General features: G+C 44.2%; 1 protein-coding gene across 2 annotated transcripts; it reads right to left on the minus strand.

Moving 5' to 3' along the window:
* Positions 1–16,956: 16,956 nt before the first annotated feature.
* Positions 16,957–50,301, minus strand: midn (midnolin). Of its 2 annotated transcripts, none has more exons than XM_078198295.1 (8): positions 50,094–50,301; positions 47,286–47,913; positions 46,862–46,949; positions 46,673–46,735; positions 32,428–32,814; positions 30,011–30,128; positions 29,258–29,536; positions 16,957–20,199 (listed from the first exon to the last, which is right to left on the minus strand). In XM_078198295.1, the coding sequence occupies exons 2-8, from the start codon at positions 47,495–47,497 to the stop codon at positions 19,937–19,939; spliced, it is 1,410 nt and encodes a 469-aa protein (XP_078054421.1). In that variant the 5' UTR covers positions 47,498–47,913; positions 50,094–50,301; the 3' UTR covers positions 16,957–19,936. The 2 variants fall into 2 exon arrangements, with proteins under 2 accessions (XP_078054421.1, XP_078054422.1); XM_078198296.1 differs by having other exon boundaries at positions 49,733–50,301.
* Positions 50,302–72,089: the final 21,788 nt, after the last annotated feature.

Consider the following 72,089-nt stretch of genomic DNA (forward strand, 5'->3'; position numbering starts at 1 on the left):
CAATGGTCATCGCTAGACTTTTAATTCCCAGATTGTTATTGAATTCAAATTCCACCATCTGCCATGGCAGGATTTAAACCCAGGGCAATAAAACCATCTGGACTACTAGTTCAGCGAAAATACCACTACACCACCACCTCGTCCAAACCTGGGCTAGCTACTCATCCCAATTTAGAAAGGAAGAATACACCAAAAACATAGAGGCTCTCTCTTCAGAAGGAACTCTTCAAATGCAGACAATAAAAATATGACAAAACTTACTCCAACTTATAAATCAAAGAAAGGGTTTAATAAAGAAACTTCATTACTCCAAACCTGGGCCCTCACTCTGGGCCAATCCAAGTTCCCCACAATTCCCAACAAGTTCTTATTTATAGTGAGTCGGCTGGTCAGCTGATCATCACATCATTCTGTAATTGGTTCCATGGTTCACTGCTTGTTCCAATACAAAGCTGTCACCAGTTACATTCTAACAGAGGCTGTGAACTGATGCCCTCTTTAGAATGGAAAATGCAACAGAATGAGCTTTTCACATCCCCAGCCATATCATGACGGATGATATTTTAATACCTCTGCCTATATATGAACAGGCATATTGAAAGAACATTTAAATGAGAGAAATGCATCGACCTATCCTGGGATTTGAGGCAGAGCAATGCCCACAAATCCCTGGCACCCAGTGTTACTGTATGGCAGGAGAGGACAATCTAACTTTTGGAATTTTTAAAAACCTACTCAGTTGATCATGAAAAGGCACCCCAGTTAAGCATCAATTTAAGAAAGAAAGGTAATACTTTATTTTATTTCTGATGTCTATCCATTGTATCTCATCACAGGTTCTCAACAAAACGTCAGTCATTTCATGCTGAGGTCTCCAAAACTGGAGTCTGAAATCAGCAAGCAAGAGCGACACGGTGGCACAATGGTTAGTGCTGCTGCCTCACAGTGCCAGGGACCCAGATTCAATTCCGGCCTTGAGTGACTGTCCATGTAGAGTTTGCACATTCTCCCCGTGTCTGCGTGGGTTTCCCCTGGGTGCTCCGGTTTCCTCCCACAGTCCAAAGATGTGCAGGTTTGGTGGACTGATCATGCTAAATTGGCCATTAGTATCTCAAGATGTGTAGGCTATATGGATTAGCCATGGGAATGTATGGGGTAACAGGGATAGGACGGGGAGGAGGCTTGGGTAGAACATTGTCAGAGAGTCAGTGCAGACCCAATGGGCCAAATGGCTTCTTCTGCACTGTGGGGATTCTATAATTCTGGGCGGAATTTTACTGGCACCTCCGTCCAAGGTTCGTACACTCCTGCCAGAGGCCAACGGAAAATGCTATTCTCCGGTAAAATTCTGGCTTTATGTGCAGATTAGGTGAATTGGCTCATAGTGTCCCAAGATGTGTAGATTAGGGGGCTTAGCGGGGTAAAGGCCTTGATAAGATGCTGTTTTGGAGAGTTGGTGCAGACTTGATGGGCTGAATGATCTCCTTCTGTACTGTAGGTATTCTAAGTGCCTATGTTGTTTAGTTGACTTCAGAGGTTTGCAAGTCACTACAATTGCCTGGATTTACCTATTCTGGCCAGTTTACCAGATGGTCCCAGTGAGCAGTGGCCTGAAAAGCATTAGCAGCAGAACATCACAATCTGTGTTCCTCACACCATATTATGCATGAGGCATGTCACAGGAGATCAGCTATTATTAATAAAAGTATATCGTGTTCAATGATAATAATTGCTTTCACTTTTGGGACACAGTTTTTCAGACACTGGGCCAGAAGTCCTCAAGGGTGTGTCAATAATAGCATGAGGGCATTCACAATGTGTCAATATTAGTAAGGATAGACAAGCGTGTGTCTATATTTGCAGCGGGTCCATAAACAGAAAAGTTTGAAAACCACTGCTCTCACCAGGCAATGACTAGTAATGCCCAATGTGACTCATGCATTAAGATTGGGCATAACTGCTCCAAAGAAATGGAGTGACAAAGGTTCAGTGAACTCTCATTTTGCACCCCATTCAATTATGTTTTATGTTAATTCATGAGTTGTGATCATCATTGATAGGGCCAGCATTTAATGCCCATTCCAAATTCTCTGCGTAAGGCATTGATAAGCTGCCTTCTTGTACTGCTGCATCCATGAGGTGTAGGTACAGTTAGGAATTCACCAAAGATCCTTAGGCACCACCTTCCAAACCCACGACCGCTTCCATCTAGAAGGACAAGGGCAATAGATACATGGGAACACCACCACTTGCAAGTTCCCCTCCAAGCCACTCACCATCCTGATTTGGAAATATATCGCTATTCCTTCGCAGTTGCTGGGATAAAATCCTGGAATTTCCTCCCTAACGGCATTGTGGGTCAACATACAGCATGTGGATTGCAGCGATTCAAGAAGGCAGCTCACCACCACCTTCTCAAGGGCAACTCGGGATGGGCAATAAATACTGGCCAGCCAGCGACGCCCATGTCCCATGAAGGAATTAAAAAAAGGACTGTTAGATTTTGTACTGGTATGAGAAGGTCCAATCTGCTTGAACAGTTACCAGTTTTGGGTTCTGACAATGAACCCATAGCTGAAATGTCGACTCATTTGTTCTCTTCACTTTTGCTGCCTGACCTGCTAAGTGTTTGCAGCATTTTCCATTTAATGTCCCATATTTTCTCAGTGGTTATGCTCATATAACACTCAGTTAACTATCTGCCCATGTAAGTTGGTGTTCCTCCTGGAGTTTGAGCCTCAAAAACAAATGTGAATGTGAGTTAAATAGTTACAACTCTGCCTCTACCCACGTCTCTACCTCGTCTCTATCCACTAGATTACCATCATTGCTCCTCCCATCCGTCAAACATGGAGGATAGGAGGTGTGAGTTAGCCATGTCCATTGCGAGCATCCATTAAAGGGATCCTTAGTTCGAGTCAGGGAATGATGTTTGGCATTCATCCCGATTGCAGTTGCTTGCTGCTTTCAGCCTTAAAAAGCTTCCATACTTAATTTCCTCACTGCGTTAAATTCTCCAATAGTTTTGCCAGCTGCTCCAACATGGTGGATCCTTTCATTGTAGGATATGGTAGGCCTGGATTCCAGCAAGGAAGGGTCAGAGGTAAAAGAGGGTCTCTACTTAAAACACTATTTACAGAATGTTCATAGTGAGTTACAGGGAAGGCACATCTCCCCTGGGGGTTGCCTGTCTATTCTCTTCAGTACCTAACACATGATTGCTGACATCAATGCCACATCTTCATGGAGCCCAGAGATTAGCATATTTATTCTATTAACCCTTTATGCTCTACGTTTCACTCCCAATATGCCCGCTCCTCCCCTTCAAGGTCTTGTACGCCCTTCAAAACCAACTGTCATGTTCGATTTCTGACCCCCTCCACCCACCCTCCCAAACTCCCGCCCGCCCCCAGATCAGCCAACTGTCTTTCACTTGGCAGCCCATCAAAGCAAAGAACACAAGGCCCAACCACAGAAAGGGTTTTTAAGTTGGAATCAAAAATTGTCCCGCAAATGTTTATTTGGGATATTTCAAGGTCATTTCAGATCTGTATGTTTAATTGTGTTAACTGCTTCCCTTGTCTTCTAAATTGGAATTAAAATATGTGAAGCTTTCAAATCATTGGGAGAAATTGCATCACCTCTTTTCTACATCCATAAGACCATAAGATATAGGAGCAGAATTAGGCCATTCAGCCCATCAAATCTGCTCCGCCATTCGATCACGGCTGATATGTTTCTCAACCCCATTCTCCTGCCTTTTCCCCATAACCTTTGATCCCCTTAAAAATCAGGAACCTATCTGTCTCTGTCTTAAATACACTCAATGACCTGGCCTCCACATCCTTCTGTGGTAATGAATTCCACAGAATCACCACCCTCTGGCTGAAGAAATTCCTCCTCATCTCGGTTCTAAAGGGTCACCTCTTTACTCTGAGGTTGTGCACTCTGACTCTAGTCTCTCCTACTAATGGAAACATATTCTCCACCTCCACTCTATCCAGGCCTTACAGTATTCTGTAAGTTTCGATGAGATTCCCCCCCTCATCCTTCTAAACTCCATCAAGTACAAACCCAGCATCCTCAAACGTTTCTCATATGTCAAGCCTTTCATTCCAGGATCATTCTTGTAAACCTCCTCTGGACCCTCTCCAAGGCCAGCACATCTTTCCTTAGATACGGGGCCCAAAATTGCTCGCAATATTCCAAATGTTGTCTGACCAGAACCTTATAAAGCCTTAGCATTCCATCCCTGCTTTTGTATCCTAGTCCTCTCAAACAGTCGCTACTCTATGGCGCGGCATGTAGCACAGTTGTGCACTATTTGCTTCTGCATAGATATGCTGGAATTCACCATGAAGCTGATCGTTGAAATTTGCAGTCGGTAACCAGGGGCATAGCTGAGAATGTCTGGTGTGAAGGGAATTGTCTGGCAAGGAGCTGCCTGACAACTGCTACATAAACATTTGTCAGTTTTGGTTTTTAATTGCAAAATTTACTAATTGGCAAAGAAAAAAAATTATCACAAGGTTATCAAAAAATTAGCCTATTACTTAGAGGCAGTCAGGGAGAAGTGAGTAAATACTACTGATTCCATTTCTGTTTTTGTCATTTTTCAGTCTGAATCTGGAAAATATCTTTCAGGGGGCGGCACGGTGGCACAGTGGTTAGCAGGTTCAATTCCTGCTTCGATTCCTGCCTCGGGTGGCTGTCTGTGTGGAGTTTGCACATTCTTCGTGTGTCTGCGTGGTTTCCTCCAGGTGCACGGATTTTTTCCCACAGTGCTAAAAATGTGCAGGTTAGGTTGATTGGCCATGCTAAATTGTGTCCCAAGGTGAGTAGGTTAGGGGGATTAGCCGGGTAAATACGTGGGGTTACAGGGATAGGGGCTGGGTGGAATTGTCGTCGGTTCTGGCTCAATGGGCCGAATGGCCTCCTTCTGCATTGTAGGGATTCTATGATTCTATTCTAATTCAGTTACATTCAATTACCTTCTACCATCATCACACATTCTTGAGAAATGGACATTGCCTTGCCAGCATTTAGTGCCCATCCCTCTTGTCATATGAAAGGGGTAATAAGCCGCCTTCATGACCCACTGCAGCCTGTGTGAAGTTGAAGTTACTCTCAGGATTCTTTTAATTCATTTTACTGGACATGTGCATCGCTGGCTAGGCTAGTCTTTATTGCCCATCCCCAATTGCCCTCCATTTCAGAAGACATTTGAGAGTCTTCTGAAATGGAGAGGGATCTAGATGAGTATACGGCTTGAAGGAAGGGACTAAAGAAGGAAATTAGGAGAGCCAGAAGGGGTCACGAGAAGGCCTTGGCAAGTAGAATTAAGGAAAACCCTAAGGCGTTCTATAAATATGTGAAGAGTAAAAGGATGCGACGTGAAGGAATAGGGCCGATAAAAGGTGAAGGTGGGAAAATCAGTACGGAACCAGTAGAAATGGCAGAGGTGCTTAATGAGTATTTTGCCTCGGTTTTCACAGAGGAGAAGGACATGGGTGGATGTACTGTGGGCTTGCGGTGGACTGAAAAGATTGAGTATGTGGACTTTAACAAAGAGGTTGTGCTGGAATCTTTGAATGGCATCAAGATAGATAAGTCGCCGGGTCCGGATGGGATGTACCCCAGGTTACTGTGGGAGGCGAAGGAAGAGATTGCAGAGCCTCTGGCGATGATCTTTGCATCGTCGATGGAGACGGGAGACGTGCCGGAGGATTGGAGGGTTGCGGATGTGGTTCCTATTTTCAAGAAGGGGAATAGGGATAGCCCAGGAAATTACCGACCGGTGAGTCTAACCTCAGTGGTTGGTAAACTGATGGAGAAGATCCTGAGGGACAAGATTTAAGAGCATTTAGAGAGGTTTAGTATGCTCAAGAATACTCAGCATGGCTTTGTCAAAGGCAGATCGTGCCTTACGAGCCTGGTGGAGTTCTTCGAAAATGTGACTAAACACATTGACGAAGGGAAAGCGGTAGGTGTGGTTTATGTGGATTTTAGCAAGGCGTTCGATAAGGTCCCCCATGCAAGGCTTCTAGAAAAAGTGAGAGGGCATGGGATCCAAGGGGCTGCTGCCCTGTGGATCCAGAACTGGCTTGCCCAAAGGAGGCAGAGAGTGTGTATAGATGGGTCTTTTTCTAATTGGAGGTTGGTCACCAGTGGTGTGCCCCAGGGATCTGTTCTGGGACCCTTGCTGTTTGTCATTTTCATAAATGACCTGGATGAGGAAGCGGAGGGATGGGTTGGTAAGTTTGCCAATGACACGAAGGTTGGCGGGGTTGTGGATAGTCCGGAGGGATGTCAGAAGTTACAGAGGGACATAGATAGGATGCAAGTCTGGGCGGAGAAGTGGCAGATGGACTTCAACCCAGATAAATGCGTAGTGGTCCATTTTGGCAGGTCGAATGGGATGAAGGAGTACAATATAAAGGGAAAGACTCTTAGTATGGTAGAGGATCAGAAGGACCTTGGGGTCCGGGTCCATAGGACTCTAAAATCGGCCCCGCAGGTGGAGGAGGTGGTTAAGAAGGCGTATGGTGTGTTGGCCTTTATCAATCGAGGGATTGAGTTTAGGAGTCCAGGGATAATGATGCAGCTATGTAAGACCCTCGTCAGACCCCACTTGGAGTACTGTGCTCAGTTCTGGTCGCCTCATTACAGGAAGGATGTGGAAAAGATTGAAAGGGTGCAGAGGAGATTTACAAGGATGTTGCCTGGATTGAGTGGCACGCCTTATGAGGATAGGCTGAGGGAGCTCGGTCTTTTCTCCTTGGAGAGACGTAGGGTGAGAGGAGACCTAATAGAGGTATATAAGATGTTGAGAGGCATAGATCGGGTGGACTCTCAGAGGCTTTTTCCCATGGTGGAAATGGCTGCTATGAGAGGACACAGGTTTAAGGTGCTGGGGGGTAGGTACAGGGGAAATGTTAGGGGGAAGTTTTTCACACAGAGGGTGGTGGGCGAGTGGAATCGGCTGCCATCAGTGGTGGTGGAGGTCTTTTAAGAGACTCCTGGATGAGTACATGGGACTTAATAGGATGGAGGGTTATAGGTAGGCCTAAAAGGTAGGGATATGTTCGGCACAACTTGTGGGGCCGAAGGGCCTGTTTTGTGCTGTAGTTTTCTATGTTTCTATTACTGTGGGTCTGGAGTCACATGTAGGCCTGACCAAGTAAGGACAACAGATTTCCTTCCATAAAGGTCATTCGTGAACCAGATGGCGTTTTATTTTTACGACAATCAACAATGGTTCCATGGTCATAATTGGACTGTTAATTCCAGATTTTTATTGATTCAAATTTCACGATTTGCCACAGTAGGATTCGAACCCAGATCCCACCAGATCTTGATCTGGGCCTCTGGATTACTAGTTCAATGACAATACCACTGCACCACTGCCTCCCCATGTACTTAGTTTGGACATTCTAGGATTTGAATACAGGGGCAATGAAGAAAAGATGTTATTTGTTCAAGCCAGCATGGTGTGTGATTTAAAAGTATCCAAAGGGTCATTGAAAACTGTATGCAATGTCATGCTCTGGTATATTATGAATGTTCAGACAATACTTTTCAAATTTTGGACAGTGTGTTTAAATGGTCACTACAAATCGTGTGACCTTTGACAGTCTGAGCCAGATAATCCAGAGTCTCAAACAAATATCTAATTGAGTATGGACATTCACAGCCAGCTCGGAAATTCACACATCCCTTTGTTTAAGGATGGACAGTCAACAAAAAACTGAAGCATTCCAGCCCACTCATCGTTCTGTTTTACCATGGACAAAAGAAACTTCAAAACTCAAAGCCGGTCAGACAAAAGCGAAACCGATCCCTTCGATCTTTCATTATATTATGATGGTTTCTCTCATCCAAAGTAGACAGGACGAATTTCCAAGTGTCAAACGACACTTTTCTTTGGACAAAGAGTTTAGAATGTGGACAGATCACATGATAAGCATAGCCATGTTTGCTGTCGTTTTGGAGGGAAACTTTTTATTAAAGTTCCCCAGAGAAGCCATCAAACGAGTTGCATGTCAACCAAGTAGCCAATATAATAAACAGCAATACTTTGTGTAGCAAGAGAAACAAAAAACCCCGCTTTTTGAAGACTATTAAAACAAAGTAGATTAGTCATGCCTTATATATATCAAAGGTATCACAATGTGCCTCACTTATAAATTATACGAAGGTATTGTCTGTACAAACACACAAATAAGCATTTTTGAACAAGTATTATAGATTTAAACTGCATTTTTGCATTTTCTTGTGAGATTTGGCCAATAAGAAATTTACCCCTTGGCATAATGGAAAATAAGTTTAATTAGACAGACTGCATTCTTTTGTGCAGCATAGTGCATATACCCTATTATCAGGGGCAGGACAGGTAGCTACAAACAACTACTAGAAAGATTCAGCTTCTGGCTGCAATGAATAGACATATTCAGCCTCCACTGATAAGGGGACAGATAACAGATTTGAGAAGATGACACCCTTCTCGTTCCTAGGACTGCAGGTGTTAGGGACAACCCTTGAACCTACCAGATTTGCGTAGATAAGGTTACCAGGCAACGGGGGGAAGAACCCCTGGGTTTGGTTGACCAACTAATTTCTAATTCTGCTAGAAGATAGAATGCTATTGGCCAAAGTAAATAAAGTGTATTCATGTAATTGGACCATTCAGCTTTAATGACAGGTTGAGCGGGAGGATTGAATCTTCAGAAATGTATATCTGTTGTACTCATGTGATGTAAAGTCAGAGAGAAGTTGGAATCCTCTGACTATCTCTCTCCCAAGATGTGTTGATCAAATAAATAACATCTTTAACTGTATACTGTCTTTCGCAAGTATTTGTGTTAGCTGAGATCAGCTGAATACAAGACCCCCCAGTGGGGCGTCCCAAGAAAATTCCCTTACACTTTGAAAGAAGGAGGACTCTCCCCAACATGTTCCAACTGCAAGTTAACCTGAGGACATATCTTCTGGAAGTTCAAGTATAAGAAACTTTGTAGCTTACTGAGAATCGGGCGGCACGGTAGTACAGTGGTTAGCACTGCTGCTTCACAGCTCCAGGGTCCCGGGTTCGATTCCCGGCTCGGGTCACTGTCTGTGTGGAGTTTGCACATTCTCCTCGTGTCTGCGTGGGTTTCCTCCGGGTGCTCCGGTTTCCTCCCACAGTCCAAAGATGTGCAGGTTAGGTTGATTGGCCAGGTTAAAAATTGCCCCTTAGAGTCCTGAGATGTGCAGGTTAGAGGGATTAGCGGGTAAATATGTGGGGGTAGGGCATGGGTGGGATTGTGGTCGGTGCAGATTCGATGGGCCGAATGGCCTCCTTCTGCACTGTAGGGTTTCTATGATTTCTAATCCTCTGCTTACAAGTTATCCACTTCAACTAAAAGCATCAACCAGTCTAAGAAACTACAGGCCTGTCAAAAAAGAGGGAGTAAGACAATTACACATTATAATCATATTACCTTTTCTTTATCAGTATCTAATCATTATGTGAGTGGTAATGTGTATGAGGTGAATGAGTGAGACAATGCATCTGGGGCAAGTGTGAGGTTATAAATAACCGTCCTTATTTTAAAACTCACAGAAAAGCTTGCTGCTGGAATAATTTAAATTAGGACAATTACTCTGAGGGTAAGAAAATATACGCACTTCACATACTAAACACGGACACTAAGATAAAATTCTGTTTATTATAGCAGGTACAGCAAGTGATTTGGAAGGCAAATAGAATGGTGCCATTTATTGCAAGGGAAATCAAGTATAAAAATGGGGTAGTGTTGTGACAGTTATATAGGGCCTTAGTGAGCAGCATCTGGAGTCCTTTTCACAATTTTGGTTTCCTTCCTTAAGAAAGGATTGGAAGCTGTTCAGAGAAGTTTCGTTCGATTTCTGTGATGAAAAGGTTAACTAATGAGAAAGATTTAGCAAGTTGGGGCTATACCTATTGGAGTTTAGAAGAATGAGGGGTGATCTTATTGAAATATATAAGATCCTGAGGGGACCCGACTGGGGGGATGTGAAAGGATGTTTTCCCTTGGGGGAAGTCTAGAACTAGATGACATGGTTTAAAAATTAGAGGTCTTCCATTTAAGACTGAGATGAGATCTTTTTTTCTCTCAGAAGGTGGCATGGTGGCACGGTGGTGAGCACTGCTGCCTCACAGCGCCAGGGACCCGGGTTCAATTCCAGCCTTGGCTCACTGTCTGTATGAAGTTTGCCCATTCTCCCTGTGTCTGAGTGAGTTTCCGTCGGGTGCTCCAGTTTTATAGAATCATAGAAATCATAGAAACCCTACAGTACAGAAAGAGGCCATTCGGCCCATCGAGTCTGCACCGACCACAATCCCACCCAAGCCCTACCCCCATATCCCTACATATTTTACCCACTAATCCCTCTAACTTACGTGTCTCAGGACACTAAGGGGCAATTTTTTAGCATGGCCAATCAACCTAACCCGCACATCTTTGGACTGTGGGAGGAAACTGGAGCACCCGGAGGAAACCCACGCAGACACGAGGAGAATGTGCAAACTCCACACAGACAGTGACCCAAGCAGGGAATCGAACCCAGGTCCCTGAAGCTGTGAAGCAGCAGTGCTAACCACTGTGCTACCGTGCTGCCCATTTCCTCCCACAGTCCAAAGGTGTGCGGGTTAGGTTGATTGGCCATGCCAAATTGCCCCTTAGTGTCAGAGCAATTAGCAGGATAAATACATGGGGATAGAGCCTGGGTGGGATCATTGTTGGTGCAGGCTCGATGGGCTAAAAGCCCTCTTTCTGTACTGTAGGGATTTTATAATTCAATGAAGGTCATTGGCCTTTGGAATTCTCTTCCCCAGAGAGCAGTGGAGTTTGGGCCATTGAATATATTCAAGGGTGAGTTGGATAGATTTTTGATCGACAAAAGAATCAAGGGTAATGGGCAGCAGACAGGAGTGTGAGGCTAAAATTAGATCAGCCATGATTTTATTGAATGGCGGAGCAGGTCTGAGGAGCTGAATGATCTACCCCGTTCTTAATTTGCATGTAGCTTTGTACAAGATTCAGGCATAGGGGCCTTAGATGGTTCAGCTAATGAATAGATTTGGTCATTGATGTGTGTTGACTTCAGGTGGAATGCTAGTAGAAGTATGACAATTTGTTACTCAGCACCTTGCGCCTCAGGAAGGTTTGCATTCCTATTCACTGAACAGAAACCTGTAATAACAAAGCAGATGTGTTAGTTTCAGGTCAGTTCAAATCTGATTCAGTTGTGATGTTTGTGGTAAGCAAATATTTGCTGACACACATTGGGCAGGCACATGAAGATTGGCTACATGGAATGGGGCGGGGGGCGACGGGGGCAACATCTTTGGAGCCATATTCTCACAAAATTTCAACGCCTCCTGAGGTGGAACTGACAGGAAAAAGGAGCAAAATAAAACTGAAGTTTGACCTCTCCCCTTGGCTCAATGGGGTAATATGCCATGCAGTCCATAACTCAGCTTAGCAGATCAACTGAATTTAATTTTGATTAATGATCGGTGCTGACTTACCCTCTCCCTGTCACTATGTGGGCTCCTGCGTTAAGAATGGGTAAGGAATGTGGGATTACTATCTGGATTCCTCCCCCAGCAAGAGTTTGTACTTTGAGGAAGTATGAGGAAAGATGGTGAAATGTTTTGCCATTTCGCCTATGGATCATGGTGGGTACACCATCACTGTATAGGTATGTTCCATTCCTGAGAGTCACATTTCCTCATTCAAACTGTGTAACTGTGAGTCATATTTTGACATCCCCATTGAATCACATGGAGATTGCAACATGGAAAACAAACCATTTAACTCAACTAGCCCACATTATTGTTTATTGTATGTGAGTCGTAGTTTAAACTCCATGTACGGTACCATTCCGTTCCCAAATATCCACTTATCCAACCTTTCCTTAAATGTTGACACAGTCGCTGCTTCAATCATCAACTCCAGTCCTGTATTCAATAGCCTTACACTGCACAATGTAAAATAACTTTCTCTGCTGTCTACCCTAAAGTTCTTACTTCAACCACATTTCCTGGTTCTCAAACCTCTCAGTCACTGGAAACAATCTGCTCGATCCCAATGTAACTTTAAACACCTTGCAAATCATTCCTTTATCTTCTTGCTTCTAGCATGAATAAGCACAATTTTCCCAACCTTCTTTGTATGTTTTTGATTTGATTTGTTTTATTATTTGATTTATTGTCACATGTATTATATACAGTGAAAAAGTATGGTCTCTTGTGCGCTATAGAGACAAAGCATACCGTTCATAGAGAAGGAAAGGAGAGAGTGCAGAATTTAGTGTTACAGTCGTAGCTGGGGTGTAGAGAAAGATCAACTTAGTGCGAGGTAGATCCATTCAAAAGTCTGATGGCAGCTGGGAAGAAGCTGTTCTTGAGTCGGTTGATACGTGACCTCAGACTTTTGTAGCTTTTTCCCGACGGGGAAGAGAATATGTCCAGGGTGCATAGGGTCCTTGATTATGCTGGCTGCTTTGCCGAGGCAGCGGGAAGTGTAGACAGAGTCAATGGATGGGAGGCTGGTTTGTATGATGGATTGGGCTACATTCACTTTTTATAGTTCCTTGCGGTCTTGGACAGAGCAGGAACCATACCAAGCTGTGATACAACCAGAAAGAATGCTTTCTATGGTGCATCTGTAAAAGTTGGAGAAGTTTTGTCAATGAATGTGTTCCATACTCTGTTGCCTCAAAATCCCTACACTGTGGAGCTCAAAACTACACACAGTACACGAACTGTAGTCAAAGGACTAAGATTTTATACATATTCTTCAACACCACAGAATCCCTCCAGTACAGGAGGAGGCCATTTAGCCCATTAAGCCTGCACCGACTCTCCGAAAGAGCAACTTTCCAGGCCCACCCTATCCTCGTTACCCCGTGCATTTACCATGGCTAACCCACTTAACCTACACATCTTTGGTCACAAAGGGGAAACTTAGCATAGCCAATCCACCTAAACATTTGAGCATTTGTGTTCTAAACCTCTGGTTATGAAGTCCAGTATTCTATTAGCCTTCATTGTGACCGTACGCAGTTGAGGTGCTGCTTTCAGAGATTAATTAACCTGGATGCATTAATCCCTCTACTCTTCCACATAACTCACCTTTCTCCCATTTGTAATATAATTACGATTATTATCAAAATGTTCTATCTCACCTAAGTTGTCATCAAATTCAATCAGTTACCTTTCGCCCATTCTACCGTCTCAACATTCGTCCATTAGGGCTTCCTTTAGTGTTTAAAATTAGTTACTGTACCTTCTATTTTGGTATCACTTCAACTTTGGGCATCAATCTCAACTGCCCAATATCCAAATCATTGATGTACATAGTGAACAGAACCAGCCCCAAGACAGATCCCTGTGGGACACAACACCTACTTCCAACCACACAGTAAAACTGACATTAACCCCTCTGCTCTGTTCCCTTCCAATTAGTTTGTAATGCAATTTGCCACCTCCCCCTTATTATTCTCCAACACTTTCCTGTCTGGCTCCATGTCATAGGCTTTCTGAAAGTCCATGTACATTCATTTTTTACCTAAACAGGTTTTGCTTGATTGGGGCAGTGGGAGGGGGGTTGGGTTTGATACACATTCATTAACTTGATCTCCAGCCCAAGCATTTTAACTCCCAGACTCCATTTATATTCTGCCAGTCCACTTCCCATCCAGGAGGGAAGGTGGTAGGCAAAAATGGGCAGCCAAAGGAAGACCCCGCTTTTCAAGGAAGTGTACACCTGCACCTCCTGGCCCCCGCAAAGCAAGACTTGACACTTAAAAAAAACTCCATTGCCTTTTGTCTCCTTCACAGCCAATGTATGCATTCTCTTAATGCACCACTTATTACAGACATTACACATTAACAAAGATTGATATAGTAACAAAGGTCATGTCAATTTAGATTTTATGAAACAACTAAATGGTAGGCTTTTAATTGTTACATTCCAAGGATTGAGATGGTGAAATCACTCATGATATTCACAACACAAGTAATCTACAATGTGGAACATGGCTAGGCTTGTGGGCTAGTAACATGTTCTGCATTGTTAGAGTTGCTGCTGAGATGATTGTAGCTATTTATAAACTGATCAATGAGAGGCCGGTTTGTAACTGGTGGAATATTTTGGTGCCAGTGCAATGCAAAAATCAAGAGAGCAGGACTCCAGTCAATGAAGTAAGGAATTTGACATTTTTCAGGTCTGCTTGATGTAAAATTCCAATGGGCCCACTTCACAGGAGCACTAAGCACAGCCCGTCAAGTTATAGAGTCATTGAGGTTTACAGCATGGAAACAGGCACTTCGGCCTAACTTGTCCATGCCGCCCTTTTTTTAAAAACCCGTAAACTAATCCCAAGGATTCCAATTCCATTTCGATTACAGTTACATCATTAGCATTATAAGCACCTATCCACGATGCTGCCAACATGACGAATCAGCACCTAACCTACCCCAAGGCTCTTCAGTGACCAGTGGAGTGCCCCAGGGATCTGTTCTGGGACCCTTGCTGTTTGTCATTTTCATAAATGACCTGGATGAGGAAGTGGAGGGATGGGTTGGTAAGTTTGCTGACGACACCAAGGTAGGTGGTGTTGTGGATAGTTTGGAGGGATGTCAGAAGTTGCAGCGAGACATAGATAGAATGCAAGACTGGGCGGAGAAGTGGCAGATGGACTTCAACCCGGATAAGTGTGTGGTGATCCATTTTGGCAGATCCAATGGGATGAAGCAGCAGTATAATATGAAGGGTACCATTCTTAGCAGTGTAGAGGATCAGAAGGACCTTGGGGTCCGGGTCCATAGGACTCTTAAATCGGCCTCGCAGGTGGAGGATGCGGTCAAGAAGGCGTACGGCGTACTGGCCTTCATTAATCGAGGGATTGAGTTTAGGAGTCGGGAGATAATGCTGCAGCTTTATAGGACCCTGGTTAGACCCCACTTGGAGTACTGCGCGCAGTTCTGGTCACCTCATTACAGGAAAGATGTTGAAGCCATTGAAAGGGTGCAGAGGAGATTTACAAGGATGTTGCCTGGATTGGGGGGCATGCCTTATGAGGATAGGTTGAGGGAGCTTGGTCTCTTCTCCCTGGAGAGACGAAGGATGAGAGGTGACCTGATAGAGGTTTACAAGATGTTGAGAGGTCTGGATAGGGTAGACTCTCAGAGGCTATTTCCAAGGGCTGAAATGGTTGCTACGAGAGGACACAGGTTTAAGGTGCTGGGGGGTAGGTACAGAGGAGATGTCAGGGGTAAGTTTTTCACTCAGAGGGTGGTGGGTGAGTGGAATCGGCTGACGTCGGTGGTGGTGGAGGCAAACTCGTTGGGGTCTTTTAAGAGACTTCTGGATGAGTATATGGGATTTAATGGGATTGAGGGCTATAGATAGGCCTAGAGGTGGGGATGTGATCGGCGCAACTTGTGGGCCGAAGGGCCTGTTTGTGCTGTGGCTTTCTATGTTCTATGTTCTTCTGACATTAGATTGTGGCCCAAGCAAAAGGGAAACCATCCCAGACAGATCTTCACTTCCAATGGGAGCCATAAATCTAACAGAACCAAGCAATTGCTTCCAGCTAAATCTAGGCACAGAGGTGCTTCAAGTGTAGCCTGGGTACTTCCCAGACATGTCAACCTTAACACAAAAGGTCAGATGCCCATGGTTTCCGCCTATTCATAATTGGGCCAACCCACAGACAGCAGCTTGTAGACTAGATTTTCCAGTTCCGGGGAGGTATAGCTAGGTACGTGCCTGGTTAAGGCAGAAAGGTGCAATTGTTCTGAGATCAATGGTTTGTTAGTTAAAACGTCAGCCCATCACTCCTCTTTCTTAAATGTTAAAGATCACAAAGTCGAACAGAAAGTAAGATAAGTCAAAGCTTAATTGTCAGTGAATTTTATACAACCGGAAAATGCTCTTCAGTTTTGGGCACAATCAGCTTACTCTTGTTCTTGGGTATAAAATGCAGAAGAATTTTTAAAATGAGAATGAGGTCCATATAAATATCACCAAGCCCTCAAAGCACAAAGAACCTAAAAGATAGTAGCTGATTGATCAGGGGAGGCAATGGCCTAGTGGTATTATCGCTGGACCAATAATCCAGAAACTCAGCTAATGTTCTGGGGATTCAGGTTCGAATCCCACCATGGCAGATGGTGGAATTTGAATTAATTAAAACAAATCTGGAGTTAAGAATCTAATGATGACCATGAAATCATTGTCAGAAAACCCCATCTGGTTCACTAATGCCCTTTAGGGAAGGAAATCTGCCGTCCTTACCCCGTCTGGCCTACATGTGACTCCAGAGCCACAGCAATGTGGTTGACTCTCAACTGCCCTCAGGCAACTAGGGATGGGCAATAAATGTTGGCCAGCCAGCGACGCCCATGTCTCATGAATGAATAAGAAAAATGCACCAGTGTGAAACAGAATAGGAAGATCCCCAGATTTGTTCTCAGTTATCCACTCAATTAATATTGGGGCAAAGTTGATACAGGCAGTGTTTTGCTTTCCATTTGCTGACTCTTTTTGAAAGTATAGCGAGGACGCAGGAGCTGTGATTCTATTCTGGACTGCATGATTCTATAAGCTTCCCAACACCAACTTGGCTGAAACAAAAGACTCTGGGCAAGCTTTTTCTCCCTCTCCATGGCGTGTTTCAAGGCAGGGGGACAGTGCGTCCCTCATCGGCAGCGGGACATTATGGTCCCGCTCTTGTCAACGGCTTTTCCTGTTGAATGATCCCCTCGCCACCGGGAAACCCGTGGCAGTGGTGTGCTGTTGGCGGGTGTGAACAGCAGCAAGATTTTGGTGTATTTTGCATTCAGTAGGTACAGCCAGAGAGGGAAAAATAGCTGGGGAATAAAGAATGTGCAATAACAAAAAACACAACACAAGGAACAAGACATATGTTTATCACCAACATTTGGTCTTTTATTATTTATACCTGTGGAGTCGCTTTTTCGAATGCTATACAAAAATCTAATACAAGTTTGTACATGTTCAGATTACCACAACAACCAATTACTGTATGTCCCACAAACCATTGTCAAGTCCTAATGATACATGCATGTAAGTTTATCTACATACCAATACATTATAATTTACTGTTTTCTGCTTCATTCCAATGCTTAGGGTGACAGTGGGTCCACCCTATTGTCTTGCCAAGTGTGTAAGGCAGAGGTAAATGCAAAATCCCAAGTGACAAGAGAAGTTTGGTTACATTTAACTCATCCCATCCCAAGTGAACTACAAGGCCCGTCCGTTCCAAGTCACAATGAAATGTATTGCTTAGGATAAGTGGAAACTGGTGCAGATTCCAATGGAGGAGATTGCATCAACCCTGGCCATGTTCAAGCTGTGACTTTGTTTTTTTCCCTCCAAACTTTCAAATGCACAAATAAATACCTAGTTCACAGTCACCATTTTGGTTTATAAATTAATACAGTCACATTTGTGCTACACCAGCCTAGCTAGAACATTGTATTTTTTTTTAAATTGGCTACAAGAATACAGAATATTTAAATGAGGTGTTCATACATTTAATCCCCACCAACAAATTGGTGAATTAATGCATCTTTACGTTTTTCTTTTAAAACCAGGATAGGGGCACAACGGATAGCACACAATACAAAGTCAGTTAAATATATATATATGTATGTATATATATATATATATATATCTTAAAAACCTACAGTAAATACAAGCAGGAGGTTCACAAACAGAAGTGGGATGTTACAATGTGTGCCTAGCCACAACGGTACAGGACATAACGGGGGGGGGGGGGGGGGGGGGGGGGGGAAGGAGTGGTCCTGACGGCACACCCCATGACATCTGGATGAAAGAACGGAGTTAGTTTGGAGAAGAGTGTTCCGACATTTTTTTTGTACAGCAGCGAGCATTAAACAGGTTTCAGTTCTATGACAAAGACAAGGAACAAGAGGAAGATGGTGGGTGGGTGGGTGAAGAGAGAGAAAAAAAAATTGGGTCTTTCCACAGACCGTATAAGGGCACGGGTGAAAGAGGAGGGGGACTCTCCCAGCCGACACGCCGAGGAGACAGAAATAAGACTTGGGAACAAAAAAAAGGCACTTGTGTTACTGAGACTGGTGAGGAAAAGGTTGGGTTGTGTGTAGTATTGTGACGTCACAGTATTGCAATGGTAGGACCTCAGGAACCTCTCATTCTGACTTCAGTTGCAATCGCAGTTACCCTGCCAGATGAACACGAACCCAATCATTTCAAAACTTGGGTTGGAAACACACTCCACGCGCACACACACACACGGCATTGTACTCTCCGTTTAGCAATCCCCACATTATTCAAAATCAACTCCAAACTGGGCTCCACTAAGGATCACTAAGCTAACACTCAGCTTTGAGGATATTGGGCCATTTTGGAACAACAGCCAATATTGTTAAGTACTGAATTTAATAAAGAGTATACAGGCTTATGCAGCAAATTTTGATTTAACGACCACCCACCCCACCTCCCTAGCCTCCCCCCCACCCCTCCCCATACACACCACCCCAAAATAAAAATTTATTCTTAAAAAAATTAGTGGGAACTCTGCCCGTTTCCTCAGAAAATTAGAAATTGTACCATTGGACTAAATAGATAACACCTGTAGCGTGTGGAACAAACAACTAAGAGGTTTTGTGCCAACCAAGGTCCACATTATAAGAATCACCTTCGCTCCCAGGCCTACTCCGATGCCCACTGCCTGGATTGCACTGAAAAGAGAACCAACATGGCTTCCGTCTTCTGGTAAGCCAAGGGGTGGTATGCAAAATGCAATTTTTTAAAAAAAGAGATAAATTGAGTGATGGATCTCACGACTTCTCTAAAGTCTACTCTAGCTAGTACTGTACCACAAGTGTACCTCTAAAATGATCTGGCTCAGTTGTGTCGGGAAAAACAAAATTACAAAAGAGGCGTTTATTGGACCTGTCCCTGGATAGATTCAACCCTTTCCCTCTCCCCAAAACAGGGTAAAAAATGACTGAATTTAATGTCAGGTTTCCCCAGAAGAGTTCTACTTGTGCCAACCATTTAAACCTTTCCTCTTTTGACACTGGCCATCATGAATATGATGCTGAGAAAAGCTTGCTATCCTTTCCCCTTCTCCCCCCCTCTTCCCCCTGCCCCCTCAAAATCCAGAGTTTCATCAGGGCTGGCAAGATGTGTGTTGCCATGTACACTCGCAGTCACCATCGGACAAACTTGCTCAAAAAATGAAAGCTACCTGCTGTCAACGCTGTTAAAAATTGTGCAAAATTTCAGTAACTGAATGCTTTGAGAGTGTCGGTGAAGAATGCTACATAGAGTTTCTTGTTTTTTCTTTTTTTAAAAATGACTTCATTTCTGTTCCGTCCAATAAAAAGTGTAGTACCCCCATTGGCCTCCAATGAAGCAAAGACGACTTTTTTTTTGTGTGTGACTGCAGCTCCCCTGCTACCTTTGTGTGAAGAACAATGCAACCATGGCAACAAGCAGCTTTATCGCACAGACTCCATGAGGAAAGGCAAGTCTTCTTCCAATCTCCGTCATAATTGACCATTTTGTAACACAAGCTGTTTATTGATACCACAGGCACGTCAAACTGCTGTTTGTTAGATCCACTTAATCCTGTCACTTCTTTCCCTCTTGAGCTACAGACGGCATTCTTTGTTTATTTTTTGTGGGAATTAAAAAGTTTTTGTTTTTCCAGATGTACAGTCCTGATTTCAGGAGACCCTTGTGCTTGCTCGCTTCTTCACCCCTCTCGCCATCCTTTGTCCACCCCCAACTGCAACCTCTGGAAAACCCTCGCTCAGAGTACACTGGGGTCGCTGAAATCAAAAAGTGAAGTCCTGCATGTCACACACCCTCCCTCGACCAGGCAGCTCTTACGCCACAACAAATTCAGACTTCATGTCAGCTTTGACCTCAGGCTTCCATACGGAGTCCTCAAAGTCCAAGTCTAGGCTGCCGTCGCTGGATACGCTGCTGTTGCTATTTGTGCGGCTGGACTTGCGGTTGGGCAGCCACTGGTACGGTGCCCGGGCATCACGGCGGGCCTTCCTGCGCAACCTCTTCTGCTGCATCAGCAGCTGCAGGCGCTCAACCTTGCAGCGGGTCGCACGGTTTTCTGTCTGCCTCAGTCGGTCACCTGCATCGGGGAGAAAAACAACATTAGGAAATTAAAGTTTAAAGTTAATTTATTAGTCACAAGTAAGGCTTACATTAACACTGCAATGAAATTACTGTGAAATTCCCCAAGTCGCCACACTCCGGCGCCCATTCGAGTCAATGCATCTAACCGGCACATCTTTGCACTGTGGGAGGAAACCGGAACACCCGGAGGAAACCCACGCAGACACGGGGAGAAGGTGCAGACTTCACACAGACAGTGACCCAAGCCGGGAATCGAACCTGGGTCCCTGGCACTGTGAGGCAGCAGTGCTAACCACTGTGTCACCGCTCAGGTACATTGGTTTTGTACCCTACCTGATTTTAAATGTTCAAAACAAATGGCAAGTAAAGTTTATTTATTAGTGTCACAAGTAGGCTTACATTAACACTGTAATGAAGTTACTGTGAAAATCCCCTAGTCGCCACACTCTGGCGCCTGTTCGGGTACAGAGGGAGAATTTAGCACAGCCAATGCACCTAACCAGCATGTCTTTCGGACTGTGGGGGGGGGGGGGGGGGGGAACAGGAGCCCCCAGAGGAAACCCACGCAGACACGGGGAGAATGTGCAGACTCCGTACACACCGTCATCCAAGCTGGGAATCGAACCCAGGTCCCTGGCGCTGCGAGACAGCAGTGTTAACCACTAAGTTTTCATGCACTAGATAAAAATTGAGTCATCTTACTGAATACAGGCAAATGGAAATATATTTTTATACCGGGGGGCCCATTGTATCTGAACGGACTAAGCCTGGTTTTGTTCCATGGGGTTGTTCAAGAAAATGGAAATTAAAAGTTTATTTATTAGTGTCACAAGCAAACTTACATTAACACTGCAATGAAGTTATTGTGAAAATCTCCTAGTTACCACACACTCCGGCGCCTATTCAGGTACACGGAGAGAACTTTGCACGGCCAATGCATCTAAGGTGATCCTGGTTTGGATTTTGTTGTGCACTTCACAACAATCCAATCTTAATTGTCAAGTAGATCGACCTGGCCACTCGCCAATACTTTTCCAGGCTGGGATAAGTCGTTTAGCCTCAATGACAAAGTTGCTCGCGTTTTGAATCATTATTGTGTCAACGTCATGCTCCCGACTGTGGCAAATATCAGATTGGTTTTTAGATTTTAGTTATTAATTCAGAGCCTTTGATTTCTTGAATCTGTTCACTGCTGCCTTTAATTCCATATTGATTGGGCTGCTTTTCCAATATAGGCCTTTAATCTCAATGGGATATCTTGGGCCTATCTCGCTGGGAGAGAATTAAAAAGCCGGTCGCTAAATGAGGCTGCATTAGTCACTGCAGACCAAGTCATTTCAAAGCTGTGGCTTCGCCCCACTGAATGGAATTAAATAATACCAGTACATTAGAGGAGATAATCCTGCACTAAAAACTCATGGGAATTGTATTGATTAAACATCAGTGCTACTACATTCATTCGTTACCATGGGAACAGAGAGTTAACAGTTATCCCTATAGCTTCTATTAGACCTTCACTTGACAGAATACATAAGCCAATGGAAATTCAAAGGACCAGCTAGGATCCCAAAGTCTCAACTTGCTTTTAGCTTGGGTGGAGATGTGAAGTGGAAGGATTGAGAGAAACACTAATGGCCATTTCCAGTTGGTTCGCGTTTGGAAAGTATGGAAACTCAGTTCAGTGGAATGTCTTAACTATATAGCGGGATTTTCAATTACCTTTGCGTGCAGGGATAGATGAGGAAGTACTTGCAAAAGCAACACAAAGATACTTCTTCTGGAACTATTTCCATCCAGATTTCCAACCCCCACCTCCTTCAATACCTCTGCGTATTTATTTAGGATGGAAATTTCCTGTCCCGCCCACCATGGGAGTAATAGTGGGTGGGATATGGACCATGCAAAGGTCCATTGACCTCAGGCAGGATTTTCCAGCTTTGGGGTGAGCGTGGCCAGAAAATTCCACCCTTAAGAGTCCGAATGGCCCACGAGGCTCACTCAGTCCATGTTGCTGAATCTTACAGGGTAGGAACATCGCAAGTATAATTCCCAACCAGATTTTGGCCTTGCTGATCCCAGCTCTGTGAAGATTACGATCACAGCTGCATTACCCAAGTAACGGAAAGGGAAGATCAAAATCCAGTGACCACTTCTGCAAGGTTGCCGTTGTAATTCCCAAAAATCAAGCTATGATGCTTACTAATGGTTATAAATAACTGCCAGAGGTATTTTGTCAAGATCTGCACGTCTGACAGCTCATTGGATGAATGAGATACTGAAAGTTGGCCATTATACATGGAGTATCCAAGAAAGTAGTTTGAGAGCTAGTATCTAATTGCAGATCAGGTCTTTAAACAGTGCAACCCGTCTCCCGGTGAACCAAAGGCAAAGTGAATTCTCAATAATATTGCGTATGCACAGATTGGCCCAAAAGTCATGGCCATTGAAGCACGCTTGATGTACTGACATCATGATGTTATTCCATAATGTCCCTATCATGAAGCAGTGGGCAAAGCCAGAGCTACAAGAAGCTCATTGCTGCCAGAACAGGATCTTTACTGGGAACAAGTCGCTCCATCAGAAATTGCCAAGATCCAGTATCCTTTTTAAAAAAAAATCTTGGTGTACTTGCGTTGCCACCGGATGCACAAAACCTGCCGGTGAGAGTCACCAGCAAACAAATAAGAACCATTAAGCCCTTGTGTTGGGAGGTTGGGGAATTGGCAAAACTTATCTCCAACCATTCACTCTATATTGTTTAAACAAGACCCATTTAGAATAGGCACCTCGTGAGAACAAGGTCTTGTCAAACCTTTACTGCTATACTTCGTCCCCAGTGCTAGTCAGACAGGAAAGGATTCCAAAGATTAAATTTGATTTGCTTATGAAAGCATCGATTTCCCTTTGTATCAGAACTCATGCTAGAAATGAGGTAGCCAGGGCTGGAACACAGTGAAATTCTAAACTCACGTTTTAAATGACGAGGCAGCAATTTCCTGTTGCAAAATTTAGCTTATTTCTGTGACAACTGTCTCACCATCTACTATTTTCCTTACTCATCCGTGTTTAGCGAATCATAGAATCCCTACAGTGCAGAAGGAGGCCATTCAACCCATCGAGTCCGCACCAACCACATTCCCACCCAGGTCCTATCCCCATAACCCCATGCATTTACCCTAGCTAGTCCCGCTGACACACATGGGGCAATTTAGCATGGCCAATCCACCTAACCCGCAGGTCTTTGGACTATGGGAGGAAACCGGAGGAAATCCACGTAGACACGGAGAGAACGTGCAAACTCCACGCGAACAGTCACCCAAGCCGGGAATCGAACCCGGGTCCCTGGCGCTGAGGCAGCAGTGCTAACCACTGTGCCACCATGCCACCCAGCAGAGAGGTCCCAGTTCACCTCACCAAATGGTGACTCTTCATACATGAGCCCATTGGCAGTGTCAGAAAAAGAAAAATCTTGCATTTATAAAGCACCCGGTCACATCTTCAGCGCTTTAACAACTAATGGATTATCTTTGACTTGCAGTTGCATTTTCTACAGGGCCAGCAAACAATCAGTGCACAGCCGGATCCAAATGAGTGGAGAGACTATCTGATTTTCTAATGGTGGTGGTACTGGTTACAGGGGGAACTTACAGAGCAGGGCACCAGGTCATCACCTTGCATTTCACAAGGTCTCTTGCATCCATCTGCGCTGGCAAATGGGACTATGGTTTAATATTCCAAATACAGTGAATGGTATCTTGTGTCACTGCGCCAGATAAACCAGTGTCGGTGCCTGGTCTGTCATGATTTAGCTGATCTCAGCCACAGTGGGACCCTTTATCGGAAGTTACTTGCTAACAAGGCAGCTTTTTAAAGACGAAAGCATTCCCTCAAAGCATACCTCAGACAAACCTCCAGCAAGTTGAGATCCAGACTGGTGGCCCCCTCCACCTGAGGCTACAAGAATCAGAAATCCTTAATTATACATTGTGGCAGTTTCCTTACAGTTGCAAGCCACTACAGCTGCTTCTGCAGCTCCCGGAAGAGCAGCAAGCATCAATTAAACCCCAGTGCTTACATTCAGCTGTTGCTAAAAAAGCAATTTCCTGTTTGGCTGCCGCAGGTTTAAAAATACCTGGCAGAGTCTGATAATGCGTAATTGAGCCAACACCTGACGACAAGTATAAAAAAAGGTTTTCCACCCAGCAGAAATCCAAGGAGGGCTGCAACATTCCTCAATATTGCCCAATAATGAGGCAAAGTCAAACTAATCCCAAACAACAGTTCATTGTCTACAGACAGAGCTATCGAATAAATAGGTCTGAGCCCTGAGCAATTAGGGCACATTGCCTTATGCGTGAATATATGAATGGTGGTGGGAGGGCAAAAGGGAAGGAAGTTGTTACCAGCTCTTCGAATTTATTATGCTTTAGTCCTCTGCCAAATGTGCACAGCCGATTACACGGTGAAACCAGTTAGCTCCAACTAGTTAAACATTGAACACAACTGGTACAAGAGCGTGAGGTGGAAACCACAAGGTATAGCACAGCTAAGCCATACGCAGTGTGGCTGTGCTCACCTACATCTTCCTGTCCCAACTGCCCTCCCCTGCCTCCCCCACTCTCCCCCCCCCCCCCCGCCCCCGCACCCTCTCTGTGCAAACCACCTCCCTTCGACGCAACTGCTGCTGCCTGCTGGTGTGTGTGTGGGCGGACAGAATGCAAATAATGGAGAAGCTAGTCCCTGCAGGCTCCCCACATCTGCCAAAAACAAAAGTGAAGAAAATGCTCCATTGTTCCCCTTTCTTTATGGCTCCCATCGAGGCAGGACTCCGAGGTGCAAACAAGATAAGATTCTGGGCTGGCGCAAGAAATGCAAATCTGGGCCCAAAATTGGTTGCATTTCAAATTACCAGCCGCTACTCTCCTCGAGAGCACATCTTCAGCAAATTACCAAGGCAGGGAAGGTAACTTTTTTTTGTTGCAAACGAGTGACTTTCTCTTCCTTATTCTATTACTGCAGCTTTGCAAATGCGAGCAAAGATAAAGAAGTGTTTGCGCTAACAAAACAATTCTCAGCAGTGCAGTACCCCTAGATGCGAAAGCATTCAATTATTTGTTTTAGGGCCTCTCTTTGATAGAGCTTCTCCTCTCCCCAGACTTTGCACAATTTCCATTAAGAAACCGATTCTCACTGGCGCACTGTCGAGTTGCTCGAGCAATGACAGTTCACGGATGCCTGTTTATTCCAGAATCTTAAGTGTTATTAGAGCTTTGATTCCCATGTGGGCCTTGGGTCCGTAGCATGAGCAGACTGTTCCTCACCATTACACAGTGCATAAATCGCTGCCATCTGCTGTGTTCCAGACACAAACATAGCCTCAAGGTCCACTATCCCTGGCAGTTGCTGCAAATGAACTTTCGGGAGGTGGGTGCTGTGTTCTTTATTACGTGGGATTGAAAGACCCTACTGTTCTTGTAGTTGCACATTCTGCTACCAAGTGCAACAACAAAAGGTCAGCAAAGACCTCCTGTTAGTGGAGCCAATTCATTTTAACATTTCACAAAGCTAGATCAAGTGTGCATCCCTGGTTCATTTCACTTACTGATTCACAGCAAGGTTGTGAACTCTCACTGTGTGTGCAGTCTGCACATTCTCCCCGTGTCTGCGTGGGTTTCCCCTGGATGCTCCAGTTTCCCCCCCCCACAGTCCAAAGATGTGCGGGTTAGGTTGATTGGCCATGCTAAATTGACCCTTAATGTCAGGGGGATTAGCAGGGTAAATATGTGGGGTTACGGGAATAGGGCCTGGGTGGGATTGTGGTCGGTGCAGACTCGATGGGCCGAATGGCCTCCTTCTGCACTGTAGGGATTCTATGATTCTAAGATAACAACCGTGCAAAAACAAGTCGCAGGCATTGCACAACAAGAAACATTAGGCGGACATTTGCTCACTGACTTATCCAAAATCAAGGGAGCAAAATCATAAAGAACTTTTGTCCTTCTGAGGAACATGGGTTACAAACAAAAAATAAACGCAATGGCTCACTGTACAGCGAGACCGCCTGATTCAAGAGCAAAAGAGAAGTTAGATCAGGAAGCAGCGATTAGATGACATATTGAGCTGGCTTTTACTTCTTTTAAAAGCCCAGACTGTGAAAATATGCAGTGTTTTGGGTGCACAAGAGTTAGAACAAGAGGAGAGTTCAACATAATTGGTACGCAGCGAGGGGGAAGTATATGTTGGAATTCAGAGGTGCAATGATCACAGTAGTTTTAGCAAGACAAGTAGAGGCTGGAGAGCAGACCATGACAGATGATAAGCTTTCACCTCCAGTGTGAGGGAAATCCTGCCAGACTCTGCAGAAATGCCCGCAGCATTTAATTCTTGGACAAGCTTGAACATCCAGAGGGTGATGAGTTGCTGAGAAGGAATAAAGTGTTGAGTGCAAAAAGAAATGGCCATAGAACCATAGAAAATTACAGCTCAGAAACAGGCCTTTTGGCCCTTCTTGTCTGTGCCGAACCATTTTATGCCTAGTCCCACTGACCTGCACTTGGACCATATCCCTCCACACCCCTCTCATCCATGAACCCGTCCAATTTTTTGGAGGTAGCTTTCATAAAAATGAGGGAAATTCAAAGCATGAGATTCTCATTTGAGATCAGAGGAGGTGGGAGAGCATGGATAAGATGCAGAAGGAGCAATCAAACAACATCATGGAAGCATCGCCTGCATAGAATCCCTACAGTGCAAAAGGAAGCCATTTGGCCCATTGAGTTGGCGCCAACCCTCTGAAAGAGCATCTTACCCAGGCCCCCTCCCCGTACATTCACCATGGCTAATCCACCTAACCTACCTCCATGTCTTTTGGACACCTAAGGGGCAATTTTTAAGCGTGGCCAATCCACCTAACGTGCACATCTTGGGAGAAAACCCACACAGACACGGGGAGAATGTGCAAATTCCACACAGACAAGGCAGTCATCCTTGGCGCTGCGAGGCAGCAGTGCTAACCACTGTGCAGGACCATATGAAAGCAAGTCGGGCAAAATACAAAGCTTAAGACTTAGCATTAATAGGAAAAAAAGTGGGGAGGAAGAGGGAGCACGACCTTGGTTTAGATTTAGGCTACAGAATTACCAATGAATACTCCCAATTGATACCAAGAAACAATTAGGCTCAGAATTCCTTCTATAAATATAGAAAAAAAAACTGTGTGGTTGTGACTGTGGTACGACTTTGACTGCAAAAAGCATCATTGTAAAAATCTTTCAAGAAGGTTTAAATTATTCATGGCTGTGAGAGTTGTAGTCAATGGCCTTTCCTGCAATTTCCTCATTCCGTTCCAAGTTGCTGACCTCCTCTACTACAATGTCAGCTATTTCCACATTTGTCTGAATAGTGTCGCCTTGTTTGGGTCTTTAAATAGTAAAAAAAAAATACAAAAGGCTCCATGCTTTTGAGAGAAAAAAAATCCAACGAATTCTCTTTCATAATTCTTTCCCCCTGTATTTACTATCACACTGAATGATATACTTTCAGCATGAAGTCATTGAGACACATTAAGAGGCCCTCCTCTCACTTCAAGTGACAGATGTTCCAAGAAACCTGATAATTATAACCGCGGAGCCTTCGGAAGCTGCTGAAGCAGGGGGAGGAGGGAGAGAAAGCAGCCCAGGTACAGACAAGCCCGATTTATGACCAGCCTTTAACGCTGCGACATTCCCGGGGCACCCATTCTCGTTAATTCCTCCGGCTCCCAAATGATGGCTGCTCTATCTGCTTCGACTTTCGTCAACAGCTGCCATATCACAAGAAAAGCACATGCTACCCCTACCGCCAGCACTCTGTGCCTCAAACAGCCTCTGGTAAAAACACATTGGAATTAAAACTGCCAAGTGCAGAACATTTAAATGAACATCTTGCTCTTAAAAAAAAAAAGTGTGCTAAATGTTGTTCCAGCCAGTAAGGCATTTAAGTCAGCGTTCCGTCTCCCCCGAGTTTCAGTCGACAATTTTGCCCCCTTCCCTCCTCTTGATTTCCCCCTGTCATCTTGTCTCCCTGATGCCATTGACTCATTCTGGGCGACTGCTTCTTCCAGGATCTTAGCCAGCTACTTGTCCTTCTAACGCGGGTCTTTATAGAATAGATTTTAGCAGTTATTTAACCAGCAGGGCCAGGCATCTTCCTCAATCTGCACTTGCAGACCAAGACTTGGAGGGCCAGTGAGGTTGCAGATAAACATGTAACCTCGGGCCAACTTTTATATACTTTGGAGGCAAGGGATGCTGCCATTACCCAACAAGCACACAATACAAGCAAACTCAAATCTCACATTCACTGGTGGCTACTCCAGAGTTACTCTTAAAGTATGTACTAATTGTTTCATAATGCATAATTTAATGTAAACTATTTACCGTTTCTGGGAAAGATTAACAAGATTTTGAATTTAATTATACAAGATTTTTTTTTGCACTCCCCATTTCCCGTATCTCAGCACCTGTGGCTTAGGAAGGCGTAAAAGGATCAATGTTTCCACATGGCTGGCAATGTGCGCACATCAGCCAATAGCAGCATGGGGCCTGCCTGTGATAGGTTCCACATGTATTAGCCCAACGTTTGCTAAATGACTAATGGCCAGGTGGAAAAGTACTAACATCAAAATTATAATTCGGGTAGATTTGGGTCATTGTGCGGAGTTTGCATGTTCTCACAGTATCTGCTTGAATTCCCTCCGGGTGCTCCGGTTTCCTCCCACAGTCCGAAAGACGTGCTGGTTAGGGTGCACTGGCCATGCTAAATTCTCCCTCAGGTGTACCCAAACAAGAGTGTGTGGCGACTAGGGGATTTTCACAGTAACTTCACTGCAGTGTTAACATAAGCCTTACTTGTGACACTAATAAATGAAATTAAGATTAAAATGCAAGGACTTTCTTTCAAACTGAATTCCCAAGGACTAATCTGACTTAGTGGGAGCCTGTTTGGAAGGAAGGTTAGGAGCTTAAGTTTTTAAATCTACTAAAGGTTGTTGCAGACATTGTTGGATGACTCACCACTTGACTTGCACATCCTAATCTGGCTCTGAACGAGGGAGTGCAGGGGTTGCGGCATCGTGTCTTCAGAGGTAGTTTTGTTGGAGCAGCCGGGGGAAGGTGGCGATGGCGACGGCGTGTTGGGCGCGCACTGCGTCTGGCAGCGCAGTTGCGTGAGGGACTGCGGCATCCCCTGGTAGTGGCGGGTCGCGCTCAGCAGGTCGTTCAGAATCTGCAGGATGGTGGTGATGTCACGGCGGGGCCTTCCAGTGCTGTCCTGGCAGTTTGGATGCAGAGTGCCTGGTTTGGAAAGGAAAGAAGAAAAAATATATATATATGAATACGGACATGAAGAGATTGAAGCCATAACTAGGCCACAACCCACCAGGAGGATAAAGCCAGAGCACTTCCTCCTGTTACAGCAGTGCAACCAATTAATTCCTTTACAGCAATGCGACCAATTAAATCATTTTACCTGACACTAGAAAGACACAGATTGAGAGCAGATTTTACAGATCCCACATGTAATAAAAAGCGTAGAAAAATGACAGGAGAAAGAATATTTGCAACATGCTTAATGTAGGGAGAAAGAAAATCAAACAAATAAAAAATTAACAGATAGTTTAAGCCAAAACTATTCCGTGCTTGATGTAGGGAGAAAGAGAAATCAGGCAAAAAAAAATTAACAAGAGATAGTTCAAGCCAAAATTTGACAATTCTAATGCATCTTCCCAGCAAAAGAAATCTGAATGAAGTGCATGAATGTTGAATTACCAGAGAACGTTCCGGAGAAAACCCCAGGGGCATGGTTGACAAAGCTCTCAATGATGGCACCTGGCTTTCGAGACTTGCTGGAAGTAGTTGGGCTACTGCTTCTCGTACTGCAGTCACCCTGAAAAAAAAAATTCACGTCACTACAGCCAGTAATGAGAAACCAGACAAAGAACTACAAAACGCACAATGGGATGGAGCCTGGCCCGGGATTCTCCAACCTCGCCCTTTGCTATGATTCTCCGCTGCTATGAACGGAGACCTGGCCGAGTGCTGAATTCTCCCATTATCGCTGGTACCGGGGCATACGACATTGGGAGAATTCCAGCCCCTACCTTTCACTTTCACCTCCCGACTGTTTTGCAGTTGGTTTACTGCAACCAGGTGACGTTTGCTGAACTATTGGGCGCATTTACAGATCAATAATGCTGAAGTGAATGATAAACTGGGAGTCCTTATTGATGGATCATGCTTAACAACAAGGAACAAAAGGAGCACGCACCAATTTTGTATTTACAAGCACCAACTGTTTGTTCCCCAACCCCTGCACTCAATTAAGCCAACAGATACAAATGGCGGCACGGTAGCACAGTGGTTAGCACTGCTGCCTCACAGCGCCAGGGACCCGGGTTCGATTCCTGGCTTGGGTCACTGTGTGGAGTTTGCACGTTCTCCCCGTGCCTGCGTGGGTTTCCTCCGGGTGCTCCGGTTTCCTCCCACATTCTGAAAGGCATGGCTGGTCGGGTGCATTGACCTGAACAGGTGCCGGACTGTGGCGACTAGGGGAATTTCACAGTAACTTCATTGCAGTGTTAATGCAAGCCTTACTTTTGATTAACAAATCAACTTCTTAAACTCTTTGTTGGCCGCACTTATTATCCGTTACTGAAATGCCACTCTTTAACACAATGCAAATCAGGAAGCTGGAAGAACAGAATACCTACGGATAAACTGAGCGACAGCACATGTTCCTTCTTTCTCCGTAGGAGAAATGTTTCCTGCCCCGGTTACAACACAGCCAATTGTATTGCTCTAGCTAACCTGGCACCTTTCCCCCGCCCCGTTCTCAACACTTTCCAACTGTCTGAAGCACTCAATGTTAATTGGGCCGATTAACAGGGCAGACCTCACGCTAATGCAAAACTATATATCACCAGTTAAGGCAACCGGGTTTGCTCACGGACCCATCTGAGCTGGTCATTACTGCTAATCAGGGAAAGCTCAGCGCTGTAATAAATTATCTTAATTTCAACTCAGTTAATGCTTTTGGCAGGCAGAGCAGAAAGACAGCTGACTATTCCCAAATGATATCATGGCCCAGAACCTGGCTATCAGCAATGAGATATTAATAAAACATTCTGTTGTATGTTGAAACAAAGGAGAGCCCCAGTAGGCCAGCTATTAATATTTTTAGCAGGTCCTTAAAGTGTCCAAACAGTGCAATACTGATCGTAACATTAGAGATGTACAGGCTCCAGATAGTACCAATTATTTGCTGAAGAAGTTCAAAAACAATTAACAAAACGTTCCTCTATAGATTGCTCTCAGGGGTGAGGAAGAAGAGAAATAAAATTTCTAGGTTTTGAGCGACAATGTTACTGGATCCCCACCTGGCCCTAATGTTCAGTTATACTGACACGTTCCTTTCCAAACACAAAGAAAGAATTAGTCGCGTCCCCCAGTCCTCCATCTTGCACATTCCTGAAATGTCTCTCCTGAAAGTTCAAATTTATGCTCCATAAGCCATCTGACACATGTGAGTGTCAGCGACTTATTGATTAGAGGGGACATCGCAATGGAGCCTGATTCTGTCATCAGCCATGTGCACACATGTACCTCCAGCAGCCTGCACCAGACAGCAATGAGGACCAGGAACTTTAACGCCCTCCTTGGCCCAGGGAATGCTGAGGCTAGTTTCAGCTAGTGGAGGTTAAGTTGCTAAGTCAAATTTTGGGTGAACCATTGCAACTGTTGAGAACTAAATATAAATTGGCGTGGTGGCACAGTGGTTAGCGCTGCTGCCTCACAGCCCCAGGGACCCAGGTCCGATTCCCAGCTTGCGTCACTCTGTGGAGTCTGCACGTTCTCCCTGTGTCTGCGTGGGTTTCCTCACACACTCCAAAGATGTGCGGGTTAGGTTGATTGGCCATGCTAAATTGACCCTTAAGTGTCAGGGGGCCTAGCAGGGTAAATGCGTGTGCTTCAGACAGTTGGAAAGTGTTGGGAACGGGGCGGAGGAAAGGTGCCAGGTTAGGTAGAGCAATACAATTGGCTGTGTTGTAACCGGGGCAGGAAACATTTCTCCTACGGATAGGGCCTGGGTGGGATTGTTGTCAGTGCAGTCTCGATGGGCCGAATATAGGGAAAGTTTTAAGATGTGCCTCTATTATATTATGCAGCATCACAATCCTTTATCATACCTCAGTGCAAGATGAAGAAGCAATGTTGTGGCTGGTTGTTGACGTACTGGCTCCATGCGACCGGAACGATCCAGCAGTGACTGAAGGTGGCCGGGCCGCGCTGAAGCACGTGGTTGCTGCCGTGGGGCCGGGGCTTGCCATTGCTTGCTGGCAGGCCGATATGTGGTTACAGTTTGAGGCTCCGACGGTTTGCCTGTGAAGTCCTTGAGCGTTAGCAAAGCTGGGCGCTGCTGCCCCTCCGCTACTCTCCCGACTGGCTATCACGTGCCTGTGCTGGAGCTGGCTGCCAGCCTGCTGTGCCGCCAACTGGAGCTGAACAAACATCATGTGATCTCCAACCCGCAGGGCAAGGGTCAAAGGTGACCGTCCTGACAAAAAGTCATTGACCTGAAAAGGAGAGAGAAAAAAAAAGAATGAAGCATGCTTAAAAACTTTGATCTCACTTCAGACACGTTAACCCTTTCAGAGATGAAAGCAAAATGAGTTATGAGCTTAATGGAGATGGCAGTAAATGAGTTACAAGCTTAATGCAGAATGGAAGTTCCTCAGCTAAGTTTTATCGCATGACTTCACATCAGAAGATTCAATGAGCTTAATCACTCCAAGTGGAATCATATGCTTAAATGAATTATTCAGCAGATTTTGTATTTTTTTAAATAGGAAGTTGTCTCCACACAATTCAAGTCCAACTCAAATTCTTTTCTGTACAGATGCCAAATGAAAATGAAATCTCTGCAAATTCACAATAGAAAAAGCAGGTACAGCAAGGCATAAATCATGATTGCTTTTGGGACAATACTAAATGCTGGATTAACAAAGGAATCCTACTGTAGAGAGTTTTAAGCTCCTTTAAAGTGGCAAACTCTTAGTTGGTGGAGCAAAGAAAAACAGACTCAAGGTTCATTGTAACCAAATGAATTGCTTTGCATCTGTTTTATGTGACAGTCAAAGATGACAAGTTAAAACCGTAAATATTTATGCACTCTTTCAACTTCCAGGGTTCGTGGAAAATTAGATTTGGCACGCATCTCTTTAATATTCAAGGTGCTATTCCAGTACTTTATTCCTAGCAAGGTTTTAATCACTTTAATCTACATGGCAAAAACACATTTCAAAATGGACAGAGGACTCAACTATTGACAGCAGAATGAGCCACATTTTGTGAAGGGTTTCAGCCTGCCAGAGTTGAACTAATGCACAGAAATCTCAACTTAGGAAGACTTATAAAATTACAGAATCGCAGAATCCCTACAGCGCAGGAGGTGGCCATTTGGCCCATCAAGCCTGCACCAACAACAATCCCACCCAGGCCCTATCCCCGTAACCCCAGGTATTTACCCTGCTAATCCACTTGACACTAAGGGGCAATTTAGCATGGCCAATCAACCTAACCTGCACATCTTTGGAGTGTGAGGAAACTAGAACGCCCAGAGGAAACCACGCAGACATGGGGAGAACATGCAAACTCCACACAGACAGTTACCCGAGGTCAGAATCGAACCTGGGTCTCTGGTGCTGTGAGGCAGCAATGCTCACCTCTGTGCCACCCCGAATAATGTGTTCCATGGAAAACACTTCCTTTGGAGCGCAGAACCTTTCTGCTGCTCCACTTGTCACGATGACAGCCAGATTCTGGGTCTAAAGCTCCAGGGGCACCAGAGCCTCACTATTCTTTAAGTGTATTGAAATCACAATTTAACTAAAGATCGGTGCCTTCTACTGATGTCTGCAAATGAAACATTCCCAGTGAACAGAAGTCACTGGGCAGTGAGCAGGAACATGAAGCATGCTGATTTTGCTCCCTTCCTTAGCACAGGAGTGTTGGAATCCATTGTAACACCCCTAATACGGACTCGAGACCACCTAACTTGGGAGTAAAATAAGCTTTTATTGGAAATTTTTGAACTAGGCACGTTGTTGCAATTTTTTAAGAAAGGTCAAGGTTGATGAGAATCCCGACAAACATCAACTGGTAACAAAGAAAGCTCAACTTTGTTTAATTTTCTGCTCAAGGGGAGCAACGATATGGATAAAGGCTCTTTCCAACATTTAGGACGAATTAATTCTGTATATATTTTAATGTCAAAATGTGTTGTTGTCTAGCCTTTGCAACCCGCACTCTGGGGAGTTAACAGGCAGATATTGCCCAGGTCTCCCTAGGTCTACACACATCTGCAACTCCTTTTGTGGATTTAAGTTACGCAATGGGTGGCTGCAGTCAGTTCAGAACAGCATCGCAGGTTCAGATGGTGCGCCCACTACACTTTTACATCCAGTTGTGTTCTCCCTTTATCTATACCAGCCGTCTATATTTACATTTCTCACTTGCATGCTTAGGAGTGCTAGTCACATCTAGTTGAGAAATGACTGGAAAAAGCAAATGTTTGGGGGCGGGGGTGGGGGCCAAATACAAATTGGGAAAAGCTGAATCGTTTGTACTGTTCCTGTTACAATCCAGTCCGCACGCCCGGCCATTGAAAAGATCTGATAACCAAGAGATAATGCCACATGCTTTTCTGCACACAAAGTTGTTCTGAGTCTTCACTTTGCTCATTGACATCTCCAAGAGTCCTCAATCCTCTGCTTCCCCCCACAACCTTCGAGCAATAATTCTATAACTTGCACTGTGTACAATGCATCCAACAGCTGCACTCCAGGATGGCTGTAGCTGTAAGCTTCAATAATAACTACCAAGCTGGCAGGGGAATTTACACAATTCCACTGTCTCTGGCAATTCATCTCCCAACTCCTGAGCCCGGGCACCTGATTGTTTGGGAAACCAGATGGCTAAAGATCGGAAATATAATCTGCTTTGGCAGAGCAACCTCTCAACGGCTGTCAACAGTCATTCAAGACGGTGAGGCCCATCACAGGTGCATACTGCCAACCTCCACAAGAGGTAAGACAAGATTTCAAAGCAACCTTGTGGCACATTCTCTGTATCGTTTGTGGCTGGAAGACTGACATGAATTGAAGACATGTTTTCCAAATTTGGAAAAATGGAACAATAATCTCTGGAAGACACTGGTCTACGTCCAAAAGCTGTTCTGAAAATATTGATTCCACCAAGATACTGAAGATTTAATCTTTGCCCAAAAAGATATCTTCAGTCTAATAAAGCAAGCCATTTGGCTCTAAACTTGGCACTCTTAACATTTCAGCCAAGTTGGTTGTGTTATTCACCTTTTCTTCGTTGAATTAAATACAAGAAATGTTTATTTTAGACGCTAATCTTTTAATAAAAGATAAATGATTTGGCACAATATCAAATCAGGCCTAGATATTAAATACACAATCACTCCAGCGTTTGGCAACACACTTGTTCCGACAACCCTGCGAGCACTCACATTACCTTTTTCGCGAAAACATGCTACAACAAGTCATGCACTAGCAATGGGGAAGAGAAATGTAGTCACAGTCTGATGGGTCTTTCAGCAGACTGCACATTTATACGCACACACACACACTGCCTTAACCATATATGGTGATGGAGTCAACCTCCTCAAATGAACCTGAACAGCCCTGCATCAGTTCAGCCACTTGCTGATTCTGCTTCTCTGCTGGCTGCTGTGGTCGCCACTCCAGGAGGTTAAAACCCAGCAAGTCATTCAAAACTTGCTATATGCGCTATAGGCAATTTATTAAAACAAATACATCTCCCATTCACAAGGAGGAGATGCACTTGGGTCTCTCACTAAAGACTCGCAATTAAAACTATACACTCTTATTCCAATCTATCGGGTGCATAAAAGGGCACAGGTCACATATAACGTAAGAAGTTTCATTTGGTGTGATGGGGGACCGGATTGTTAGTGTCTCGGTTCAAGGAAACAAACAATCGTTAGTGAAAATTAGGATACAAGCTTTAAAGTTACACTTTAAATTTGATCCACATGCCTATACAATTGGTTTTTGTTAAAAACTGAAACAACCATTTCAAGGTTATATACATCTCAACAAACGAAAATAGATGCAGTAACTGTGCTGATTTATTATTGTTACACATTCACACCCTAAGCTTTTAAACCACCAAAATACACATATAATTCAAATGATGTGTAGTATACATAGTAAACTTCTACATAGCCATATTTGGCACACAAAGAAAGTCAGAGCTGCTGTTTTGAAATGAAAGATCAAAGCAAAAACTTAAGCCGAGCTCATTCTCCCCTCCTGCATTTCTTCAGTCAGTGCTTGTTCAGAGCTATTGCACTGTGAACGAGAAATAATTTATCAGAAAATCATTGGTTTGGATCCAATGACGAAAGCAATTGTTAGGTACCCACTCCCAAAATACTGGCTGTTTTTCACTATGATTTGGTTATGAGTCATCACAGTGATTCTCCTCCCCTCCACAATCATAAAGACCATCCAATAAATGCATCAGTGGTCAATGTCAAAACTCCAGTGTATTTTTTGGAGGAGTTCTTACAGAAAAGCAAAAATACTTTTCTGCATGCTACAGATATTTCTTGCACATCACAGAATCTGTACAGTGCAGAGGTGGCCATTCGGCCCATCGAGCTGGCACCTACTCTATGTCACAGTATCTTACCCAGGCCCTCTCCCCCACCCTATCCCTGTAGCCCCACACATTTACCATGGTCAAACCCTCTAACCTACACATCCTGGGACAGTAAGGGGCAATTTAGCATGGCCAATCCATCTAACCTGCACATCTTTGGACTGTGGGAGGAAGCCCACGCAGACATGAGGGGAAACTCCACAGTCACCTAAGGTTGGAATTGAACCTGGGTCCCTGGAGCTGTGAGGCAGCAGTGCTAATCATTGTGCCACCATGCCGCCTATAATTATAGAATTAAATTCATTACATCAGAATAAACCCACCTACCTCCATATTGGCTGCTTTAGAAGGCAAAATCTGACATTGTTGCGAATTACATAACACGGGAAGATCCTAGTTCAGCTCCTGGCCTGTGCTGTTGTACCTACCTTAGCCTGGACAGCGGTGGGACCTGACAAATGTTTGCAGCAGTCCAGGCTATGAGTACTATTGCGCAGTGAATCCTTCTGAATATGTATCAGATGGGATCCTTGCTGATGCTTTTAACAGTAGAATCAGTCAGCGACACAAAGAGAATTCTGGCTCACTCATGGAGGAATGGCCAATAGGGTCAGTGGAACCATAACCTGATGTGACTCAAAGCTTTCAGGAAGTAAGTGACAGGTGAGATAATGAGAACACCAAAATGATGAGGGGGGGCGTGGGGGAGAAGAGGAAACAAAAAAAAGGGAAAATGCGAATCTAAAATCCCAAAATGTGTGTGCGCACGCTGGCTTTAAGTTTTACAAAGAGCAGTATGCAACCGACAGCTAAGCCTTCAAAAGGTTAAGTGGGACAACCCAACAAAATAATGGGGAGTTGAATACTCCTTGTACTCAGCGGAGTTGGTGGAATGGAAAATGTCATTTCAAAATGTCAGCCCCAGAGATACTGAATGGTTGGTTAAACCCCTGTGGTTGCGTTCGGTGAGAATTTATATACAAGTTGGGGGGGGTGTGGGGTTAGCCTTTACAAGCAGAGTTCAGAGCCTGGGGACAGATTAAAGGCACAGCGCAAAGAATGGCTGCTTTTGTTTCCAGCCAACACAGTGTCTTTCTGCCGGTACGATAACTCAAATCCCCTTCCCCCCCCCTCAAAAAAAAATCATTCAACAATGATTTACTCAGTGACGTACCGAGGGGGTTGAGTGAGGAAACTGGGAGTACCTTTTCATTTAAAGAAAACAAAATGTGTGGAAAGTGTGCGTCATTCGTGACTACACACAAAAGAAAACACAAAAGATGACAAATTATGCCCCCAAATTCAGTTTTCGATTTGAGGCACTTGATAAACAAATTATTTTAAAAGGCGTAATGTTAAAGGAAGTAGTCAAGGCCAGCCGGGCGTGTCATCAGGAAGTTAAAAGTTTGAGTGTGTTTAAACAGTTTCACCACCTACTGATGCCCTTGTGAAATGACACTATCTTTCTGGAATAGCAGAAATAGAAATCGCATTAGTCAAACCGATCTGATGTTATACTAATCGCTATCCTCCAGATCCAGAAATGAAAAAAAAACCTTGGGGAAGCAAAGAAAAATCATTCAAATGTTATCTGGCTGTGGAACTGGAACATGACAGGTACTCATTACTTTAACTGCGTATGCCTGGGCACCTTTCTTTATCTTACGCAAGGGAGGTTAGATTTTAAAGCGCATTATTTGCATGAAACATGCTTTATACAATCGAGGGATGACTAACAAGAGATTTGTCTGCATCACAATCAATGAAAAACGCTACCCTTGTTTAGAGGTTAACCTTCCTCATGTTTCTAAGAACAAAGTGTAAATCCGAAGGCTTCTCTTCCTGCATTGCTGAAATGAGCACGGATTGAAGTGGAAATGTCTCCCATTTGCCATTCAGAATATGTAATCCCACTTCCAAGTTGGTGATGAGCTGCAGAACCCGCGTGGGCCTGACCTTAACTAAACATGAAGGGTATAAGAGATGTGCTGCAAACATCAATTGCTCATCCCGTCCCTACAAGTCAAACCATAAATCTCACCCCCATCTGCTCCATGAAGAGGCCTCTGCAATTTGCAGCACTTGCCCCCCCCCCCATTCCTATCTCTCTCTCCCCTTCTCCCCTCTCCTCAGTAAGGGGGGAAAAAAAAGGCCTACTTAGAATTCCAAGTACCCTGGAACGTATTGATTAACTAATGTAGACCCATATAAATCCCAGACCAGTATAATGCAGGCTGATAAGGAACGTAGCCTAACCTCCCCCCCGCCTCCTTGAAAGCCATCTTGGCTTTTTCAACCTACCAGCTGCCAAAGACTAACTGAAGGCTCTTTGAAATTTAAGACGCAGACTTTGACCCTCCTGTGCTTTTCATGTCACAAAAAAAAACCCCCAAGCAGTAACAATACACACTGCACCATATGTAACTGCAGTCACGATGCAGCTATTAGCTACCAGGTTAGTTGAGCCAACAATCAGCTTTTAATTGGTAGCAGGCCCACATTAAAAAGTTTCTTTCCCTTCTTATTCAAGCATATAGCCAGTTTCCAGCCAGCAGCCAAAGCTCATAAGTGCTATTGGGACCAAAACCTTTTTTTGGCAATGGATTTTTTGTGTGTCCTGGGGGGGTTATTTCCTACTATGTACAACAAGCTTCTGCTGGAGATATACCAGTCTGCACAATCACTATATCGATCCGCACGGTTCTCACTAATGCAATCTGCACAATTCTATCCTGCATGAGTAACACTAAACGAACAGGAATGTTGGTTGTGAAATAGCAAAAAAAAAATGCATTTGCCACAGTAGCCACTGGACACATTTTTTAAAAAAAACTCAGGTTGGCTATGTTGACATGTTTTCCATTGAGATCTCCCCACTGGAATCCTGGTTTCATTTTATTTTGACTGCAAATTGCTCCAGCAGTAATCAAATTGAAAGGAAAGCTGAAATGCATATATTTGCAGCCACAAAGCGTCAAGACTGCTAAACTGCAGCCTTCTGAAAATTCACTGCTGACAGATCCATTTATAGAGGTCCCCACAGTTCACAGAAACTCATTTGCAGCCACTGTATTGCAGCACTCATCGGTACGTAACTGCTGAACACACAAGACCATCCCTGTTCTAAATATTACAGTGTACTTTTTTCTGTATGCTCTTAAATCATATTAGCCCTTTTCTCTAGCCACAAGGAGCTGGATACCATAAAGTGGCATCTGCATGCCTAAATAAAGAACCAAATCCTACTATTTATTCATAAATACACAATCAAAAAAATGTTTTAAAAAGACCCATTTTCCTTAGCTGAGTGGATAAAGGGCTGCTCTTATTGCAAAATATTTTCTTGGAATTCATTTAGCGAACCCACTCATTGTTTCCAGCCGCACTACAACAAAAACCACAACCACAGGCCAGTGCTAATTGGATCTCGAAGGTGGTCCCCTGCAATCTAATCAGTCACGACTCAACCCACTTCACTCACAAAAGAGGCGCAGTATCAAACTTTCAGGCGTCACGATTGCAGATTCTCCATTCGCCTCAGATGTAAACCCATCAGGCATGTAGTCTCACCCCCGCATGAAAACAAAAGAATTTCACATGCACCTCTCTCGCCACCACATATAGCTACCTTAAGAGCTCCAAAAAAAAACGCACTGCTACAAAAGCCCTTCAGCTGCCCGGATACAATGCCACCATTTCAATGCCTCCTGAAGAGCCTTAAAAAGGAGTGAATGGGCCTTTTTGGGGGCTTGCTTGATGCTAATTCAATTAAAATTTATAGCATTCGTGATGCATTAAAATGCATGGTTTACATCTACAATAAATAAAGTGCAAGGTGGAGTGAATAATATCAAAAGAACAAAAGATGCTCAAAATTTAGTTCCATTCAATAGAACACACTAATTAGCAATTGAAGCAAAGATAGCGGTCCCAATGACCTAGCCTTAGCTGGAGGATCAGAAACAACATAACGCTTCTGCATAAAGGACAGCAATATATGATGGTGGGTCCTCATTTCTGCTGGGCTCTTTCAGTCCAATACAATTTAAAATAGGTCAGGACTTCAGTATTCATTTTAAAATCTCCTTTGTGGTGGAACATCATATAAAGAAACATCACTAAATCCCTCTGCTGTTGTCCACAATGGCCATTTTAGATATATTGGGTGGGGGGTGGAGGGGGAAATCAATATTTTGTGTATATGCATGCTTGTCTCTTTTAACCTTGCATCACAGCGAGCAATTTAAAATGCAGCTTCTTTTTAAATGCCATGATTCAGCTGAGTGCTCTATTCCCTGGCCATCATTAGCTGAAGGAAAGAAAGGAACTCGCAGCCCACATACCAGCACAAACTCATTTTTCATTCATACTCTAGCTGCTAAAAATAATCCTTACCCTGGACGCAATAAGAGGGGAGACAAAAAAAAAATCTTGCATTACTTGAAAAGGCCACAGAGACAGGATATAAAATCATAACCTGAAGTTTAATTAAAGGAATGCTGTATGCAGACAGAATCTTCCTACGGGTAGAAGTATAGCTTGATTAAGCTCTGTACTTTGCAATGCCTTAACTCAAACTTCAATTTTTTAAAAAAGAGAGAATATTTTCCAAAGGATTAGCCAAATTTAACATTTTTTTAAATTTCATTGTATATACAACAACTTGTGTGTGCATATATACACAAACACATATAAATGCCCCAAGACACCTCACAGGAGAGTTAATAAATTAAATTTGACACTGACCCTTGTAAAAATATTCAGACTGGAAGCTTGGTCAAGAGTTGATGTGAAAGAGTATCTCAAAAAGGGGGGAGAAAAGAGGGAGAATTCCTGAGTTTTAGGGCCTTGGGCAGCTGAAAGCGTGGCTGTCAATGGGGGAACAATTAATATGCAGATGTGAAAGAGGCCAGAAAAGGGATAGTGATCTTGGAGGATTGTAGAGCTGGAGGAGGTTAGGGATGAGGAGGAGGAGGGGTACACCCAGTTGGGCATTAGAGGAGGAGGAGTGGTGTTAGGGAAGGACAGTGTGGTCAACTGTGTCAAATTCCTATAGATATGACTACAATGTTCCAGGGGCAACACTGTCTAGTTTCATTTTGAAACAAAATAGTACAAAGCCTTCTCATGACAGAAACATTGTTATTACATAGGATATATAGCACAGCAACATTCAGCACAACAGTTATGCCTCCACTACCTTTCCTCATCTAAATCTATCACAAACCTCTTTTCCCCTCTTCCCTAGTTGCATCAAGGGATACAGAGCCAAGGTGGATAAATAAAAGATGCATATCAGCTTTCATCTAGATGAAAGGTGGGGCAGGTTCAAGGGGCCTTAAATGCCTAAGACCTAAAGATTTACTGCTTGGACCTTTTGGCCAAAAAAAAATGGAGAAATAGATTATTTTTTGTTTTTAAGTGTTCCACTTTTAAAGTTAGTCAGTCAGATCCTTTCTTTAAAAAAAATAAAAGCTACTTCATAACCTTAAAGTAACACGCTGTTACTGAGTACACTGGCCTCCCTGAAATGGGAGGCCACATCAGGGCTTTGTTTGACCAGCTTTCAAAAATAGTCCCAGCACTCAGCAGAATGGTCTTCCGGTCAACTGCATTCCACATGGAGGCACCAATGGAAAAAAAAACAAGCAACTGCTGCAAGTGAAGGGGGATGGGGAGGGTGGACGCCAGGATTCAGTTTACTGAGGCAAGAGATTTGCTCACATTGCAGCTTTACCGAATTGTGTTTTTAGAAAAAGACTCCGCTCTTTCTGGTCAACGAAATAAACTAAATAAAAATCAAGTTAACGGGGGCACAAATTAAAAGGGGCAGCTCCCAAAAGGAGGGGAACCGGCCGAAACAAAGGACAAAGTGGAAAGGAAACTTAAAACATCAAATCAAAATGTGATTAAAGGGGTCACTAATGCACCCCAGTCCCTGCGGTGCCCAGCAGGCACAGAAGGAGTCAACAGTGCCCTCAAGACACCACATGCTCCCTCTCCAGGGACACCTGGCTGTGAATATAGCCACGGTAGAGGGGCAGACAGGTTGAGCCTATCAACCCACTCGGTAGAAAAAGACTCCCCAGACCGACCGTGTGCTAAATCTCAAGAAGTAGTTTAATGAGCTGGGCCATCGTGCTTACAAAAATTGCAGGCAAACAAGATCGTGTGGAATTGGGTGCTTTAAAAAAAAAAGGCTTTTGAATGCTGAGCCAGTTATACAGAGCGCTGACATTACCATACGCTTGAAACTGATGTCCCCCAGTCAATTGAAATGTGACTGAACTTGAGTGATCACCTAACTTTACCTCATTGCCAGCTGGAGCTAGATGCCATTTCTTCATTAAGACTAGGATTCCTACTTGACCCTGGCTGATGTGCACGGCTGATCAAAACAACTCAAGTTCAGCTTGCACCGTAAAATGCCTAGATTTGACTAGGCGAAAACAAAGAAGTGTCAAATGATATTTAAGGATGGTGAAAATTTTTAAAATGCGTCTATTGGCAATTGCGGTAACTAGCAATAACACTGGAACCAGCCAGCATAGTCCTTTGTGTGAGGTGATTATTTTTCCATTCAGCTTTAAAGTAGGTGCACTTGTTATCTTATTCCACATATATGTTTGACAACACAGTGTGTGTTTTGGCAACTGTGACGCAGCTATAACCTACGTCATTGCTATGCCTCTGCTATTCTGGATTACAAATTTCCAGGATGTCTGTCCTTTCCGAAGGGAAAAGAGGCAGAGGAGTGGGAGGGAGGTGGGGGGGATCATCAGGTCAGCTTGCAGTAAAAGGAATTCTACCGGGAATTTAATGTTCTTTGACTCAGAGATCTGTGAAATGCAGGAACAAGCTGTGATGCCAAGATTGGCTGGTGGTAGGGCAGCTACTACACACACACACACTCATACACAAAGAATCTGATTAAATAAGGATCACGATCAGGGTGGAATAACAGGCTCAGTTAAGATATGCAGTAAGTATATCAAGGAGGTCACTGACGACCCGAGAACAAAGCTATTTTGAGTAGGCATTATTCATGCAATCATTAAGACCACGTGGTGCAGTTGCTGATAACAGTTGCAGACTACGAGGACCATACTTCCTCCACCCCTCTTCCATCAGCCTGACTTAGCTGACTGCTCGAAAAGAATACAGGATTTCCAGTTTAAAAGTACATACTGCCCAGGAAATATGCTTATCTACATTACCAGATCAGTCTGAGCAGCGTTGAGAGAGCGAGAGAGAGAGAGATTGGGCTAATGAACAATGAAACATCATTTTTTTAAAAATATATTAAAAAAGGTACATTTCCAATGAATCTGTCAAGCTCAAATCATAAGGCTGAAATTGCTTGCTTAGCATGTTGCCTGCATCCAATGGGCAAAATATACAACTGAACATTTATTAATACAGTGCCTGGCAGGATCTAGATTTCACACATATAATCAACTACCCTCCTCCCCCCCAACATATCCTCATTACCTGTGTAATTCATAGAATCCCCATAGAGCAGAAGGAGGCCATTCAGCCCATCAAGTCTGCACCAACCACAATCCCACCCTGGCCCTATTCCCATAACCCCACATATTTACCCTGCTAATCCCTGTGACACTAGGGTCAATTTACCATGGCCAATCAACCTAATCCGCACATCTTTGGACTGTGGGTGGAAACCGGAGCACCCGGGGGAAAACCCACGCAGACACAGGGAAAACGTGCAAACTCTGCACAGACAGTGACCCAAGTCGGGAATCGAACCCGGGTCCCTGGCGCTGTGAGGCAGCTGTTGCTAGCCACTGTGCCACCGTGCTGCTCATAAATAAAATATAACAATTGATTCAGAGGATGTTAAAAAGTCATTGGAGGGTGTCTCAAGTCTGATCTGATAGTACTGGAGATCAATTAAAGGCAAAAAGGCTCTCGCTATTTATATATTTTCTTTAAAGAAAAAATCAAAGGTGAGCTTCCCAATGCTATGTATAGCCACAGCCCATTAACCCGAGTGGGAAACAATTGCATTTAACAGCAGTATCTGAAAGGCACCTTTTGTGTCAGAAATAAGCCAGAATTCTGCGGGATCTGAAACAAGAGGAGGAAGCTGGAAAAAACCTCAACAAATCTAACGCTTTGACAAAGGGTCATCTGGACTCGAAACGTCAGCTTTTTTCTCTCCTGACAGATGCTGCCAGACCTGCTGAGGTTTTCCAGCATTTTCTCTTTTGGTTTCAGATTCCATTATCCGGAGTAATTTGCTTTCACCCAACGTCAAACTGTGTTTCTCTCCTGATAGACCCTGCTGAGGTTCCCCAGCTTCCTCTGTCCTGGGTTTTATTTGTGTCGCCTCGATCTACATCATACGAATTGGGTGCTCAGTTTGAATATATGTTGTTTTTGGAAGCAATGCAGTGCGTGTGAGAGAGGGGGTGGGGGTGGGTTAAGATTGAACTGTGTGGCTGCTCTGCCTGGTCCAACTGGGCTACAGATCCGGCCTTTTATGCAGACCTGTAACAAAAGGAGCAGCTTAAAGCATTGAGAAATGTCGCAGACGGCTCAAAGACGGTCTTGACAGCGACTCGTCTGGGCTGCGTGACCAAGTCAGCGCCGCCCCATCCCCACAGCGGTATCTTGTCCATTTAAACCAGACAGGACTTCAAAAGGAAATTGCCTCAGCGGCAAAGCAGGGAAGTAAAATTAAGCTGCAGCATTTAGTCTGGCATTGCCCCTGCATTAATCCGAGTTTTTTTTTAAAAAAGACTCTTGGTCACACATTATTCAGAATAATCAAAATGCATCTTTTAAACAAAAAAAAGCAGCTATCTGAAGCCCATCAGGAAACCTTCTAACAAAAGTCACTGGTAACCGAGACCAGGCGAATTATTATTTAGCAGTTCCACTTTATCGAGAGGGGGGGGGTGGTGATCATTAGGATTAGAAAAGGGGAGATAAATTGTTGGTGAATTTAGGAGGTGAAAGGTGAACTCCACGGTTCAGGAAATCTGGTGGTTGGCGGGGGGGGGGGGGGGGGGAGGTGGAAAGAGAGGCGAGGAGAGCGGGGGGGTGGGAGGAGAAAGAGAAGCTTTTCACTATCGGGTCACGCTACAGGAGGAGGTCTTGCGAGTCGTCACTAGAGGGAGGAGTTTTGGGTCCGAACAATATTCTCTGTGTAGATTAAACACAGCTGTCGTCAAGGAACTCCCAAGTGTTCCATGAAACACGCACACCCTGAACAATACAGAGAAAAAGGGACACAGGGGCTTGGGGGGGGGGGGGTCTCCGGAGCTGCGTTGTAAAACATTCAGACCCCCTGGAGCCGGATCCGAGGGGCTGAATTCACACACCAGTGAAATTAGACACTAAAATTGCGGTTGATAGAAATTGAGATGCAACATTAAGAAATGTAACTGGCCAAATCTATATCATTTGACAAACAGTTGTAACTGACCAAGTCTAAATTAATCTACTACAGTGTTATCGTAACATGCACACAAAGTTTTATTAATAAATGCATATTTTTAAGTGTGAAATTCGCAGGAATCCATTCTCATATAGGCATCTGTTAGGGTCCAAATTAACACAACAGTGGAATATAACTTCGACTTCCTTGCAAGTTTGCGTTTAATTATCAAACACTTCATGTACATATCCAGAATGTATCACGCATAGTCATCAGCTGGGCTATCATTGTACTGTGCTGCCGGCTTTAAACCTTACCTGAGTTTCTGTTAAGCTTTCCAAAGCTTGCATGACTGATTGCTCCGGGCGAGAAGCTTGAGACTTGCGGAGGCAAAAAAATGAAAGATTTAATTTTAGCACAAATCTTTTTAACAAAAGATAAGAAAAATCAAAATGCGACGGCAGACACATCGATATTCGATAAACCAGATCAGACGGCGAGCTTACCATGAGTCCAGCCTCTACGGTAGGGACAAGGGTTAGTTTGCTTCCTTCGGCTACTCCGTGATCTTGCAGCTTTCCCGAATTTAAACGCCTAAAAGTTTTTTTTTGTGAAAAAGAGAAAGCAGAAGATACAATCCAGAGCTCAGAAATATCCCTCCACAGAAGGATCATTTAAATTGCAATAAACAAGGGGAGTGTGGGGGGTGGGAGAACGGCACAAGCTTCACGAACGAGTTCAAAAGGACATCCTAATGGAAAGTTTACATCGCTAGACTTACATTAACTAACAAAGTAACATAGGCTTGGTTATGAATGACTTACTGCCTGGCGCATAAACTGGTCATGGAAATTCGGATGGGGAGGGGAGAGGGGGGTTTTTTGTGGCTTTGCTTCAGAACAAAGGGGGGGGGGGAGCAGTTGTACGTACGTTTCTTTGTGCAAGAGGACTAGACGCTCCTTTGCAACCTTCAAACGCTGCGATAACCTCCTCTTGAGTCCCTCTACTGTCTCGTCTACTGGAACAGAAAGATCATACTGGGCTCCGGTCGTCGTATTGATAACTACACGCATTGAAGGCTCGTTCGGATGGGCCTCGCAAGTTGGGGCTCGGCTGCAGCTCCTGGTGCTTGTATGGTCCATTCGATTACCTCTGACCGGTCTTTTTGAGTCAACAAAAAAGGTCTCTCAGACACTTAAAAGGAATCATGCAATGTCGTGTGCGTGTAAAGAGAAGGTGGATTGGCAAAAAAAAATCCCAACGCTCTCTTGATTAACCAAAAGGGCTGCGATCTTTCTCTTTTATGTTTGGTGGGGGAAGAGGTTGATCCGTTTGAGGCTTTTCCTTTTGTCTTCGAAAGGTCTGGAGTTAAAAGGGGGGTGAGGGAAGAGAAGAGGAGGATGAAGAAGAAAAAGCACAAGTGATTTGAGCCCAGAGCTCTGAACTGTGCCTCTCCCTCTTTCTCTCTCTCTCTCTCTCACACACACAGCCCCTGCCTACAGCCTGACTCTGGCTGACTCCGCCGCGATCCCCGGGAGAGTAATCCTCATAGAACGTTCTGTAACAAAGAAAACACAGCGTCAGCCAATCAGCGCCGCCGCCCTCCCCGCATGTATCCACCTGTTCCCGGGCACCAGCCAATGGGCCGCCACTCCATTGTGACGTCAGGCGCCCGCCCAGTCAGTTTCAGCCATTCACAAAAGACTGCGCCCGCCTGCCACGGTACAGCCGGCTCCCTCCCTCCCCCGCTCTCTCTCCACTCACTCACTGTATACCTGAATTGAAATTCGCAATGAATCAAGAAAACAAAGCTTATGTTTCAGAGCTGTGTCCCAGATCTTTCGAAAGTCTGCGATTAAAAAACATTCCCCCTCCTCCACAAAAAAAACCTATGAGAATGCCCCCCACTCCCCAAAATCCTACACAATTCTCCCATTTATTGAATACAAAAATGCTTGAGAATGAATCAAACGTCAGTCTCTTCCCTCATCTCCCACCCTCCTCCGCTCTCTCTCCACTCACTCACTGTATACCTGAATTGAAATTCGCAATTAATCGAGAAAACAAAGCTTATGTTTCAGAGCTGCGTCCCAGATCTTTCGAAAGTCTGCAATAAAAAAAACATTCCTCCTCCCCCCCAAAAAAAGACACCTATGAGAATGCCCCCCACTCCCCAAAATCCTACACAATTCTTCCATTTATTGAATACAAAAATGCTTGAGAATGAATCAAACGTCAGTCTCTTCCCCCTCTGTCACCCTCCCCCGCTCTCTCTCTCTCTCTCTCCACACTCACACACTATACCTGAATTGAAATTCGCAATGAATCGAGAAAACAAAGCTTTATGTTTCGGAGAGAGCTGCAAATGCTGTACCCCATATCTTTCTAAACTCGGCAAAAAATTCCCCTTCCCCCCCAAAAAAACACCCTTAATGAGAATGTCCTCTTCCTAAGATCCCACACAACCTCAATTTTTCCATTTATTGAATCAAAATCCCCCCCCCCCCCGCCACAATAACCACGTATTGTGCTTAAGAATGAATCAAACGTGCCTGCCAGTCTCTCCCCCTCCCCCCCCCCCCAACTCCTCCAGCAAGCAAATACATTTGTAGTCGAATCTACATACTTCAGTAATGAACATTTGCGTGCAATTTTCATCCACATGGACAATCTTGGACAATAGAAATAAAAATTTCGTCCCTCGATTTGCAGCAAGAAAAGAATTGATGTTTTTTTAATATATATCTTTTGCAATGTATTTGTCCCGAAATCTGGAGCCCGCTTCAAAGAAAAACGCTGAATTTAAATTAGACTTCATTCTAATGTAATCTGACCGATTTTAGTCGGGGCTGGAGGGGGGGTTGCATTACTTAAAATTCTAGTCCGCTCCTGTAAATTAACCATTACACATTCTGAATGATCCCAATTCAGAGACTCCGGCTGCGTGACTCATTGCTGTTTGTATTAAAGCCTGAATTATAAGCATTCCGGTGACTTATTTTTCGGTGCATCAGTACTATAAAGATATTAATGAAAACCTCCGCCAGCTTGCTGTTACCTAACAGAAACGCCACGGTCGCTCAGTAAACGAGCAACAGTGCGACCTTCTGACAAATTGTGGTACTGCTTCACCGAAACGGAACGATTGGTAACACATATATACATTGTTGAATGGTCCGTCCTTATCAATGTCTCAAACTTTTCAAACATTTCCGTGCTGGAAGAAGCAACCGTTTTGGGGAATCGGGAACAAGAGAAGCAGATCTGGGCTAAAAGAAAAGGAACCTCCCCCCCCCCCCCCCCCCGCGATTCACACAGACAACAGTTAAATGGTGCAGTAACAAAGCTATCCCATACAAAGTCCCCACAGTACTTACTCGCAGTCAAACAGTACATATGCCCTTTTCCACATTCGCTCACACAGATTGGCTTCACTGAATACTGAGCTTTTTTTTTAATGGAATTAGAACCATTTAGTTTTGTGGAACTTATACAGCGTGCTTTTTTTTTAGCTGAATGTCTTTAATGATTGAGTTTTTACTAACTGACTATTGTTGCCAGATCATTTTCGTTACACAAGGTGACCTATTCAATGGAGGGCACGGCAATCTTGCGCTCTGACGAAGGGTCATCCAGACTCGAAACGTTGGCTCTATTCTCTCTCCACAGATGCTGTCAGACCTGCAGCGATTTTCCAGCATTTTCTGTTTTTCTTTGTTTTGTATCTTAATGACTTACCAGTTTTAATTAAATCGCACTTATTCTTAAACGGCGGCGGCCTCACTTCATAAAATAGGTTCCTTTAAGTTAGGGGCACCAATTGTAAATCCCTTTCAAGGTCGGGTGGGTGGCTGGCTAGCAGTCCTCCTGAAGTTGCTGCTTTAAAGTGGTTGGCTCGGGCGTTTTGTCTTGCTATTTAAGGAGATAGATGTGACGCCGACGCCCGGGTGTGGTGGGAGTCTGGAAATGCAGGAAGCCTTTGGCGGAGATCAGCAACAAAGGCGGAGCCATAATAACTGGCTGACATCACCAGCAACAGCAACCACAGTCACTCTTTCAGTTTTAGAAGTCAGCGAGGCGAAAAAAAAACAAAGACATTTTCTCACGGGGGATTCGTGGGGGGGGGGGGGGGGGGGAGGGAGAGATTGCACGAACCCCCTCCCTCAATCAGACAAAGTTTGGAGCTTTTGTCTCCTTTGTCGGGATGGGTTTAACTGGCTGGCAACTCGTGATACCTTGGGGCACTCTCTTGGTACAGAACATAGTTACGCGATTACGTGGTTAGGTGGTGTCATAACAAACAGTTATCAACATCAATGTCAGACCTAGGACATTAGTAACGCACTTCTCGGGTTTGTGTTCTGTGCGCGTCATACAGAATGCATTCCCCACAAAAATAATAAGTCAATTCCAATTAAATTGTGGCGTTGCACACATACTTTTGTTCTGTCAGCCCGCTCTTTCCGATAAAAAGTATTTAATATTGAACAGACGTGACTGCCTGTCTGCAATTCTAATGATCAAATACATCCAAACTACTATTCTAAATCGAGCGCAGGATTAATCCCACAGGTTTAGGACAGCGGTACAGATCAATAATGGTTAGACTATGACAAACACGATTCTATTGAATTATCTCTGATTTGCATTATATACTCAAGCCAGAAGTTGGCATCACCTTCGAGCACACACATACACACACACAGCTGATGCTCTCAGGAGAGTACAGTAATAATTTGTCTCAGGGTTGGTCAAATTAACTTTCTCTGTGACTCACAGTTACTGTCATTTTAAAGTCACTATGGGGAATGACTTGAACGGAGAAGGCGTTTCTGTTACTGGCAGTAATGTCTCACACAGGAACACATTTTTCACATTAGAATATCACTGCACTGTTTATATTAGAGAGCTGCTTTTGGACCAAGATTCGTAAACTGTGGATTCGTCTCCAAAACCTGCACATTGGATATAGCTTAAGGTAGGAAAGGCATGGGAAGACTTGGCCAACACATAATAATCCAGCCTGCTCTGTTAAATCAATGGTGTTTGAATCAAAACATTTTTTTTAAATAAAAAGAACAAGAAAACTTAATTACTCAAGTTACAGCGACCCAAGTGACACGTTCCTGAAATTTTATTTTGGAAAGGTTGTCAGCTCCCCCGCCCTCCCCACTTCCCAGTTCAAATGAGATTGGCAGTCAGCTATAGGCAGTAATCCTGGGCACTTCAATGTGCAAGTTGTCTGAGCACCTGGAGTGAAAAGTAGGCTGGCCCCTGGTACTCACTGGGAGGAAAACCCTCTTTTAGCCGACGGGAAAGAATCACAGTTGAAGCCAAGCCCTTGGCTCCATAAACATGTAACTCAGCACCGAGCACATAGTGTGCCCGATGGCTCACCAACTGCCAGCTCGCCACTGACTCACAGCCAGCTGCCTCTGCAATTCCACTGGCACCGATGTGGACACAGTAGTGTCTCTGTGGTGAAATGCAGGAGCCACAGGAAATGACAAATTTGGGAGAATGCTGTCCCTCTGCAACAACCTGCTGAACTGGTTTGTGAAGCAGGCACAACGGCACAGAGCTGAACCTTTTTTTTGGACAAGGCAATCTTTGTCAATTCAGGAGGGTGTTTAATCAATGGGGAATTGGTCAAGACTTTTGGGGCTGGGGAATACCATTACCACTCAGTTCCATGTCCATCCCTCCCACTCATAGAAATCATAGAAACCCTACAGTACAGGAAGGGGCCATTCGGCCCATCGAGTCTGCACCAACTCTTCAACATAGCATCTTACCTTGGTCCACCCCCATCCCCATTAATCCCCTAACCTTCACATCTTGGGACACTAAGGGGCATGACTAATCCACCTTACCTGCACATCTTTGGACTCCAACATATTCAAACCCTGTGTGACCAGGGTCAATCTCGCCATGGCTTTCAGCACAGTCTAACACTCCTCCTCCACTAGCTCTCATTTGGCCTACTTCCATCTGCTCTATTTGTCCCAACATAGCAGGAACCTACCCAGGAGTAGGGTCTCCAGCTATACCTGTGGTCATCTCAGATAGCAACCCTCCCCCCTCCCCCACCCTCATCAAACTTCTATCCCTTAGCACTCCATGATTCTACAGTGCATAGGTTGCTGCAGGATGTATCCCAATGAGAAAGAATAAAAATCAGGAAAAATCAGGGAGAGGTTTTTGTTTACTCGTGGAGTCATGGACATTGCTGGTTGGCCAGCATTTATTGCCCATCTCTAGTTGCCCTTGAGAAGGTGGTGGTGAGCTGCCTTCTTAAGAAATTGATACAACTGAATGGATTGCTAGGCCACTTCAGAGGGCAGTTGAGAGTCAACTACATTGCTGTGGCTCTGGAGTCATACGCAGGCCAGACCCAGGTAAGGACAGCAGATTTCCTTCCCTAAAGGCATTAGTGAACCAGATGGGTTTTTCCGACAATCGACAATGGTTTCATGATTGTCAGTAGATTATTAATTCCAGATATTTTTATTGAATTCAAATTCCACTATCTGCTGTGGCAGGATTTGAACCCTGGTCCCCAGAACATTAGAGTTTCTGGATTAATAGGCCAGCAATAATACCACTAGGCCATCGCCTCCCCTATGGAAAAATAACAGGAACTAGATAAGAGATAATCATTCTTAATAGCAAACCTCATCACTTATAAAGAAGTCTTGTGCTTCGGGTCCCATGAGAAGTCTGTATTTAAAAGTTTATTATAAAAGCCACTGCACTCCTCAACTCTGCTGGTGTCCCTTGCACACTTCTTGTCATCAATTCTTATTTTTCTCCCCACTCTTGATTCAGCTGCTGTCTCTCCTGTGTATGATTCTGTTGTGACTTCTGTTAATTCGGATCACGATCCTCTTGTCCCTGTGTCCATGACCGGAGGATTTGGACACCACCCCTTAGCTCCCTCCCCCTTTTGCTTCTGGTGGGCTGCAGCTGGATGCTGGCCTCTGGGTGCTTGACTGCTGAGGTCTGCCTGGCTCTTTGTGATTGCCTGGCTTCTGCTAGCTGGCTGGTTATGAAGCTGTCTGACTGTTCCAGGTCTCTGTTTCCTGTTCTGCTACAGGGAGCTTCAGTTCCCACCTTCCCAAGTGTTAAGTCTACTTGTTTCCTTTCTCATTAGCTGCTGCAAGTTCATAAGTGAGGTATCCTTCTCTAAACCTGTATTGGTTCTAAAGTTAAAACTCTCAGGATTTGTTTTAAAACTGGATAAACCTGACTGCTGGTGTGTCTGGGCCCAGTGACAGTGCATCCTAGTAGCAATATAGATTGTGTTTGTGCTTGGCACATACTAGCTATTCTGTCCATGCACTTGGTAGCAGGTTCCACAGAAACCTGCTACGTTACTTGCAAAAAGAATGTGTACTCACACACGAAAAATGTGTACTCACACACCAGAAATGTGTACTCACACACCAAGGCCCAGCTCACGATGTATAAAAGCAGCACTGCCATCGTTACTCCTTCCTCGCAACATAAAACTGGATAAATGCCGCAGAACCTACATGCACTCATTAATATAAATTGTGAGTAATATTGGTTCCAGCACTCATTCTGTCGGGCTCCAGCAAAGGGATTAGGTTTGGGTTGGCACGGAAAGAACCCTTAAGGTGCTACAGAACTTGAGGTCTTGTCTAAGGTTTCCTCCCACAGTCCAAAGATGTGCGGGTTAGGTTTATTGGCCATGCTAAATTGCCCATTAGTGTCTGGAGGATTAGTAAGGTAAATAAGTAGGATCATGGGGATCCCTGGGTGGGATTGTGATCGGTGAAGACTTGATGGGCCGAATGGCCTCCTTCTGCACTGTAGCGATTCTATGATTCTATTCTATGAAGGTGCTGTTTCAGGGTTAATTGTATTGGTCATTAGGGAGGTCATTAGGTCTGCGTGGGTTTCCTCCGGGTGCTCCGATTTCCTCCCACAGTCCAAAGATGTGTGGGTTAGGTTGATTGGCCATGCTAAATTACCCATTGTGTCCCGTGATGTATAGGTTAGAGGGATTAGCAAGGTAAATGTGGGGGTTGTGGGGATAGGGCCTGGGGTGGGGATTGTTGTCGGTGCAGACTCGATGGGCCGAATGGTCTCCTTCTGCACCGTCGGGTTTCTATGGGTAAATGCTATAACACAAAGACATTGTCAGAAAACATGATTCCAAATTTATGTTCTCAAAATCCAGTTTTGTCTCTCCATCATCTCAATTAATTCTACAATTGTAGCTGTGCTTTTTGTTTCCAATGCCAAGGTGTGCGCGAGTCAAAGCTTAGTTAACACCGGCAAGACCAAAGTTAGTGGCCCGGACTTTGCTGTAATGATACCGGCAATGCTATTAATGCTAGCCATTATTACAGGATAAATCTGACTGCAACATCTGGCATCTACAAAAGTGCAGTTAAGTGTGGAAAGCCAAAGGTTGCTGAAAGAAGTATCTCATCCCTGTACAGGGAGCTCGACTGCAGTCTTTGCTGATCGGCTTGGTGCTGAATTCACCAATGGCACGGGACTCGAACACAATCACTACTGCAGTTCCACAATAATGACAGCTGAAAAAAATGGTGCTGGTGCATTTAGGAGTAAATGAGTTTTCAATGGCATAATAAGTGCAAATAGTTTCTGAGCATCAAGGTAAAAGGTAGCTATTCAGAGCGACAGAAAGGGGGAACGTGGGTCCCTGAAAGGATATGTGTTGGAACAAATGTTGCTCCCAATTTATATTAATGATTTAGACTTTGCAATCAAAAACACAATTTCCAAATTTAAGACCAAACACTAAATTGAAAAGCATAGACATGGAGGAGGACTGCAATACATTACAAGCAGACATTCATATACGTGGCACGTTGGCACAATGGTTAACACTGCTGCCTCACAGGGTCAGGGACCTGGGTTCAATTCCCAGCTTGGGTCACTGTCTGTGCGGAGTCTGCACGTTCTCCCCGTGTTTCCTCTGGGTGCTCTGGTTTCCTCCAAAAGACATGCAGGTTAGGTGTATTGGCCATGCTAAATTCTCCCTCAGTGTACCCGAACAGGCGCCAGAGTGTGGCGACTAGGGGATTTTCACAGTAACTTCGTTGCAGTGTTAATGTAAGCCTACTTGTGACACTAATAAATACATTTTAAACTTTTATTCCAGGGAGCATTGAAAGCAGTTTCCTGAGATGATAAATTCAATGTATTCCAAAACTAAAACCTAGGACTTTCCTAGTTTATGTAATTGAACCCATGACGTTCTGTGTATTTGCACACTAAGCAATTAGGGCATTTCAATATTAAATTTGCCACAATCTTGTCTCACTGAAATATCATGAGGATGTTTTTGATATGGTTTCATGGTGGTCACATGTTAATCACCAGAGTTTATCTATACACTTATCATCGAATGCCAATAATTTAATACACGTTTTTTTTCCAAGCTGACAAATATGATGTAAAAGTGAAGTTCTTTCTATAATGCCTTTGGATTACTCAAGTGTTCCATGGTTCAGGGAGTAAATAAGCAGCTGACAATGAATGCTGATAACAATTTAAAGAAATCAAATCAAGAAAATGTCTGGTCAAGCTGGCATTATCCAGGATTAAAAGAGGTGGACAGTCCATCAGGAGGGGGGCTGAGATAAAAAAAAGTCAGAAAAGGCAGCAGATTGGATGGTTTCGATTCTGCAGACCCAGGATTTTATAAGTTCCTTGCACAGAGTCAGATAGATAATTGTAGAAGATTTTGAAGCTATTCTTTTTCTCCAAGGTAATTTTAGAATAAGTTGAGAATTTGGCTAATGGAAATTAAGGGACACGGTGGTCAAGCCATATTTGACATAAACAACTTGCAATAATTTTTTTAAAATGTCTTTAACAGCAAAACATTGCAAAGCGCTTCACACAAGCAATTATCAAACAACATTTGACACTGAGCCAGCTAAAGAAATTTTAGGACAGTTGACCAAAAGGTAACGGTTTTAAAATCACATCTAAAAGTAGCAGAAAGAGACTGAGAAATTTAGCAAAGGAATTCCAGAGTCTCAGGCTCAGACGGTAAAAGGCAACGCCAGCAATAGTGTAGCAATATAAATTGGACACATGCAAAGGACCAGAATTGGAGGTAACACTGCCGCCTCATAGTGCCAGGGACCCGGGTTCAATTCCGACCTTGGACAACTGTCTGTGTGGAGTTTGCACGTTCTCCCCGTGTCTGCGTGGGTTTCATAGAAATCATAGAAATCATAGAAACCCTACAGTGCAGAAGGAGGCCATTCGGCCCATCGAGTCTGCACCGACCACGATCCCACCCAGGCCCTACCCCCACATATTTTACCCGCTAATCCCTCTAACCTACACATCCCAGGACTCTAAGGGGCAATTTTTAACCTGGCCAATCAACCTAACCCGCACATCTTTGGACTGTGGGAGGAAACCAGAGCACCCGGAGGAAACCCACGCAGACACGAGGAGAATGTGCAAACTCCACACAGACAGTGACCCGAGCCAGGAATCGAACCCGGGACCCTGGAGCTGTGAAGCAGCAGTGCTAACCACTGTGCTACCGTGCCGCCCGTTTCCTTCAGATGCTCCGGTTTCCTCCCACATTCCAAAGATGTGCAGGTTAGGTTAATTGACCATGATAAATTGCCCCTTAGTGTCAGGGGGATTAGCAGGATAAATTGTGGTGTTACGGAAATAGGGCCTGGGTGGGACTGTTGTCGATGCAGACTCGAATGGCCAAATTGTCTTCTTCTGCATGAAAGGGATTCTATGATTCTGTGGAGAAGTGCTGAGATCTCAGAAGGTTGTAGGAGGTTATAGAGATAGGGAGGGACAAGGCTATTGAGGGATATGAAAACAAGGATGAGAATATTCAAATCAAGATATCGCTGGACTGGCCGAATGTTTTAAATTATAAAGTTTATTTATTAGCGTCACAAGTCGGCTTACATTAAAACTGTAATGAAGTGACTGTGAAAATCCCCTAGTCGCCACACTCCAGCACCTGTTCGGGTACACTGAGGGAGAATTTAGCATGGCCAGTGAACTTAACCACTCTTTCGAACTGTGGGAGGAAACCGTAGCTCCCGGCGGAAACCCACAAAGACCATGGGGAGAACGTGCAGACTCTGCACAGACAGTGACCCAAGCCGGGAGTCAAACCCGGGTCCCTGGCGTTGTGAGGCACCAGTGCAAAGCACTGTGCCACCATGCCATTGTGCCGCCCCAGTCACTTGCTAACCAACTGCATATGCATCGAGACTACAAAGCTGACTGTTGTGCTTCGGGGGCAGCAGAGACATGAGTCTCTCTAATTTAATGAGGGTAAAGGTGTCAGAGGGAGAGGCGTGACAGTTTGGAGGCAATTAATGGAGATGGTGGTGTATTATAGGTCAAAGGCCAGAATCAGAGGAGGTTCGAATGTGAGAAACTACTTGTGGCAAAATAAGCACAGCAATATTTTTTCTTCGACCAAAGTTTTCTTACCACAAGTGATACTTCTTCAATGCGACATTTATTGTTTCTTAACCGTTTTGTGGTTGTAACAGGTTGCTCACTATAAAGCAGTTCATCTACCTTCACTATGACAATCAAGAAAATTGTTAAAGTGGTTTTCCTTAAAAGTTTTACTTCCTGGTGATGTAATTAGAATAGGTAATGAGCAAAACCCATCCATTGCAGTCAATCTCCTGTCACCCTGTGCACAAGAGCAAGTGTAGATTTCAGGTGAATGGTGTTAAAGGACAGAGATACACAGAATTTAGCTAAATTCACTTCAAAGCCATTCACTCTGTCCTTGTTATTGTAAATTCCCATTTTAAATTCCTATGCCCGTAATCATAATTGTCTTTCTAAACAAATTATGCTGTTATTGCACTATCCTGCCACTCTTGGTGCTGTAGCACCTCCACTAATAGAACACTAACTAAAGTATGACAGTTTTCCATTTGCAGTGTGGGCATAAGAATTCATGGTGGGTAAAAAAAAGTTGACAGGAAATGAACACAGATATGAGATTTTGAATTGATTAATAATTCAGTTTCACCGAGTTATCATCAGTTCAGTTTTCAATTGCACAGTCCTGCAGGTGGCCCGGTGGCACAGTGGTTAGCACTGCTGCCTCTCAGCGTCAGGGACCCCGGCTCGATTCCCGGTTTGAGTCACTGCCTTTGTGGAGTCTGCACCTTCGCCCCGTGTCTGCGTGGGTTTCCTCTGGGTGCTCTGGTTCCCTCCCACAGTCCAAGAGATGTGCTGGTTAGCTGCATTGGCCATGCTAAGTTCTCCCTCAGTGTACCGAACAGGCGCCGGAGTTTGGCGACTAGGGAATTTTCACAGTAACTTTATTGCAGTGTTACTGTAAGCCTACTTGTGACTAATAAATTTTCTTTGAGCCGATGCTGTTCTCAGAGAATCATAGAATCCCTACAGTGAAGAAGGAGACCATTTGGCCTATTGAGCCTGCAACGACAACAATCCCATAACCCCATTTACCCTTCTAATCCCCCTGACACTAAGTGGCAATTTAGAATGGCCAATCCACAAACCTGCACAACTTTGGAGTGTAGGAAGAAACCGGAGCACCCTCAGGAAACCCATGCAGACACGGAGAGAATGTGCAAACACCACACAGACAGTTCCCCGAGACTGGAATTGAACCTGGGTCCCTGGCGCTGTGAGGCAGCGGTGCTAACCACTGTGCCACCGTGTCACCGTAACCATTCTCTTTGAATTGTTCATGTGAAAAAAAAGGCAGCATTAGTTTTTGGCTTGGTTCTCTGATGCTCTTTATCATTTGTAAAGTTTGCATCAAAACCAGACTAATGCAAATTGTTCCCCAGATCTTAAGCAGAGAAATAGAATTCATTCTGCCCCATGAGGAAAGGTTTGCATTGGAATGCACCTTCTCTCTGAACCAACTGAATATTATCAACACACTGCAATTGAAATAATTTGCTTTGGTACAACTTTTAAACAGGTCATTTCCTGAAACTCACCCGGTCACCCTGTCCCTAACTTTGGATTTGCTAAAAGGTGGCACCCTAGTCACCACTAAATATTGGTTACACAATAACCTGCCTGTGTTTGGTTCAGGTTAGAAACTCCAAAATATTTTATGGAGCCTGCCTGGATCGTAAGTTTTGCATCTTGGATTTGGCTAGGATAAGCATGATATGTTTCACATCAGGTATGATTCAAATGGCCCACTAGGAAGCTTTTATGAAACAAAGTTTATTTATGAATGTAGTTCATATGAATGGAAAGAAAATTAGCAACAACTTTTATCAATTACAAACAAAAACAAAACAACCACAATAATGTATAATCTTTTAACAACTATATCTAAGTTGTTCCGATCAAACCAAAACCCTTGCCATAGACTAAACCCTTTAAACAAGTTCAACACAGCAAAGTCTAATGCTCACGTGATACTGGAACTGAGTTCTTTGGATGAAGTCTGCAGTTCTCTGGATAGTCTCACAACAGAATGAAGTCAGAACAGCTTCCCAAAACACCAGGGACTCCAGGGAATACACCAACAGCTCGCTTCCCCCTTCAGAAAGGCAAGACCTTGCTTTCAGATGACCAGCATAATTTCCAAAACCAGGAAGAGAGAGAGACTTCTGTTCAGCTTGTTGCCCCTTCTAAAACTAAAACTCAAACCTGCAGCTCCAAACTCAAAATGAAAAAAAAAACTCCTATCACCTGACCTGCTAACCAGTTTTTCTCCTAACAATGCAGAGTCATAAACATCCCAGTAAAAAATAAATAAACCCCTATTTAAGCAGCAATAAAAAGATTCTCGTAGACAGTCCGGCAACCATGAGAAAAACAAACTGAAAAAGTTTGCTTACAACTGCAGAGTACATGATTAAAAAAAACACTTCTTAAAGGTACACCAATGTCACATGTGCTTCTCAATTATTCACTGCCCTAGTCAGTGAAATACAACATATTACACATTCATCAATTACACATCCTCTATTCATATTTGTGGTGCATCACAGCTTTATCATACAAATGTCCAAGTCATTTATTTGAAAAAGATAATGCTGGCATTACAGTAAAATCTATATCTACAGTGAAATGCTAAACAGGAATTTAGAATACTGTGTTCAGATTTTACCAAAAAAGGGTAAAGAAAGAGGTTTCAAATAGAAAAATAGAAATCGCTGGAAATACGCAGTATGTCTATTACCATCTACAAAGGTAGGTTAATATAACCTGACCGTTAACTTGTCTTGGAAGATACTGACTTAACTGTTCATACTGTAAATATGTATGTGTCTTCGACAAAGAAACATGCATCTATACAGCATCTTCTACACAATTTTTACACAAAAGTTTGTAGTCCTTTTGGCTTTGAAAAGGCTAAAACCTAACTTTCACTTCCTTACGCAATTGGCAAGTCTTGGCTGAAATCATTTTTGCTCCCTTATGAATGCACCCACGCATAGGGTGGCCACATCCCATTAAATTTTGGCTGTTGCTTTGAAGGACTCATTTCTGACTGAATTTTCCCTCCTTACCCCGCCTCCCCATAACCCAATCTGCTGAACTCCAAGCACCATGCCCAACAGGAGCTAGGAGCATACCACGTGTTGATAATAAGGGATGACGTTGAGAAATCCTTCTTTGGTTAGTCCAGCAGAGTGTCAACAAGCATTAGGAGAAGAAATGTGGGGCATGGTGGCACAGTAGTTAGCACTGCTGCCTCACAGTGCCAGGGACCCAGGTTCAATTCCAGCCTTGGGTGACTGTCTGTGTGGAGTTTGCACATTCTTCCCATGTCTGTGTGGATTTCCTCCGGGTGCTCCTGTTTCCTCTCTCAGTCCAAAGATGTGCAGGGTGTGCTGATTAGTCGTGCTAAATTGCCCTTTATTTTCCCAAGATGCGTAAATTAGGGGGATTAGTGGGGTAAATACGTGGCGTTACGTGGATAGGACCTGGTGGGATGCTCCGTCGGAGAGATGGTGCAGACCCGAAAGGGCCAAATGGCCTGCTTCTGCACTGTAGAGATTTTATGATTCTATGATTGATTGACATGGTATCTGTGCTCCAAGATTGATGGTGCTGTGATGTGGCCATGGTGATTTCTGTCACCTTGACTGGTGCAGTACGACATTGAGCTAGAAAAATGCAGCCTGTGTTAGTTTTATTTTATAACGCCCTTGGGCTAGATCCAATTGAATCAAAGACAACCTTTGCCTGATATTGGCATGCGTTCAGACGGGGCTATAAACTCTGCTTCATCGTGTCTGTGGGCAACAGTGTAATAAAAAGAGAAAGTGCTCGAAATACTAAGTAGGTTTGGCAGTATCTATTGAGTGAGAAACAAAGTTGATCGCCAGACTTTACCAGCCGTTCACGCAAGTGGTATCTTCCGGTCCCACCCATCCCTGCTGTGGGTTTCCCTGCGGCGATGGGTGCATTCAACAGGAAAGCCCATTGACAATAGTGGGACCAGGTAATCTAACCACCAGGCAATAGCGGGTGGAGAAAATCCCACCCAGTGATTCGAGTCAAATATGACCTCCTTCCTTGAAGAAGAATCATATTCAACTCAAAACACTGAATCCGTTTTTCTCTACATGAATGCTGCCAGCCCTGCTGAGTATTTCCAGCACTTTGCTTTTAGTTTAGATTTCCAGTCTCCACAGTATTTTAGTCTCTACAGTGTGCTCATGTCACTGACTGATGACTATGCCTCACTGGCATTAATTAGTGTAGATCCATGTGCAACGATGTGACTGCTTTTCAGCTCATTAATTTTAACTGAAGCATTTAATGTGTGTTATATTTGATTTTTCATTCAACAAATATTTTATAAAGGAATGGTGTCTTAGCTGAGTCATTATTTATACCTTTGGTAAACACAGCCTAAAACCCAAAGGATGTAAAACTGCGAGGCTGTTTCTCTACCCTTTTCTCATTTTAAAACAGCGAATTGCTTCGTTAACACGGTGCAAAAGACCAGTTTGACGCAAATGCAATACCATATCCGATGTGTTAAAAATAGCACATCGAGGAATTTCAAGCCAGGTGTTCATAAATAAATGATTACTACTACGTCAGAATAAAACTATTGACCTAAACATTACACGAGAGAAAATAAACCAATCTAAACACACGAGGGGTTTTATCCTTTGCAGTATTTCCCAGCCACTGCGAAATTTAAAGGGAGGAAATGTTACTTTCAACAAAAATAACCATTTCCTCATTTTCACAGATTCTTTCTGTGGGATTTCATGCACAATATTCTTACTAGTGACAAAAAAGTCCAGCCAGGAGGTGGGATGGGTGATTGTTAACTTGGGCACCTGCAAGGACAAAGGGAAGCCCCAAGTAATTTTTATTACCTTTGTCCCATTTACAGATGTGACCACTGTGTGACTCAAGATCTACCTCAGTTAAGATGCAGATGACATAAGAGGTGACATAACAGCCTAGAAATTCAGGCACTAAAGTTTAAAGTTTTTTTAAATCAGTGTCACAGGTAAACTTACATTAACACTGCAATGAAGTTACTGTGAAAGTTCTCCAGTCGCAACACTCCGGCACCTGTTCGGGTACACTGAGGGAGAATTTAGCATGGCAGCACGTCTTTCGGATTGTGGGAGAAAACCAGAGCACCCAGAGGAAACCCATGCAGACATGGGGAGAACATGCAGACTCCACATAAAGTGGCCCAAGCCAGGAATCAAACCCCGTTACCTGGTGCTGTGAGGTAGCAGTGCTAACCGCTGTGCCACCGTGTCACCCTAACAATCACCTACAGCGGGCAGGAAGAGTATTGTATCTCATTACAAGCCAGATGTACACAACTCACCATCTTAGTCAAGGCAAACAAATCTGGCTTTGTGTCCATCATTGGAAGAAGAGTTAAGGCCCGTGTACTGATTGCACTCAGGTAAACCAGGTGTATGTGCAGCCTAAGCAGCATTTTTTAGAGTGACCAGTCAGGCCAGATCCAAGAAGGTAAATTATTTAAATATACTTACTTGAACATAAAATGAGAGGAGTAGGAATGTTACTCTCAACCCCACATTCAAAGAGCTGCTGCCAACCATCACTTTGCACTCACCTCCACCCACTCAGGCAGGCAGTGGCATTGTGGTATCGTCACTGGACTAGTAATCCAGAGACCAAGGCTAATGCTCTGGGAACCCAAATCCCACCGCAGCAGATGCTGGAATTTGAATTCAATAAAAATCTGGAATCAAAAGTATAAAGATGACAATGTTGATTTGTCATCAAAACCCACCTAGTTCACTAATATGCTTTAGGGGAATTCTTCCATCCTTACCTAATCTGACCTACATGTGACCTTAGATCCACAACAATGTGGTTGACTCATAAATAACCGCTGAAATGGCTCAGCAAGCGTCTCAGTTAAGGGCTATTAGGGATGGGAAATAAATGCACCCACATCCCCTGAACAAATATAAAAAAAAGCAAATCCCTCCACACACCCTCCACACACTGCCATTACTATTCCCCCATCACAGCTTTGCTTCACCTACTTAATCTCCACAATCCTGGTTTCTGTTCTTCCTGATCCTGGTCTCTGCTCTCACACCATTTCCCTTCTCTAGTACTGGACCCTGCAGCATTACAGCACTCTACCTCCTACCTACTAACTCACTGTCGCAGCAGACTCTCTTTATACGTGCTCTCATTCCCTATTCAAACAATTCCTATCACCTGGATGTGTTTAACAACATAATCGACCAATCGTAAACACCCTTTCTCTGCCGGACCTCCTGGAAAACCTGAGATCTTATATCAAGTGTTTTTATATACACACAAATACATGCTTTAGTTCATTAATTAAAAGAAACTTGCAATTATACAGCACCTTTCATGACCTCAAAAGCTCCCAAAAGCACTTTACAAGCAGTGAAGTACTTTTGAAATACAGACATTTGCTGTAATGTAGGAAAGGTCATCGGCACGGTGGCACAGTAGTTAGCACTGCTGCCTCACAGCACCAGGGACCTCGGTTCGATTCCCGGTTTGGGTCACTATCTGTGCGGAGTCTGCACGTACTCTCTGTGTCTGCATGGGTTTCCTCCGGGTGCTCTGGTTTCCTCTCACAGTCCGAAAAACATGCTGGTTAGGTGCATTGGCCATGCTAAATTCTCTCTCAGTGTACCCGAACAGGCTCCAGAGTGTGGCGACTAGGGGATTTTCTCAGTAACTTCATTGCAGTGTTAATGTAAGCCTACTTGTATCACTAATAAACTTTAACTTTAACTTTTCTGAGCATGAGTGCATGCCAGCACACTACTCAGAGTAATGAAAGATATTCCTGCAAGCTCAGTGGGGGCAGTGCTACATCAGTGAGCCACTGTGGCTCCAGAAGTGGGACAAATGAACATCGAAATTTATGTGTCATATTGTTTTGCCATAAACCCAGCTTTCATCAATTCCCCATCAATAATCTCAATGATAAAGCAGTGCAACCACACATACTTATGCCGTCAATGTGCTCAAACCTTCCAGGAAACACCTGGAGTCGTGCGTCCCGCAGCTTGTTCAAGTCTGAAAGTATATCCACCTGAGCCCAATCCTGTCCACGCCCATTGTGACTCACATTCCCTTTCCCAGTTGGAGACCAGCGATCAGGATTAGGAATTTTTTCCGGTTGGTAACCATGGCTGGGATCAGTTAGCTCAGCAAAGTGCTGAATCAATGCCATTAGGGGAACTGCAGATATAATGATTCATTCACCCTGCATCAAGTCAGCAAATCATTTATTATGTTACCACTGTCTAAATAGAAGAAGAATCCCATGTTGGGTGCCATTGTTAGGGCGGCACGATGGCACAGTGGTTAACACTACTGCCTCACAGTGCCAGAGACCCGGGTTCAATTCTGGCCACGGGTGACTGTCTGTATGCAGTTTGCATGTTGCCCCCCCGTATCTGTGTGGGCTTCCTCCAGGTTCTCCGGTTTCCTCCCACAATCCAAAAGATGTGCAGGTTAGGTGGATTGGCCATGCTAAATTGACCCTTAGTGTCAGGGGGACTAGCACTTTCTTCCCATGTCTGCGTGGGTTTCATCCGGGTGCTCCGGTTTCCTCCCACCGTCCAAAAGATGTGCGGGTTAGGTGGATTGGCCATGCTAAATTGACTCTTAGTGTTAGGGAGAACTAGCAGGGCATATACATGGGGTTATGGGGATAGGGCCTGGGTGGGATTGTTGTCGGTGCAGACTCGATGGACCCATTAGCCTCCTTCTGCACTGTTAGGATACTTCTTCTATTAGACAGCGGTAACATAATAAATGATTTGCTGACTTGATACAGGATGAACGAAACATTATATCTGCCATCCCCTAATGGCACCGATTCAGCACTTTGCTGAGTTAGCTGATAATATTCACCAGTCAATTCAGTAAGGATACAATTTAGAGAACAACGATTATCCCACAGTTACTATACATCATGAGTCACTTCTGCTCTAAAATTCCAAATATGGATAGGTATATACTCAACATAATTTACAATACAATTGTTCTGTACATTGTTGTTCTTTGTTCCACCATAGCCCTACCTGGACTTTCTAGTTACTATGAGTTCAAGAAGGGGAATTGGTTAAGTGCTTACTTCTAAATGGTTAGGAAGATAAAGTCCCTGAAATGACATGGTGTGACTATTGTTGGAAAATGCTTCATGATTTTATGCGGAATTCCTAACATAAACAGAGTAACACGTCTGTTACAGTAAAGAGAGTGGAATATCTGAGAGTGCTACATATTCAAATTCCAATAACGAGTAAGTTGAAGGCCAAAAAAACTCCTTCACATTCGGAAGAATTAAATCTACTCCTTGGTCAAATACATGAGTGAAAACGGAATCTGTGTAGAGAGAAATAAGTGGATTTCAGAAATGTGACCCTTCATATGACTGCAAACTGGATCATTTGGAGTTTTATTAAACTTTTGTAATTGAATAAATGGATGATAATGTACATAGTCTTTTTTTAAAGCACATGACAAGTAGCCACCTCAGTGCTTATAAAGTGGCATCAGTCAGGCCACAAATGTGGTTTGAAAAAAAAACATGGTGACTACTGTTTTTGAGTTTCTTATGGCAACAGTTTTACTTCCTTGCCCAATGTCTTTACCAAAACAGCAACTAAAGTTAAGCTCCACAAATAAGAATGTCTTAGTCATCTGTGTAAAACGCCAATCAGGGTTTCGAGACAAAAGTGAAATTGAGAGCTCAGCATCATGGGTCATCCTGTTTTCTTCTCTCCATTTGCCTTTGTGGCGTTGCTATGGTGTTATCATTTCACCATCCCCAACCATTTCCGGGGAACTGGGTTTCCCATTGGAAACTAACTCATATACTTGCTTTTTGCAAAAGGGAAGTAGGAACAGCTACTTGTAGCAGATACTGTAGATAGCTGGGGAGGTGGTGGTGCAGTGGTATTGTCACTAAACTAGTAATCCAGAGACCCCAGTGTAGTGCTCTGGGGTGTCTGGGGTTCAAATCCCACCATGGCGGACGGTGAAAGTCAAATTCAATTCAATGTCTAATGATGACCATGAAACCATTCTTGATCTGGTGTAGTAACATCCACCATCCTTACCGACACGTGACTCTAAATCCACAGCAATGTGGCTGACTCGGAAATGACCTAGCAAGCCACCTACATCACATGGACTGCAGCTGTTCAAGAAGCTCACCACCATGTCCTCAAAATGCTGGCCTTTCCAGTGGCCACATCCCATGGAAAAATAAACCCCACAATCTGTTGACAGAGCCACAAGTACGTTTGTCAGAGAACCAGGGACTTCCTTTGACCGAGAAGCCACATACCGCGGTATCTCCTGTATACCTGTCTCTCCAGTACACAACAACCATGGGACATTGCAGGACTATATTGTAAAGAAATCCAGCCCCTATAATCTAATGGCACACTCCATAGAATTCTGTGGCACAAATGGACCTCATTTTAACAGTGCTCATTGTGCGTTGTGTGCCATATCTGCAGAGGATTGTGTTAATTTCTCTCAAGAACCATCCCTACATTTGCCTTTCTGCGTCAAAAGGGCACTGGTATGGTTGCTTGATTGAAAAGGAAGGCATCTCCCAGCAACACTGTGAAAGAGTGGGATCCTTCGCTATGTAGTTACATAGATTAATTAATGGAGCATGTAACGTCATGTGGGTGCAGTCTTTGACTCCTTGTTATTTAGGGTCTCATTACATTCATAGTGCTGTATCTTGCTGCCAAGGATTGGTCATGTGGAAGGTGATGAAATTACTGGCTCCGGTAAACAATTCATCTGTGATTTATGTCATAACATCAATGCATGGCAATTGAATGATATTAATGTTTTTTTCTTCTTTATTCATGGGATGCAGGCATCGTTGACTAGGCCAGCATTTATTGTCCATCCCTAATTGCCCTTGAGAAGGTCGTGGTGAGCTGTCTTTTTGAACCTCTGCAGTCCCTGAAGTGTAGGTACATCACAGTGCTATTAGGGAGGGAGTTCCAGGATTTTGACCCAGAGACAGTGAAGAAACGACAATATAGTTCTAAGTCAGAATGCTGTGTGGCTTGAAGAGGAAGTTGCAGGCAGTGGTATTCCTACACATTATATGTCCTTGTTTTGCGAGGTGTTGGAGGTTGGAGGCTGGAAGGTGCTGTTGAAAGAGCCTTGATGAATTGCTGCATATGGCTACACTGTGATTCAGTGGTGGAGGTAGTGAATGTTTAAGGTGGTGGATGGGATGTTAATGATATGGGCTACTTTATCTGCATGATGTTAAGTCTCTTGGTTGTTGTTGGAGCTGCAATCATCTGGGCAAGTGTGGAGTATTCCATCACACTGCTGACTTGTGCCTTGTAAATGGTGGATAAGCTTTGGGGAGGCAGGAGATGAATACTTGATGCACAATTCCCAGCCTCGGACCTGCTCCTGTACCCATGGTATTTATAAGGCTAGTTCAGTTCAATTTCTGGTCGATTGTAACCCCCAGGAAGGAGATAATGAAGGAATTCAGTGATGGTAATGCCATTAATTATCAAAGGGAATGGTTTGATTCTCTCTTGTTGGAAATGGTCATTGTAATCATTAGTGAACTGCTCCACCTCTGACATTATGACTGAGGGAATATCATTGATGAAGGAGATGGAGATGGTTTGGCCTAGGACACTACCCTGAAGAACTCTTGCAGTGATGTCCTGGGACTGAGATGATTGACCTCCAACAACCTCAACCATCTTCATTTATGTGAGGTATGCCTCCAAACAGTGGAGAGTTTTCCCTCTGATTCCCATTGACCACAGTTTTGCTGGGGCTCCTTGATGCCACACTTAGTCAAATGCTGCCTTGATGTCAAGGGCAGTAATTCCCACCTCACCTCTGGAGTTCAGCTCTTTTGTCCACATTTGTACCAAAGCTGTAATGCGTTCAGGAGCTGAGAGATCCTGGTGGAACCCAAACTGAGCTTCCGTGAGCAGGTTATTGCTGAGCAGGCTTTGCTTGATAGCATATTGATGACCCTATCCATTACTTTACTAATGATCAAGAATAGACTGATTGGGCGGTAATTGGCCTATTTGGATTTGTCCTGCTTTTTGTGGACAGGACATATGTGGACATTTTACCACAATGTCAGATAGATGCGGGTGTTGTAGCTGTACTGTAACAGATTGGCTAGGGATGTAGCTAGTTCTGGAGCACAAGTCTTCAGTACTATCTCTGGAATATTGTCAGGGCCTATTGCTTTTGCAGCATCCAGTGCCTTTAGCCATTTCTTCTTATCAAGTGGGGTAGGAACATAGAAACCTGGAAACAGAGAAGATAGGAGCAGGTGGAGGCCATTTGGCCCTTTGAGCCTGCTCTGCCATTCATTATGATCATGGCTGATTGTCCAACTCAATAGCCTAATCCTGCTTTTTCCCCATAACCTTTGATCCCATTCGCCCCAAGTGCTACATCTAGCCATCTCGTGATAGAACGATGAACAAAATTACTGAAGTCTGGCACCTCTGATGCTGGAGACCTCATTGAGAATGGGGTATTTGTGGAACCTCGTCCTTCTGTTGTTTAACTGTCCACCACCATTCATGACTGGATGTGGCTGAACTGCAGGGCTTAGATCTGGTCCATTGTTTGCAGGATCGCTTAGCTCTGTCTATCTCATGCTGTTCCACTGTTTGGCATGCAAGTAATCCTGTGCTGTAGCTTCTCCAGGTGGATAGTGTGTTTGCAGTTTTGGTGTCCTTATCTGAGGAAAGTTTTCTCACTACAAAGGGAGTGCTGCAAAGGTTTACCAGGCTGATTCCTGGGATGGCAGATTTGTCATATGAGAATCATAGAATCATAGAAATCCTTCAGTGCAGAAAGAGGCCATCTGGCCCATTGAGTCTGCACCAACCACAATCCCACCCAGGCCCTACCCCCATATCCCTACACATTTACCTGTTAATCTCTCTAACCTACGCATCTCAGGACACTAAGGGGCAATTTTAGCATGGCCAATCAACCTAACCCGCAAATCTTTTGACTGTGGGAGGAAACCGGAGCACCTGGAGGAAACACATGCAGACACGAGGAGAATGTGCAAACTCCACACAGACCCAGTGTCCCAAGCTGGGAATTGAACCCAGGTCCCTGGAGCTGTGAAGCAGCAGTGCTAACCACTGTGCGACCGTACCGTGCATAGAACTATGTTGGTTAGGATTATATTCACTGGAGTTCAGAAGAGTGAGAGGGGATCTCATAGAAACTTATAAAATTCTAACAGGGTTAGGCAGAGTAGATTCAGAAAGAATGTTCCCAATGGTGGAGGAGTTGGCGAGGAAGAAGTCAAGTAGGTTTTTCCCTCTGTTGATTCCTTCTCTGCCTGCCACAAGACTCAGTCTACCAGCTACAACCAGCCTGATCAGTAGCGGTACAATCGAGACACTCTTGGTGACAGACACTGAACTGTCTCACCCAGACTAGATTTTGTGCCCTTACCACCTTCAGTGCAATTGGAACACCAATTGGAAGAGTACTGATTGATCAGCTGAGGGGTGGGGGTGGGATGTGGTGGCGGCAGAGGGAGGTGCTCAGGGTGGGCAGTAGGTGGCAATCAGCAAGAGGTTTCCTTGCCTTTATTTGATTTGATGTCATGGAGTCTGGAGTCAATGTTGAAGACTCCCAGGGCAACTCCCACCAACTGTGTACCACTGTGCCACCACCTATGTCCTTCCCAGGGACAGGACATACCCCATGTGATGGTGGTGGCTGGGATATTGTCTGTAAAATATGATTCTGTGAGTAGGACTCTGTCAGGCTGTTGCTTGACTAGTCTGTGAGACAGCTCTCGCAGTTTTGGCACAAGCCCCCAGATGTTAGCAAGGAGGATTTTGCAGGGTCGTTAGGGCTGGGGTTCACTGTTGCCATTTCCAGTACCTCAGTCGATGTTGGGTGGACTATCCAGCTTCATTCCTCAGTCTTGAAGCTTCATTCCTCATAGAATTTCTACAGTGCAGAAGGAAGCCATTTGGCCCATCTGCATCTACTCTCTTGGACTTTGTAGCGGTGACAGCGGTGATACCTGGTGATGGTGTGCAATGAATCATAGCATAAACAGGGCATTTGTGACCTTACAAAGGTAAAGGAAGAAGGCCGAAAGGACAGATGGGGGAACAGCAAAGGAGCAGTCGCAATCAAAAGATGATATGAAGGATATTTCATTGCCAACTAGAGGCAGTTATGCCACTCATGCAACTTGACTTCCATGACTCACCTTGGCATTAACAACTAGCCTCAGTAGGAACAGTCTTGTTTACAACTCTCTTTAGTAGCATGCTATAATCTATGGACATTTCCAAACCCCTTGTGTGCAGTAATTCATCACCTGATGAAGGTAAGTTGTAAACCTTGCATGAACAATGATAGCAATTTTAGTGTAACAATAATTTTGAAGAGAAACAATACCATCTGCATGCTTAGTGTTTCTTACCACAGGGCTTCCCCCTGCTGCCAGTGTATGATGCAAGTCTTTCTCCTCTGTGCAGCTACATTGCTGGGAAGTGGCAATTGCTGTAAAGCAACTGGAAACTCCTGGGATTGAGTTAGCCTTCGTCTTCTGGCAGCTAACTCCTGGAAGAGCTGGCTGTACCCTTGCGGAGGCAGGCTAGCTCTGTACCCATTCTGTGCAGACCTGGAAGGGGATTTGGTGGGAATACCACAGTTGGCATCATTCAAGCACAATCTTGCTGTGCCACTTGTTCAGCATGGGCTACTGATCTGCAGGCAACCAAAAGCGAGGTAAGTGAAGCCCTGTATATTGCTTGACTACAGCCCAGCCCTAATAATTTGGAGACCAGAGAGACAGCCCTCCCCCATTTGTTACCCCAAAACTCAATGGAAAATCTCTATGTATCCATGAAAGAAGAAAATTGGCTTTGGAGCCTCCTTCATGTCCACAACACTGCTTGATGCTGTGCAAGCATTGTTCTTCTTAAAAGCAGGACCCGTGAGATCTAGATCATCACGTTCATCAGCCAAGAGATGTTGGAACTTTGTGATCCAGACAGTACTGTCTCACACTATCGTCACCAGCAGCTGCAGTTGGTCACACGTGTGTGATTCAGTGCTTTCCCTTTGGGTTCGGTCTCTAAATTTCCCAGGGTTACATGTTTCTAAATTGGTGTTTGGGAAGGATAAAACATAAGAGTGTTTAGCATTAACAGCTGGCTGGACCAGAGATATTGAGAC

The sequence above is a fragment of the Mustelus asterias genome, chromosome 26, assembly GCF_964213995.1.
Source record: "Mustelus asterias chromosome 26, sMusAst1.hap1.1, whole genome shotgun sequence".
In the NCBI taxonomy this organism is placed as follows: Eukaryota; Metazoa; Chordata; class Chondrichthyes; order Carcharhiniformes; family Triakidae; genus Mustelus; species Mustelus asterias.

Bases quoted from the DNA above. Each gene is read 5' to 3' on its own strand.
- midn (XM_078198295.1), bottom strand. From the start codon at position 47,497: ATGGACCATACAAGCACCAGGAGCTGCAGCCGAGCCCCAACTTGCGAG. The intron at 32,815-46,672 runs GTAAGGTTTAAA...TCTCCTTTTCAG, and splicing joins AAAGCTTAACAGAAACTCAG to GTCAATGACTTTTTGTCAGG. The intron at 29,537-30,010 runs GTAATTCAACAT...TTTCCAAACCAG, and splicing joins TTTCTCCGGAACGTTCTCTG to GCACTCTGCATCCAAACTGC.